Below are 72,089 nucleotides of genomic sequence, written 5' to 3'. Positions count from 1 at the left end.
GCGTGCATATAAAGAACGTCGAAAACGGAGTTCGTATGAAGAAGATATGAATTTCCGAAGTTTATTAATTATTTTGTATTTATTTTTAATCTTAAATTCCGACCTTATCCGAAGACGAGTCACCAGTCCGATCCGACGTACGCCCCGCGTACTCCGAAGAGTGTCAACACTTCGGATGACGCATGCAGTGATGATTTCGGAGGCCAGTACGCCCCGCGTACTCCGAGGCTCCAGCCTCTATAAAAGGAATCCGAAGGCAGCCGAGTCTTTTGCCAATTTCTTCTCTTCTCTCTCCCGTTTTGCATCGTTTTGCGTGCCAGAAATACCCCGAAGCCCCGGTATTATTCTCGAGCCCCGAGGCATGTCCCGAGATCCCGAAGATCCCGAGAAGTGCGGTTCCTGAGTCGAAGCTCTGCCCGCGAGAAGTTCGATTTTTATAGAGATCTTCCAGATCTGCTGAGGATTACTACTTCTGCAAGTCGTAGTGTCGTCCGATCATCTTCTGATCAAGTGAGTGTATACTACCTTTCATAAACACGATAATAATACAAGTGCGGTTTGAGTGTATTAAGTAAATTGGGGTTTATATGTGTGAGGGTGCAGTTACTTTCTTCTAACAAGTAACTATGAAGTATTTTATGCGATATACTTGTTATGTGTATATTTTGTGATTGTATGCGTGAATGGATATTCACTTTATTCCATCTCATAGATCTGAATTGCTTTCTATGAAATACGTGTTACGTGGGTATGCCTCATCTGTTAAGTGGAATATATATTGAATGAAAATGATATACAGGTTTTAAAACTATGTATGAAAGTATATATTTTATCTACTAATATGTTGGGTAGAACATGGGTAGATAGTTGGTGTGTAATAAACAGATGAGAGGCCTCGATGTTGTTGTTGTTGTTGTTGTTGATCTAGTTATTCAGCGGAGTATGGATAACGACCACGGACTCTTTCTAGACAGTCCAGTGGAACGCTAGCAGGTTCATAACCTGTAGGTGTTGTGAACGATGTGTTCACCGGTGTACTCTATCCCCCTCATGGTTGCCTTTAGGATATCTATTGTTGAGGAAACCCCTTCGTAGTGATGTCTGTCCCGATGAAAATCCTAGATTAGGTCCCTTGAGATAGATGTTATTTTAGGGACGTAAAGTGAGGATAACGGGAATCGGTAATCGGGATAGTGATTGGTTGGTGAAAATTAAATATAACTTATTTATTGTGGGTTGAAAACCCTATATGCTCACCAGGCTCCCAAGCCTGACCCACTCAGTTTTATTTGTATTACAGGTAGTGGCGCGAGGGCATAAGATGGTTGAATCATCAAGTTGTTTTGTTTACAAGTCTGTATATGAATATATTTGTTGAATGACTTGTAATGTTATCGTTTATGCTTTATGGTCTGTATCGGAACATGACATCCCGAGTTTTGATTATATAATGAAAATGCATCTCTTGATGAAATGCTTTGATAAATATTATTTTATCATGTTTTGTTTTGGGAACAAATTCCGCAACTCTTTCAAATCAAAAGGATTTACTCTGAAATTATTTAAAAGCATAAATGAAAATCGGTCTTTTCTGGCCGTGATTTTAGGGATGTCACAGTTGGTATCAGAGCATTAGTTTAAGCGAACTAGGAATTTGTTGGTATTTCTAGACTTAAACTTAGAATGCTAAGTGGAATTGTGAGTTGTGTGTCTGTTGGATTTTAGACACGAGCACTAGTTATTTTAGGAAAGTTGCCTAAAATGCTTTTATGTGCTAATTCTTATATGTTGCCATATATGATATTAATTGTTCGGATCTACGGTCTGTTGCCGACCGGATCTGGAAACCTTATGTGTGTAGGATTCTAAGCGTATGTTTACGGTATTAGAACTAGCATGTAAACGTTTCGGAGTAATAAGGATGATTTGAATATCTATCGTGAATGTGGATCTAATTTCACCTTATTCGGTGTGTAGATCAAACATGGTGAGAACGAGGAGTGGCGTTGGAAATGCGGATGAAAACAGGAATCAACCGTCAGTGATTGAGCAAATACCCGTTGTAGCAGCAGCACCAGAACCAATAACAATGGCTGCGGTGCAAGCCATGATTCGGGCTATGCTAGCCGAACAAAGGGAGGAGATGCGACAAATGTTGCATAATAATAGGAATGAACCTATCATACCTATTGAGGAACCGGAATTCATTCCCGAGCAATCGAAGGAAGGGAACAATAGTCGCATTATGAGTCAAGTTGGGACTCAAGGAGAACGAAGGAACGATCCGGAAAGGAGAAACAACAAGGATGGGCGAATGTACAAGAATTTCTTGGGCGCCAAGCCGCCAAGTCTTTCTGGAAGCCCAAAGCCTGTTGAGATAATGGATTGGATCTCCGAAATGGAGATGGTATTTGAAAGTTGCGACTGTAGCAACAAACAGAAGATTGTCTTTGCAGTTAGACAACTGAAGACTGGAGTCTTGAGTTGGTGGAAGTTGTTGGTAGATACTATGCCACGAGGAGAAGCCCTAAAAATGTCATGGGAGGAGTTCTTGGAGCAACTAAGGGTGCAGTATTGTTCAGAGATAGATCTGATTGATCTGAACAATGAGTTCCAAAACTTGAAGAAGGGGAGGATGAGCATAGACGACTATGCTGCTGCATTCACTGAGAAAATGAAGTTGTTTTCGTACCTAGTGCCAACGGAACTCTCCAAGATTGAGAGGTTTGCTAATGGACTGCCTGCCGACTTTGGTCCGACAGTCAAGATGGCAACTACTCTGAAAATGGTTGTTCGTGCAGCTAAGAATGTGGAGGCCCAGCAGAAGGAAAAGGGTCTGGAAAGGATAGATGTTGGAGAAAAGAGGAAGTTCGATGGAACTTCAGGGTCCAACAAGAAAAACAAGTTCTCGAAGTCTGGTTCGAGGGGAAGTGGAGGTGAAGCAAAATGGTGCGACAAATGTAAGAAGAAGCATCATGGAAGATGTGAGGTGGCGAACACATGCTACAAGTGTGGAAAGCCAAGGCACTATGCCAATGAATGTACCCTCACTAAGAAAGTTTGCTATGGTTGTGGTGAGGAGGGACACATGTCAAGGGACTGCCCGAAGAAGAAAGAGGCAGCTAGACCCAACATTCCACCAAAGCCAAAGGCGAGAGCATTCCAGATGACACTGGAAGCTGCTAAAGATGAAGCTGATGTCGCTTCAGGTACCTTTCTCGTTAACGAATTGCCTGCCCAAATTTTACTTGATTCTGGAGCCAACTACTCCTTTATATCGCATGAATTTGGTAGAAAGCTAGCTTTGCCTGTTGTTAGACTAGATGATGCCTTATTAGTCGAAGTTGCTAGTGGCAAGTTTGTACCTGTTAGCCATCGTATGAGAAGCATCTTAATTGATCTGAATGGGAATAAGTTCCACGAGGAATTATTGCCTATAGAACTTAATGGTTTCGACATCGTGCTTGGAATGGATTGGATTAGCGCCAATGATGCCGAAATTTTATGCAAGAAGAAAATAGTCAAAGTAAACCCGCCTGGGAAAGATTCGTTTATGGTGTATGGGGACAAACGCAGAGTGAATTCTGGAATCATTTCATTGATGAAACCCAGAAAATGTTTGACTAAGGGATGTACATCGTATCTAGCATTCGTGATTGATGCTAAGAAGGAAAAGAAGGTGATGCAGAATATTCCAGTCGTGTGTAATTATCCGGAAGTATTTCCCGAAGATCTTCCTGGATTACTGCCTGATCGACAAGTGGAATTCCGTATTGACTTGTTGCCAGGAACAACGCCAATTGCGAAAGCACCTTATCGATTAGCACTGACGGAGATGAAGGAGCTAATGATGTAACTTTAGGAGTTATTGGACAAAGGTTTCATTAGACCTAGTTCATCACCCTGGGGAGCTCCGGTGTTATTTGTAAAGAAGAAAGATGGAAGTATGAGAATGTGCATTGATTACAGAGAGCTGAACAAGGCAACAATAAAGAATAGATATCCGTTGCCAAGGATTGATGACCTGTTTGATCAATTGCAAGGTTCGAGCTATTTCTCGAAGATCGATCTAAGGTCAGGATATCATCAGCTGAAAGTAAGAGAGCAGGATATAGAGAAGACTGCATTCAGAACTAGATATGGACACTACGAGTTCTTGGTTATGTCGTTTTGACTAACCAATGCTCCTGCAGCATTCATGGATTTAATGAATAGGGTTTGTAATCCTTTCCTTGATAAATCCGTGATAGTGTTCATAGACGACATTCTGATTTACTCGAAAAGCCAAGAGGAGCATGGCAGACACTTGCAAGAAGTGTTAGAAGTCTTGAAGAAGGAGAAGCTGTATGCTAAGTTCTCCAAATGTGATTTTTGGATTCGTGAAGTCCAATTCTTGGGTCACGTGGTCAACCAAGAAGGCATAATGATTGATCCAGCAAAGATTGAAGCTGTAATGAAGTGGGAACAACCGAAAAGTCCCACGGAGATTCCAAGCTTTTTGGGATTAGCTGGATATTACCGAAGGTTTATCCAAGGCTTTTCTTCGATTGCTAGTCCATTGTCAGCTTTGACCCGCAAAGGAGCTACTTATGCTTGGAGTGATAAGCATAAAGAAGCATTCGAGAAGCTAAAGAAAAAGCTATGCGAGGCACCGATACTTTCTCTACCCGATGGAGTTGAAGACTTCGCCGTTTATAGCGATGCGTCTGGGGTTGGATTGGGTTGTGTTTTGACCCAAAGAGAAAAGGTGATAGCATATGTGTCTCGACAGCTGAAAGAGCATGAAAAGAATTACCCGACTCATGATTTGGAGTTGGCAGCGGTAGTTTTCGCTCTGAAAATATGGAGGCATTACCTCTATGGCACGAAGTGCAAACTTTTCACTGATCATAAGAGTCTCCAATATCTCTTTAATCAGAAGGAATTGAATATGAGGCAACGACGCTGGCTAGAATTACTTAAAGACTATGACTGTGAGATACTTTACCACCCCGGTAAAGCTAATGTTGTTGCTGATGCTCTCAATCGGAAAGTCAATCTTTAAAGGAAAAGGCCAAGAGCGTTGAGAATTGAAGTTGTCTCGACCATTTTGGAAAGTATAAAGAAAGCTCAAGAGGAAGCTTCTGAAAAGAATGACCGAAAAGAGGAATGTTTGGGCAAAATGTTGGTGTTCGGTGTAAACAGTTACGGACTGAAGGTGTTCCAAGATCGGATTTGGATACCTAAGACAGGAGGAGTCAGAGATCTTCTAATGGAAGAAGCTCACAAAACCATGTACTCGATTCATCCGGGTAGCACTAAAATGTATAGGGACCTGAAACCCTACTACCGGTGGCCGACGATGAACCTTAATGTTGCAAAGTATGTGGCTGAGTGTGTGACTTGTGCGAGAGTAAAGACACAACATCAGAAACCGTACGGGAGTTTGGAACCATTACCTGTGCCTATGGGTAAGTGGGAAGACATTGCTATGGATTTTGTCACTAAACTGCCCAGAACAAAGAATGGTCACGACATGATTTGGGTGGTCGTTGATCGATTCACTAAGAGTGCGCATTTCATAGCGGCCAAGGAGAAATGGTCTATGGAAAAGCTTGCGAATTCTTACGTGAAGGAAATTGTGAGGCTTCACGGTGTTCCGTTAACGATTGTATCGGATCGAGATAGCCGTTTCACCTCGAGGTTTTGGAAAAGTCTACAAGAGGAATTGGGTACTAAGTTGTGTTTAAGTACAACTTACCATCCGCAGACTGATGGTCAGAGCGAAAGAACGATACAAACGCTTGAAGATATGTTGAGAGCATGTACCTTGGAATTCCTAGGTAATTGGGATGAACATTTACCTTTGGTAGAATTTTCCTATAATAATAGTTTCCACTCGAGCATTAAGATGACACCTTATCAAGCTTTGTATGGACAGAAGTGTCGTACGCCGTCTTGTTGGCTTGAGGCTGGGGAAAAGCAGTTTATGGGACTGGAGTTGGTTCATCAAACTGCTGAAAAGTTGAAAATAATTGGGGAAAGAATGTTAGCAGCTCAGGATCGTCAAAAGAGCTATGCTGACAAGAAGCGAAGACCGATGACTTTTGAGGTTGGGGATTCGGTTTTGCTTAAAGTCTCACCGTGGAAGGGACTTATAAGATTTGGTAAAAGGGGAAAGTTGAGTCCAAGGTTTATTGGACCGTTTAAAGTTCTTCAGAGGATTGGGAACCAAGCTTACAAGCTCGAACTACCATAAGAACTGAATGGAATTCATAACACATTTCATGTGTGTTATTTGAGGAAGTTCACGGGAGAAGTTCCCGACATAATTCCGATTTTTGAATTGAGAATTGATGAGAACAAAAGGTTGATTGAGGAACCAGAGGCAATTGTTGACCGAAAGACTAAGAAATTGCGACGCAAGATGGTTGGGTTAGTGCTTGTCCGATGGAAACACACGAATCGGCCGAATCTCACCTGGGAGACGGAGAGTGACATGATGGGTCGCTATCCGCATTTGTTTGTTGATGTGTGATTCCGGGGACGGAATCATTCTAAGGTGGAGAGAATTGTAACGCCTGGGTTTCCGGGCTTGCCATTTTTAGCAATGTAATAGTCTAGGTTAACCTTTGTAACCCGTTTTGAAATAATAAGAATGTATTATTTGAGTACTATGTGTTTTGTGCTTAATTGCTTAATTATGTGGTTTGATTAATTAAGAATAAAAATAAGCGTCAAAATTTAAGTGTAAAATAAACTTAATATCTTTGGTTAATGTTGTAGTAGTTGAAACGAGGTTTCTGAATATATATAGAACGTCCAAATCTGACTTCGTATGAGGAAGTTATGATTTATCGAAGTTTCGACTTAGCGGTATGCAGCCTGAAATACTCGATTTGAGATCGAGTGGTTTTTAGCCGAAGCATTCTAAACGAGGATCGAAGGTCTCGTTGTTGGTATCGAAGCGATAAAAAGTTAGGCGAGAACAGACGTCAAACGAAGAAGTTATGAATTTATAACGAAAGTTTCTGTCGCGGCCTATTAAAAATAAATAATAAAAATAAAGTCGAAATTAGCCGACGGAGTCTAAACGAAAGTTGTAGAGCGTAGTCTCACCTTCGGGTGGATATAAAGAACGTCGAAAACGGAGTTCGTATGAAGAAGATATGAATTTCTGAAGTTTATTAATTATTTTGTATTTATTTTTAATCTTAAATTTCGGCCTTATCCGAAGACGAGTCACCAGTCCGATCCGACGTACGCCCCGCGTACTCCGAAGAGTGTCAACACTTCGGATGACGCATGCAGTGACAATTTCGGAGGCCAGTACGCCCCGCGTACGCCTATACGCCTCGCGTACTCCGAGGCTCCAGCCTCTATAAAAGGAATCCGAAGGCAGCCGAGTCTTTTGCCAATTTCTTCTCTTCTCTCTCCCGTTTTGCATTGTTTTGCGTGCCAGAAATACCCCGAAGCCCCAGTATTATTCTCGAGCCCCGAGGCAAGTCCCGAGATCCCGAAGATCCCGAGAAGTGCGGTTCCCGAGTCGAAGCTCTGCCCGCGAGAAGTTCGATTTTTATAGAGATCTTCCAGATCTGCTAAGGATTACTACTTCTGCAAGTCGTAGTGTCGTCCGATCATCTTCTGATCAAGTGAGTGTATACTACCTTTCATAAACACGATAATAATACAAGTGTGGTTTGAGTGTATTAAGTAAATTGGGGTTTATATGTGTGAGGGTGCAGTTACTTTCTTCTAACAAGTAACTATGAAGTATTTTATGCGATATACTTGTTATGTGTATATTTTGTGATTGTATGCGTGAATGGATATTCACTTTATTCCATCTCATAGATCTGAATTGCTTTCTATGAAATACGTGTTACGTGGGTATGCCTCATCTGTTAAGTGGAATATATATTGAATGAAAATGATATACAGGTTTTAAAACTATGTATGAAAGTATATATTTTATCTACTAATATGTTGGGTAGAACATGGGTAGATAGTTGGTGTGTAATAAACAGATGAGAGGCCTCGATGTTGTTGTTGTTGTTGTTGATCTAGTTATTCAGCGGAGTATGGATAACGACCACGGACTCTTTCTAGACAGTCCAGTGGAACGCTAGCAGGTTCATAACCTGTAGGTGTTGTGAACGATGTGTTCACCGGTGTACTCTATCCCCCTCATGGTTGCCTTTAGGATATCTATTGTTGAGGAAACCCCTTCGTAGTGATGTCTGTCCCGATGAAAATCCTAGATTAGGTCCCTTGAGATAGATGTCATTTTAGGGACGTAAAGTGAGGATAACGGGAATGGGTAATCGGGATAGTGATTGGTTGGTGAAAATTAAATATAACTTATTTATTGTGGGTTGAAAACCCTATATGCTCACCAGGCTCCCAAGCCTGACCCACTCAGTTTTATTTGTATTACAGGTAGTGGCGCGAGGGCATAAGATGGTTGAATCATCAAGTTGTTTTGTTTACAAGTCTGTATATGAATATATTTGTTGAATGACTTGTAATGTTATCGTTTATGCTTTATGGTCTGTACTGAAACATGACATCCCGAGTTTTGATTATATAATGAAAATGCATCTCTTGATGAAATGCTTTGATAAATATTATTTTATCATGTTTTGTTTTGGGAACAAATTCCGCAACTCTTTCAAATCAAAAGGATTTACTCTGAAATTATTTAAAAGCATAAATGAAAATCGGTCTTTTCTGGCCGTGATTTTGGGGATGTCACAGAATAGTATTGTCAACATGCAATACCGACAATACAACTATGCTCCCACTAGCTTTGACATGTACTTAGAAATCAACTGGACTTCTAGAAATCAATACCCTTTAACTTTCTCCTGGAAATGCAGATTCCTATTTAGCAATGCTTCGTCAAGCCACTAATTAGGCTTCTTAAGTTTATGTATTTTATCCAGATTGTGTATGAGTTAAAACCCTACCAAGACATGATAACATATCACCTTCAAGTTTAAACAATTCCTTGCCATTCCCCACAAATCAAAATATGAAGAGGGATATCGTAATCATATTGTGAATTTAAGAATGCAATTAATACAACCAATATTCGTATTGATCTTTATTAGATCCTTAAAATCTACTAGTGAAAGTGTTTACTCATAACCATTTTCATGAATTAGAGCGAAACCTTTTGCCACCTAGATTCGAAAGTGCATACGTTCCCATCCATGTATAACTTTCATTTAAAACCTACACTCATAAGGCAAGGTTTAGGACAAACCATAACCACATTTAGGTCTCCTTCATGGAATGAACTTTTCTATTATTCAATTCTTGCTTTCTGGTAGCTCAAAGCCCACCGGTGCTTCCGTTCCTGTTAGCAGCTCACCCGTATTGATTAGTGTATCTTCATTGACCAACACACTTTGCTTTTGTAGTTAAATGAAAAACATAGAACTCATAAGCATTGTTCAATTAACTAGAAGTGCAAAAAAATAAGAATGTGTCAATAAACACAATATATTTTTAACCTCAGGGTACGTGCTAGTGATAACTAAAAGGATCATTGTCAGTTGACTCTTGAAACTCTCAAGTTTAATACAGCTCCCACTGACTTCTTCACATATAAATTTTTTTTCTCAATAAATATTCCTTGAAGAGCTAAAAAATATGCAAAAGTTCGTGCAGATTCTCAACATGATAACACTCTTCAAAATTTGATTCAGTTCATCTATTGTTTCTCAACTGTTATAAACATCACAACTCCAATCCTTAATGTGCTTCAGCGAGAAAGCATTATTACTCAACATATTACAAGGTTTTATCACCATTCTTAGTTTGAAATGAATTTGAAGATATGATTTAGAGTTACTAGAGCATGGCTCTAAACTCGATTGTGAATGAAGTGTGACTTATCTCTTGAATGAGCCATTTCCAACAATATCCGATTTCACTTCTCAGTCATGCAATTGAACTTAGATATTTTTTGAAGATAATTTGTGATATAATTACACAATCATTAAGATGATCATAAAAGGTGACACTAAAGTACTCTCCTTTCCTTTCAAATTGGAGAAACTTTTATCTTCCTGCCTAGTAGATTCATCTATTCGTTTTGCTACTCTTTGAATCTTTCCAAAGTATTAGAATTATGCTTAATCTTATAAACACAACCATATTACTGAAGCATCAGTGAATCAAGACGAATACAATTACTGTCCCTTGTGGTGGATCTAAAGAGTTCATAACAACATGTACAAGATCCATTAATCCATCCCTTTCCTCATATAAATATGTGAACAATGACTATGTCATTATTTCTCCAATGAACAAAACTCTCATGCATCATCCAATTCAAATTGTATGACTCCAAGTTTCTATCTAATTGAAACTTGGTGATGAGATTTCCTTTCACTTGGTTAAATTTGACAATACCACAAGCACAATATTATAAGAATCACATCCATAATTAATATTTCTATTATTATAAACACACTCATTAATGTCATTACAAGAAACTATAACAATAACAAAACTTCATTTTATTGATAAAACAAAATTGGAACTTATCCTTACAATGTATAAAAGAAAACTATGTTTCTAGACATCCCCGAAGAGTAATAGCAAACTTAGGGGTGTTTGTTTGGATGAATCGGTTCGATCTGATCCAATCAAGTGAGTCCAAATAGTTTTCGATTTTCAAAACATAGATCCAAATAGTCAAAACTAAATTCAAATCAGATCCGATCCAATCAAATTACAATTCGGTTGGATCTGTTTTTATAATTCGGTTTTTAAAAATCATAATATTTTTTAAATCCACATATAATTAGAATACTAACCAACTTCATAAAAGAAAAAAAAACAAATAACTTAGTTGTGGTTTAAAGTTTATAAACAACTACTAAAAAATTCTATTAAAGTTTTGTATATTATAGATAAAAAACTTTTGAGACAAAATACATATTAAGGTTTTTTATTAGTTGAAACTTTTTGAATCTATTTGAAAAAAATAATAAAACAATAAATATATATATATATATATATATATATATATATATATATATTAAAAATAAATAAATAGTCAATTGTTATTCATTTTTTAACTATTTATTTTGTATTTTATAAAGCAAAAACCAATATGAAATCCAAAGTAATAATTCGGTTGTGTTGAAAACCAATCCGAATATCTGAACCAAATATTCCAATCCAAATTATCCAATTCGACAACTCGGTTTCATCAAAATAACGAACAACCCTAAGCAAACTATTAAAGCCTTATATCTCCTTAGTAGTATCTCAAAATTATGACCAACGAACAATGCGACAAAAGTCCATTTCTCACGATCAGATTTAGCGTGCTTTGCTCAAGCCTACTTCTTTCTCTTAGATCATGTAATACCATCAAAATGTGATCATCACATCATGTATTAAAATTTTGCGAATAGTAACTTATAAAACAATGGAGTTAGATAATAGATGTACCTAAAGTAGATTCATACGACTTGACTTTACTATCTTTAAGATCTCTCAGGTATTTTGACCTGATTCGTTTCCAATGTCCCTTCGATTGGAAATAAAAACAAATGGACTGATTAGGGTCAAAACATGGAATGATCTCAGAAAGAGCCTTTCTTTTTACCATGCGATTAAACTGTTTGACCTTGAACGATCCCTTTACATTGGGAAGAGAAACCATTTTTTTATCACCATTTTCAACGTCTAATGAATTCTTGGGACTAGATCCTTCAAAAATTTCTGCTTTAGTTGTACTCCTAAGCATTTCTACTTCTATAGTTATCAATATCTCGGCCAGATTAGTTAGAGTCACATCGATATTCCTCATATGAAAGTTTTCAACAAACTGACCATATGACTTAGGAAGCGAGATATGAACCAAAACATTGGCTTGCTCTTTCTAAAATTCGATACCCATTCTTCCCACTTTGTTAATGTATGATTTCATGTTTAGAACATGCTCACACACATAAATTCCATATTTGTGTTTACATGCCAATAAGGCTTGACTAGTTTCATATCTTTCAACTTGAGGAAAACATGACACTGGGAGAGCCAAAGGAGGATGAGGTGAAAGAGTTGAAGAGAGATTATTTCTATTTCCATCATTACATAAGGAAGGGAAGACAATTTCACCTTTACTTGAATGTAGAAGACCATCTCCAGAAGATTGCAGAAAACCATTTCCATAAGAATGAGAAAGACCATTTTTATCTTCATAAGACATCTAAAAGTGGTAAAAGAAAGAATTCAAGTTAGTTGATTTTAATCCTTAATTATTAACCCAAAATATAAATTAATGCTAGTATCCATATTTTCGATTCGAACTTTGAAGAGGGACACCATAATCTAATTTAAAGTCTATTTTAGGTAGGTAAGTGTTGTGATATGCTAGAGATGGTTGTATTAAAGTCACTGATGGGTTTCGCGTGGACGCCTTCTCCTAATATCACAGTACAAAAATGGAAAGTAGATCATTAGTCCACGTCCGGGAGGGGCTACTAGGACGAAGCACCACCAATCTAGTCAGTTTTATCTTCTAAAAGAGAAAGGGTATTCACTGGAAAAAGAGTTCTCCCTTCTTCACGAGGAAGAAGGTTCCTTTTATACCTGGTTTGAGAGGCAAGTGGGCCACAACTGATTCTATTGGACATTCCTTCACGGGGCGTAACGTAGCGGACTCCTACTGGAAGATCCTTCGTCACACCCTTTTTGCATCCTCTCCTCATTAGTTAGAGGGGGATCTTTTAGTTATTATGGAGATTGTGGCTATCGTCTAACGAGCATATGGGATGCTATGAATGGTCCCATGCTCGTCGGGGTGTTATTTCTGATGGGTTTTACTAATCCAACAGTTTCTTGGTGAGGAGGTTATAGCGCTACTCTACACCATAACTGTCACGCCTGTGTTTTTAGCGCTGGCGAAGGTTCGTCCTTAGCCTCAAACTTGGTCCGACTAAGTTCAGCTCATGCCAAGCTCGGTACTAGTTTTGACTTCTCTTTTTGATGTTTCCTCTGAGGGATGCACTAACAAGTCCCTTAGGCTTGTAGGCGTTTGTGTTGGCCTGATAGCATCGACGTTCGATCCTATTTCACAACACGTGTACACCTTGGATCATTTCTAACTCTGAACGGGCTCTTGTCAACGCCATCAACATACGTCAGCCCCAAAAAAGGGGATGGTTCATGCTGCCACTTCTGTCTTTAAAGTTTCCCTCTTCCAACATCGTTCGGTCTTACTGTTTATCCCTTCTTCCCCTATTTCGAGTTGGGTATTCTCCGAGTTTTCCTTTTCTATCGTTCGCTTGTTCTAGGCAATGGATCGTCATGGTAGAGTCCCTACTTTTGAGGAATTCCCGCTCCTACAGGACCATTTTGGTTTCTTACCGGAGCATGGTGTAATCATTCCAATAAATGGGGTATCAATCTATGATTACCCTCAAGAGAAGTTGGCGGTGTCGATCCCTTTATTCCAAGCGGGGCTATGCTTTCCGACATCTGATTTCTTCAACATGATCGTGGACCGCTATGGATTCTCTGTCGACGATTTGACTCCAAGCGTCGTCAATAAAATTGTTGGTTCTGAACTGATTTATCGATCTTTGGGTTGCATCCCCACCTTCTGGGTTTTCAATTAATTCTTTTGTTCAACTATGAATTTTGGTGTTCGGATTTTGGCAAAAAGGTGAGGCATTCATCAGCTAATCTCTGAACAGGAAGTCCCGTAGAGAAATTGGAAAAGGAAATGGCTTTGGGTTAACCGGGACCTTGTGGGGCATGGATTTCGTAAAATAAGAAAGTTTCCTAATCGTATTCCCAAACTGTTCGGGAGCAACCTAAACCTTGGCAAGCGATTAGGAAGCATTACTGTTGTTGGAAAGAACTAGGAGGATTCCATTCTTGTTGCGGCTGGTATGAGTGCCGCCTGGCGAGCTTGTGGGAAGATGGCACAATTATACATCGTGAGATGCAGTATCCACTCGTCTTTTTCTTCCCCCACTCCCCCCATTTTTTTGAAAAAAGAAAAGGGGAAAGAACAGAAGTATCTTACGAGTCCTTATACTAAACTTTTATTTGCATAGGTGCTGAAGCTTAGATTTTGTTGGAGATAGCCCTGCGCGGTCACTATCGGGGTAGGTTCTATCACTGGGAAATCGACCTTGGAGAGATTCTTCTGCCTCTTGTGTCTGATAGGCACATGCGAGAGCTTGCTGGATTGCTCTTGGTGGAAGGGAAAATGTTGGTTCTAGCCGGCCTGCATTGCCCTCCCGACCGGCCATTGAGTACGTTTCCCCAACTCATCCGCTGTGTTCTGCCCCTTCTTATGTTCCTGTGGAATTACAAACTGGGAGAGCTACTGATCCTTTTCAGAAAAGGCAAAGTTTGCGTGTGGTGCCGTCGTCGGACGAGGAGACAGAATCCGATGATGTGAGTCTTCATCCTCGTAAAGTGCATAGGACTGCATCTATGGTCAGGCTTCTTGGAAGCATCAGGGATGTTCTTGGCAACAAGTTCTCGACGACTGCGCAGAAATATAAAGCGGTAGTCCCTGATTCTGCGATGTCACCTCCCCCGTTGTTTATGTGACAACCCGGAATTTTTCATTCTTACAAACCCTACAGTCAAGCACTTAAAATAAAAGTTAAATACTTTTCTGCTAATTTTTAGCCGGTTTAAAGTCCATTTGAGTGTTTTAATAATTATCCTTCAAATGAACAAATAAAAGGAAGTATCTACTAGGGTTAATGTGTAACAAATAAACACTTCACACCATAAAAAGTTGTTTATGGCCAAACTTGGGGAGTTTGGGCCGTAAACTCCTCTTGGTCGTCCTAGTAGCAAAATCGCCCTATCGCCTTAGTTCCGAATCGACTTAGTTCCAGGAGCTACCCTAGTAGCAAAATCGCCCTATCGCCTAGCACCAGCTGAGATGTAGGAACTATCCGTTCAACTTAACGAACTGCTTAGCAAGGGCTTTATTAGACCAAGCTTCTCACCCTGGAAAGCACCAGTCTTATTCGTCAAGAAGAAAGACGGATCGTTCCGTATGTGCATCGACTACAGAGAGCTCAACAAGCTAACGGTTAAAAATCGTTACCCTTTGCCTCGCATAGACGATTTTTTTGACCAACTGCAAGGGGCGTCTTACTTCTCAAAAGTTGATCTGAGGTCTGGGTATCACCAATTGCGAGTGTTAGAGGAGGATGTTCCAAAGACAGCCTTCCGGACTCGTTACGGACACTACGAGTTCGTAGTGATGCCATTTGGATTAACAAATGCGCCCGTAGTGTTCATGGATCTAATGAATCGAGTATATCGTCCTTACTTGGATCAGTTCGTCATCGTCTTTATCGATGACATACTTATCTACTCTGGAAGTGAGGAGGATCATAGTGATCATCTGCGACAAGTCCTAGGAACCCTACGAACAAAGAAGCTTTACGCAAAGTTCTCTAAATGCGAATTTTGGATCCGAAGGGTCGAATTCTTAGGACACGTGATTAGCGAAGAGGGAATCCACGTAGACCCTTCCAAAATTAAGGCCATTGAGAATTGGTCAGCACCGAAGACGGCTACCGAAATTCGTCAATTTTTAGGCCTCGCTAGCTACTACCGCAGATTCATACATAACTTCTCCCGAATTGCGAAACCACTTACAATGTTCACCCAGAAGGGTGTGGCCTTTGACTGGGAATAGGAACAAGAGAAGGCATTACAAACGTTGAAACGAGCCCTGTGCACCGCACCAATACTATCCCTTCCCGAAGGAATAGAAGACTTTGTATTCTACTGCGATGCGTCAAATCAAGGACTCAGGCGTGTTCTGATGCAACGAGGTAAGGTCATCGCCTATGCCTCAAGGCAACTGAAGACACATGAAGTGAACTACACCACACACGATCTTGAGCTAGGAGCAGTTGTGTTTGCTCTAAAGATTTGGAGACACTACCTGTATGGTACTAAAAGCACAATCTTTACAGACCACAAAAGCCTACAACACATATTCCACCAGAAGGAACTCAATATGAGGCAATGACGGTGGGTCGCGCTACTCAATGACTACGAATGCGAAATTCGCTATCATCCGGGTAAAGCCAACGTAGTTGCAGACGCCCTAAGTCGGAAAGAATATTATGGTCGAAGAGTCAAATCACTGACTATGACTATCCATTCACATCTATCCACACGAATTAAGGAGGCTCGGCTCGAAGCTTTGAAACCTGAAAATGTGGCGGGTGAATCCCTATGAGGGATGGAGAAGAATTTGGTAGTCAAGGGTGGTGGAGCCTTATTTCTCATGGACCGGATCTGGACACCGAAACACGGTGGCTTCAGAGACTTGGTTATGACCGAGGCGCATAACACTCAATATTCCGTCCACCCGGGTTCAGATAAGATGTATCTGGATCTTAAAAAGCAATACTGGTAGCCTAACATGAAAGCAGAGATTGCTACCTTCGTGAGTAAATGTCTTACTTGTGCAAAGGTTAAGGTCGAATACTAGAAACCATCGGGCTTACTTCAACAACTGGAGATACCAGAGTGGCAATGGGAGTGGATTACTATGGACTTCATAACCAAGTTGCCCAAGACAACGGGTGGACTTGATACCATTTGGGTCATCGTCGATGGATTGACCAAATCCGCGCATTTCCTACCAATCAAAGAGACTGACAAAATGGAGAAGCATACAAGAACTTACATTAGGGAAATTGTACGACGGCATGGTGTCCCTATATCCATTATCTCCGATAGATATAGTAGGTTCACTTCAAGGTTCTGGCAGTCGCTACAAAGTTCCCTGGGGACGAGGCTGGATATGCGTACAGGCTACCACCCACAGACCGACGGAAAAACTGAGAGAAAAATACAAACACTGGAAGATATGCTGAGATCCTGTGTGTTTGATTTCGGGAAGGCATGGGATACTCACTAACCCCTTGTTGAGTTGTCCTACAACAACAGTTATCACACGAACATAAAGGCTGCTCCATTTGAAGCCCTCTATGGCCGAAAGTGCAAATCCCCTCTGTGTTGGGCTGAAGTAGGTGACACGCAGTTAGCTAAAGGACAACTTCCTGACAGCACTCTCACAGGTACGAAGATTATTCAGGAAATGACAGAGAAGATCGTTCAGATTCGTGAACGATTGAAAGCCTCTAGAGACCGACAGAAAAGCTACGCAGACACACGAAGGAAACCTTTGGAATTCCAGGTGGGAGACCGCGTTCTTTTGAAAGTCTCACCCTGGAAGGGCTTAATACACTTCGGAAAGCATGGGAAGCTAAATCCAAGGTACATAGGGTCTTTCAAGATTCTTGCCAGAATCGGCCTAGTAGCTTACAAACTTAACCTACCCCACGAATTCAGTAACGTACATTCTACATTCCACGTGTCAAAATTGAAAAAGTGTAAGTGTTTCCCTTGTTTGATTTGTTGTTATAACCTTTCATCTAGTTGTTATACTCCATTTCATCCATGAATTCTTCATTTTACTTAGATATTCAAGTGTTCTTCAAAACACCAAGAACACACACTAGTGTTCTTGGACCTTAAACACCCAATCAAGCTCCTTTATTGTAAGTGTTCTTACCCTAGAGTGTTATAAGGCTTGTTTCACTTCTTATTCAACTATAAAACACAAAGAAACACAAGATTAAAGGTGTTTATGGCCAAGGCATGTTCTTGGGCCGTAAACCCTAATAGATGGGGAAAAGTGAGCCCTATTCCCTCCCTTAGCCTTGGATACTAGTCTAGATCACTTCCTTGAAGTGTTTAAGACCTTAAGCATCAAAAAGACCAAGACTACATACAGTTTACGGCAGTAAACCAATGAGGAATGGTCCATGGGACGTAAACTCCATAAAGGGGTGAACTTGTGCCACCATAACTTCCTAAGACTTAGACTTGAAGTAAGGATACTTCTTTATGACTTATAAGACCTCAAAACACAAAATGGTACTTTATACCATGAGTTTACGGCCGTAAACGCATGGGGAAATGACCATGGACTATAAACTCATGAGTTGTTACCAGTTGGACCATAAACTCCTTTAAGAAGCCCTACACCCTTTAGATGCAACGCTAATGTACTCCTAGCACTTGAATCAAAGTGTTATTCATCTTTTAGGGTGTCTTTATTTGAGTAATTAGTTATTAATTGACTAATTGGATACATATATGTGTCCATATATGTTAAATAGGATCCGTGTGTGTGCTCAAGTCTTCACTTAACACTTAGCATCCTATACCATCCGTTCATCCAAACCACTCACTACAGGTGAGTTCATACCCCTTAATCAACCTTTAATATCTTTTTAAATGCTTTTATAGGGGGATACAAGTTGAATTATACTATTTATTGTATAAATCACATGTGATTAATAACTACTACACAAATGCATTTACTATGCTTTAAACTGTCTTGTCAACAAAACTACTTCAAAATGATTTCCAAACACTTTTACATGTTAATTTCTTTATATAACTTAGTTATAGTTTCCAAATCTATACTTTCAAAAATCTTTAAACTTATATGCTATCAAATCATGTCTAATACCTATATAGTTATATAAGTGAGGTTTGAAGGACTTAGGACTGATAATACGCTCTATTTCCTGTTCCTTGTTTGGTTGTGGACTTAGAGTCCCCTATTGTTTGTCCAAGTGTCGTTTGATCCTTAGTTATATATCATGTGTATATGTATAGACATAAAAGCTTTCTGTCTTATTTCAATACACTCAGTTATACAAACAATCTTTCTAGTAAACTATAATAGGTATAGTTTAGGGATATACTGTTTACTACTTCTAGTACAATGTAACATTCAAAGAGTCAGTTCATACATGAGTTAATACATACTGTAAACAATACATTACACTATACAACTGAACACACTATAATGAGATTCAAAGAGAACATACTACTCACTAGACAGAGAGAACATACACTAATACATACTATTCATACATACTATATACTACACTAGAGAACTCACTATGATGAGGATAAGGAAAGACAGACACTACACTATTGCATACACTACATACACACTATGCAATAAATGTGAGGCACTACCTCGGGGCATGGCATCTCGGTCATGGCTCGTCTTGTATCCAAAGTCTCCTGAAGGGAGAGCGTGAATTCGTGTATAGATCTATATTAGACTGACCGTTCTACACCTTGCTGCTAGCTACAGTGGGACCTGCAGGTCTTCGGGTGATGAATGTCATAACATCTCGATGGTTTCGGGCATCGTGTTTCACTAGGTCGATCAAGTATGGTTACAATTACATCACATTATACCTTAATTAACAATTGTATTAAGGTAGTTAGTACAATAATAGTTATAATATTATTACACTACAGTACTTCATTATTTTCCCATTACATCTACCTTGTGACCTCCTCACATGAAAGGTAATGTAAAACCATATTTTTACTAATGATAGTCACTTTTGGGAAAAATACTCACTTTTACAATGAACAAACATTCAGTACACTTGATGCCTTGGTAGAAGGCTACTTTTAATAGAAAATATAGTCTAAGGGTTACAAACATTTTTACAAACTTACACACTCAATACTTACAATCATTTTCATGAAAAAAATGACACTAAAATACTTATGAACTCACCAGGTTTAATGCTGATAAACTCTTTCAAAATAACTTGTATTCTCAGGTCATTAGTAGACAGGTACCGATGCCATATTTTGAGAAGATGGAGCACTTACAAGACTCATCTTTTATTATGATTCATATTTTTGGTGTCTATAAATGTACAGAACACACTTGTATTAAAATACATTATTAATGCAATGGATGATGTTGTTTTCTTGTTTACTATATTTCTGTGTTGTGATACTGTACATGACGTCCTCCGCCCCAGAACGTTTCCGCCGTTCTGGTTTTGGGGTGTGACAGTTTACCACTGCCTTCCCGATTGATCTTAATTCTGACTCCACATTTGGGAGTGCATTGGGTTCACCTCGAGGTTCCATTCAGCCAAAGAAACCTTTAGTGGAGGGAATAATAGGAACTGCGCCTCGCTCCTCGTCTTCCAAGGCTTATACTTCGGGCTGGGCAATTACTGGGGATTCTTTATTGTAGGATGACGCCAGTTCCCAGGAATGGATTCTCTATGTTCATTCCCCAGGTACAATGAGATTTATTGTGGGCAAATCGGGGGTTTAAGTTGTTGGTGACCTTCGTCATGCTATGGCCCTGGCTTCTGATCTGATGGTTGCAGCCGCCAATCGGTTTTGCTATGCCAGGGTGACCGAAACATAGCTGAAACCTTTGCGCAATACCATTGTAATCCTGAAGGAGGAGCTCCAGGATGCAGAGTCTGAGCACAACATTCTTTCTGAACATAATTGCATTGTGGCCTACGAGAAGGCCATTCTAGAGGATCATGTTCTCACTTTGGAGAACCGAACAGAGCACCTTGAGGATCAAGTAAGCTCTCTAACCCAAGAGTAGAATGTGTTGGTGAATAAATTGGCCCAGTGCCAACGTCAACTGGCTCGCGCACATGTTGATGGTGCCATTGATCGGGGTTATTTGCAATAGGTGCTAGAGAAGGGAGTGGTTCGTGTAATCGACAGGGTTATCGAGAGCACCGAGTTTGCTAGAGGGATTTTGGGTGTTCGCAAGGCATGTGAAGCCCTTGAATTTGAAAGGGGAAAGCAACTGGCCAATTGTTCCACAACTTCCGGTAGGTTTGGGGTCTTGGATCCTAGCCATGTTGCGAGAAAGGCTGGAGAGGTGGATACTGCCCTTCCATCCCTTGCTGAGACGGGCTTTGCTGGCCTCCTCAATTTGGAGGTGCTGGATTACAACGACTTCCACCAGTTTTGTGCTAGACCAGGTCTGGGAAGTTCTTCCTCAGACTCCGAAGGCTAATTCTTATTTATCTCTCTTTTCGGTTTTGTAATGAATGTGCCTTCCTATGCATTGTTCGCGTGGGAAGGGGTTGCATATTTTGTATTGCATTTTTCATGGAAGTGCACTCTTCCTATTTTACTTTTGATGTACACATGTGTGTGTACGTTTTGAATTTACCTGTAATAAATTCAAGTTAGGATTGTTCGATGTTTCTACTGTGATTTGTTTTTTGTATACTTTCCCTTGTTCTAGGGTTTACATCGTATCGGCTAATGTTCGCCCCAAACGTTGCATAGCTGCTACTACTAACCTATGATTCGTTTATTCATGTGTTTAGTTGGGCTTAATGTGTTAAGCCATAAAAAGGTAGTCACTGCTGTGGACTGTATTATATGGTCTAGCTACCAATACATAGGCCAAGATCGTCACCCCGAGGCCTTATATTACTGTATTATCAGGGTAAAGGTTATGAATCTTTTATAACCCCTTTTTCTTGTGCCTTTAATTGGAATTTCCACATTCTTAGCTCTGAGATGTTATTGGCACATTGTAGGTAAAGATTATGACTCTTATAAGACCTATGGTTGCACTCTTGCATAGATATTGCTTGAGTAGCGTAGGCGATCAGCCGTTGTCGCTACTTGGAAAATATACACAGCCACTTTACTTTATGTTTTTGCAATTATTACATAATTATGGAAAGCTCTTTCGAAATGCAAATTGTATTAATTCTTTAAAATGAAAGGAAGGACATAAATTAATAGGCACGGGATATTTAAACGCCAGGGCGCATGCCGGTCTTTCACGTCAGCGCCAGGCGTACGGTTATCCTGTGTGGAGTTAGACCATGCTTCTTGTTTGGTGGTGAAATCATTTCTTCACCTGATGTAGCTGAGTCCTCGTGGGTCGAGGCTTCTTCCTGCTTCCCCCAGTGGAGCCCAGTGTGAAGGAGTTACATTCCGCTTCTCGTGCCCTAGGGGTGCTTTCGCCTTCCTTTCTAGGGCCTGATGAGTGATGCGACCGTGGAAAGCATTTCGTCCTGACTAGGCAAGAGTTCCACCAATGCATTTATGTTCCCCTATCCCCCTTATATTGCACAGTGTTGCCGGAGGTGCCACTTTGCTTTCCAAAGGCCTTTGTTGGTGCTCGTTTTTGAGAAATTTTGCGCGTTAAAAGGAACAACATTTTGCTCCTGTTGATGGTTCTTCTTGTGCTTGCCTCCACTGTTCGGAGGAACTTTGGTTCATGTCTATCATTGGACAAGGTTTGCTTTGGATCCAAAATCGCTCTTTTGCCGGGCCTGGCGTGGTCGTCAGGTATGGGCCAGGCAGGTGCCTTCGCCTGAGAGTGAGCGTTTCTTCTTTGTGTACTTTGCACTCCGTATTTTGGCTGAGCAATCCTTGGTTCAATGATAGTTTCTTTCTGTGGGAGAGATGTTGTGAGTCTACTAAACACATCTCGTTGTCTTTTCCTACACTTATGGGTTGTCACTTGTGTATCAGCGGTCTCCAGTGGGGATCTTCTATCCTTTGGTGACACTGGTTTTGACGTGATTGAGTTTCTTGCCTTGCTCCTCGTTGAGCACCATGCTTGTTGTCTGTATTGGTTGCCATTACTGTGGTTGGTCTGTCATTTGTGCTGAATTAAGGACGTCGTGGAGGGTAGATGGAATCGCTTGCAACTGGAAGAGTGCGGGTCGTCCTAGGAGAATATTGTCCTCAGCTGTACAATTAAAAACCAAGAAGTCGAGCACGCGTGTTGTCTCCTTCACCCCGTCATGACTTGTAAACGTGAACAAGAGTCTGATCGTTCCTATTGGCCAAATAATATGACCTGTGAACCCAACTAACAAGCCCTGGCACGGTGGTAGGAGGTGCTCTTTCCAGTCGATTGGTAGCTGACGGAGGCAGTGTTCGTATATCACATTGGCTCCGCTTCCATTGTTTATGTACACTCGTTCAACGTGGAGCCGACTAACGAAACTGGTGATGTGCAATGGATCATTGGGATCCCAATGCTCTGGCCTTGGGTCATTCATCGAGAATGCTATATTGAGGATGTTCTGATGATATACTCATGTACCTTCACGTCGACCTTGGCGATTGCTATAGGGGCGAAGCTCGGTGATTGTGAGTATTTCCGCCCTTCTTTCGTGATCTTTTCCTCCATATTTCTAGTTTTTTGGGTGGTGTTTATCCTCATCAAATTTATCCCTAAGGTCTTTTGCTATATCGACTATGCTGCCGACCAGTTGTTTCTCGTCAATCTCCCACTTTAGTATAGTACATTTGTTAGTATCATGAGTTCTGATTTTGTGATACTCATAGAACTTGGGTTTATCTTTGCTTTCGTTTTCCGGCACCTTGTTGAATGGTCTATACCTTCTCGACATGTGTCGGGAGTAACGATTGTGTCTTTGTCGGTTGCCATCTTGCCTCTCCTGCTGGGCTGAGACTGAGCGAGACACCGCTTCCTCCTGCGTGGTGGATGCATTAGCTATGGCTTTGATGTTGGCTTTCTTTCGTTCCTCCCCTTCGATTTGCCTCAGATACTTCTCCACACGGAACTTAAGTTCGTCCCTGGTTCTAGGAACAGTTCCCTGCATTTTCTTCGATAGGGGTCTAGGAAGCAAGCCTTGGGCGAAGGCGCCTGTTACCAGGAACTATTTGTGTCCCGGAACATTCAAACTTGCCAACATGAATCGATCATAATATTTACGGATTGACTCCCCTTCCTTCTGCTTTCATGGCATTACAGAGTTAGCATCCCCTTACCTTTCCTCAACTGCATGAAATTTTTGAGGAAAAGGTATTTCAGCTGTTAGAAACTCGAGATACTACCCGATCACAAAGACTTGAACCACTTGCCTGCATTTCCTGTTAGGGTGCAAGGAAAGTAAGTACAGGTGAAGCGACGATCCATCTTGAGGGATGTCATCGTCCATTCGTAATTGTCTATGTGGTCATCTAGATTTGTAGTACCGTTGTACTTTGGTATGCTTGGGATCATTGCCATGTGCAGAATCTCGTACTGCAGCAGCTCGTGGCTAAAGTTAGAGCTAGCACTTCGCATGGGACTGTCCTCATACGTGTGCGCCATCCTGTTGTAGGCCATATGCTATTGCATGTGGTAGGGGCTCTCATACATCTAGTATGCATGGCCGCCGATGAGATATATGGCTGATATTGAGGCAAGTTTGGTGTTGGCCCGAATTGTTGGATGTCGTGTTGCCATATTGAAGGAAGCGTGTATGGGCTCGCTCCTGTGTGTTGCGAAGCACACAGATTGAACGGTTGAGTAGCTGCTACAAAGGGATTGACTTCGGATTGAACTGGGAACTGAATTCTAGATCTAGAAGAATCGGATCCCTGACTCGTAAGGATCTGCATGCTTGTGGCTTGTGGTTGAGGCAGTGCATTGATTAAACCTTGGATCTGCTGCACAAATGGGTTGAAGATCGGTTGTTGTACGTAAAGCAGGATATGGGGCAAGCCTGCCATGGTGGTATGTGCATAGAACATGGAGGAAATTTGCGGCTGTGGTTGGATGGTGTGAGGGATCCAAGTCCAAGTGTTGGAGGTGTATGGGAGAGACTGTTTTTGTGAGATAGAGGTCTCTGTTGGTTGTGTTGCAAAAATTTGTGGAGTTACAGTTACGATTGCAACTTGTGGGATTGGGTTGGATGTAGGGCGCCATAGGTTGGCCGCGGGGGTTGTTGTCGTCACTGTTGTGGAGCTCGGTGGTGCTTGTGAAACTGGTGTGATGTTTAATGCGTGCTCTTCCTGAACGGAAGATTATCCTCCCTCTAGTGACTGCATCAGACGTAGCGGGCTTTTCTCCAGTATTCCAGACACTATTGGGATTTCACCTGCCATTGTTGCTCTATGGATTTGGTTCGTGGGTGTATCATTCTAGTGATACGCCGATTGGCGCCAAATGTTGTGATATGCTAGAGACGGTTGTATTGAAGTCGCCGATGGGTTTTCGTGTGGACGCCTTCTCCTAATATCACAATACAAAAATGGAAGGTAGATCGTTAGTCGACATCCGGGAGGGGCTCCCAGGATGAAGCTCCGACGATCTAGTCAGTTTTATCTTCTAAAAATGAAAGTATATTCACCGAAAAAAATTGTTCTCCCTTCTTCACGAGGAAGAAGGGTCCTTTGATACCTAGTTTGAGAGGAAAGTGGTCCCCAACTGATTCTGATGGACATTCCTTCGTGGAGCGTAACATGGCAGACTCCTACTGGAAGATCCTTCGTCACACCCTTTTTGCATCCTCTCCTCATTGGCTAGAGCAGGCTCTTTTAGTTATTACAGAGATCGTGGTTATCTTCTGAAGAGCACGTGGGATGCTCTGAATGGTCCCATGATCGTCGGGGTGTTATTTCTTGGTAAGGAGGTTATAGCGCTGCTCTGCACCATAACTGTCACGCCTATGTCTTTCGCGCTGGTGAAGGTCCAGCCTTGGCCTTAGACTTGGTCTGACTAAGTTCAGCTCAGGCCAGGCTCGGTGCTAGTTTTGACTTCTCCTTTTGATGTTTCCTTTGAGGGATACATTAACAGTAAGTCTTTTACCATTTTCAATTTTATGAAACTTCGTGATCTTTTGAGATTCATTAAATCTTATCAATGGCATGTTTAATCTCAGATTATGCTCTCACTTTTGTGACTGGGATATCGAGTATCACAAACGAGATGTGAATAACCATGCGAACCCGCTTGACAACGTCGAGGTCATTTATCATCGCATATTGATGTGTCGGGTTAACCACCCACGCTCCATCAACAATAATAATTTTTGAGTTGTACCAACATTTCAACTTTATAGCTCACATTAGTGTGTCGGTTAACCACACACACTCCACTAATGAATCATAAAGAAATGATATGCGAGTGCATGGATTAGCATACAATTTCACATTTTTCCTAAAGTAACTAGAGTGAGATTTTAAAAAAAGGTTCTAGTACTTTATAGATTATACTTTTAATATGATTATGTCCTATTGAACCCGTTCAGCTAATGAACATCCACGACACGGGAGAGCAGTGTGTGAAAAGGACACACATTCAAGGGTCATTTTATAGGTCATTTCATTATACCCTCTTTATAGCATGTCTTCGTGATTACTAGCGATTCGACTGAATTTATCTTATACATATAGTAATAAACTTTTAATAAATATATAAGATGTATTTTAAAACTTTTCAAAATACTAGGTTTAAATATTAATTATCTGAATTAAACTTTTAATTAATTAGTATTAAACCAATTATGAATAATAGGTATCGGCTCTACGCGATACCTATTATTCAAAATATTAGGTATCGGGTAGAGCCGGTTTTCGGAGTAGAGATTTATTCAGCTTGTGTTCGGACTGAGAGGTGAGTTTTCCTCACTGTACTTGTGGGTCAAAGGCACCAAGGCCGGCCATAATGGATTGATATCCTTCTAGATACTCATTGATGATATATTGAGTATGATATAAATATGTATAATTAACTGATAGTTGTTGATATGCGTTAGACTGGTAGATCTGTAGGACTATCTGTGAATACTAGTTGTATAATTCTCAGTCTGTTGAATATGTATATTATCTGTTATATGTCGACATGTTAGGTTGGGGTTGAGACTACTGTTTTGTGTTGTCAGTCAATAGACCAGGGCAATCCAACAGGGAGGTTGTGGGCCATGGCATTCCAACTGGCAGGTTGTGGGCCAAGGGTAATCCAACCGGGAGGTTGTGGACCTAGTATGTGCTATACAGGGCAATCCAACTGGGGGGTTGTGGGCCAGGGAAATCCAATCGGGAGGTTGTGGACCCATCATGCTAATTTATGTATATTATACATATTGTGTGGTGGTACTTTGGGGGAACTCAGTAAGCTTTGGATTATAGTTTCATTTTATTGTTTCAGGTACCACAGATGATCGTGGCAAAGCGAAGTGCTGATTGTGCACATCTTCCTATTTTCATGATCTTGATTTTTGAGACACTCTGATATAACTTTACTTTGGAAACAATGGTTCTTTTTGTAAACAATTATGGATATGGGTTGTTTTTGAAAATTTTAAGTTCCTATGATTTTTGGAGTGTTACAAGTTGGTATTAGAGCCTTGGTTTGAGTGAATTGGATGAACATTCGTGTGAATTTAGTTTTAGTTATGTTACAGTTTTAGTTTTGTTTCAGGTACATCCTTCGGTATATGTTATCTGGATTTTTGTGACGCTCTTGTTATTGAAAAACACTTTTAAAACAATGGTTTGCTAAACATTATGAATTGAATTTTTTGTTTTTTAAAAGTTGAAATTATTTTCATTTTTGAGATGTTACAAGTTGGTATTACAGCCTTGGTTTGAGCGAATTGGGGGAGCATTTGCGTGAATCCAGACTCAAACTAAGGAACTGCAAAAGTTTTAAAACAGTTTTCAAAAGTGACCAAGGAAGGATGTGATGTGTACAATCTGCCGAAGCCAAAAAGTATACCCCAAGTTACCACACTGTTATTTGATGTGATGTTTATGGTGGAACAACAGGCTAGTAATAGGCTAGGGGTCTTCAAGAAGTGCATGATATAATTGTCTGATGTATGAAGTCTGATAACGTAGGGTTACTTCTTGTATAGAATTGACATCATTATTGTAGTTGCTTAGTGTAACGCCCGTAAATTCGGGCTAGTCAATTTAGAGATAATAGGGGTCGAAAATGACTTTTCTACAGAAGATTATTGAGAATAAATAATCTTAACCAAGTTGTAGAATACGTCTCAAGGGTTCCGTACATATAAAGAACGCCGAAATCCGAGTTATAACGAAGAAGTTATGGTCCGTAAAAGTTTTACGTCAAAACCGATACGACACCGGGAGACGTAAATAGTGAATTTACGATGGAGGGCTTTAGCCTTAGAAATCTAAACGAAAGTTGTAGTATACGTTAAACCAAGAACATACAAAAAAATAACACCCAAATCTGACTTCGTATGAGGAAGTTATGAATTTTCTAAGATTTGGCTTAGCAATGCACAACCCGAAACTCGAATTTTAGATCGAGCAACTTTTGGCCTACGCGACCTAAATAAGAATTGAAGATCTCATTAATAGGAACTCAACGGTAAAAAGAAATAAGAAAACAGATTCTGTATGTAGAAGTTACGAATTTTACGCGAACATTTAACAATATAATTTTCTCGTACTGTTAAATTTAAGATCGGTCGAGAATTAGCCGACATAGTCTAAATTAAAGTTGTAGATCTTTTTTTTACCTACGCATGGATATAAATAACGTCAAAAACGGAGCTCGTATGTGAAAGTTACGGATTTTAGAAGTCGAAAGTGTGATGTGCGAAAATGGGTGACGTGGCACAATCTTGGCCATTGCTTTCTCCCCAAGTCTTCCCACCAGATGGTGACATGTGGCACCAAGTTCAGCCATATTTCACCCTATAAATAGAACCTCATCCACCCTCATTTTTTCACACCTTTCCCATTCTATCTTCTCTTTACTCTCTCTCTCTCTCTAGAACCTCTCTTTAGCTCCGAAACCCCCCGAAAAACCAAGGGAACCTCCCTAGCACGAGGCGGAAGCCCCGGAGTGCTCCAAGAAGAAGAGATTTTCAGCTCGGGAACGCTGCTCCAAGCAAATCCCAGTTTTCTATAAAACCCGTTGTAAGTGAGCTACGCCTACGCTATTTTTAATATAGCTTTTATTTAATTATAGTAACGTTATTAGGAGCTTATAATAAGTACTTGGGCTATTAGTATGGGTTATATAAGTATTGTTTAACGCTTATATAATAGTAATAATAGCTAGACTATTAATTAGTCTCGGCGAATAATAAACTAAACTCTAGTGGTAATAATACTAGGTTTCGTCGAAGAAAATTATTTTGAAGAAGCGAAGCGCTGTCAGAGTTCGGAATCACCACCTTTTCAAGTGAGTGCATGGTCCCTTTCATCTTACACATAAATATGAAGTATTTTATATAAATTACGTGCTATGTGTGCATATTATCTGAGTACTTGTTTTCTATGCTAGATGAACGATTTTATATACGTTTTAAATGATTTAAACTGTATATGTATTTTATATCTATGAAAATGTTGGGGTAAAACATGGGTAGATGTAATAGATGAAGTATGAGTTGGATGACGAGGTGAGAGGTGAAATGGACCATGAGGTAAGGGTGAGAGGTGGATGATGTGAGAAGCCTTGTTCCCAAATGTTGGCCCCGTCATCTAGCAGAGTATGGATGACAACCACGGACTATTCTAGACAGTCCAGTGGAACACTAGTAGGCTCGCAACTTGTAGGTGTTGTGAACGATGTGTTCACCAGTGTACTCTAAAAGCCCATTAACATGTATTGCGAGTGGACTCTCGAAAGTGATACTGTCAATAAACGAGATAACCCTAGCAGTTGTGCTCGAAGGACAATACTGGCAGCTGCGCTTCATATAAAATGTCACAATTCTGGCAGCTGCGCCTAAGTGATAGAACTAGCAGCTGTGCTTGACAGTTATGTCATTGACAACGATGGACTTCGTACCTATTCCTTAGGATAATCCTTAGGAATGAATGAATGAGAAATAGCTGATTCTTAGGGTAGATCCTTAAGAGTAAAGATGATAATGGGGATGGGTAATTGGGTTAACTGTTTAATGATTAAACATAATAATTAGATTATTGTGGGTTGAAAACCCTATGTACTCACCAGGTTTCCCAACCTAACCCACTCAGTTTATTTATATCACAGGTGTTGATATGAAGTCACATTACACTGAGAGATTAAGGAGATATAAATCACTAGTGATAATGAATGTAAGTTCTGTTTATGCTTATGTTTTTGTATTGACGATGACATCCCAAATGTTTTAAAATGAATAAAAATACTTTTCTTCGGAAATGCTTTGATAACGTATTTATAATGTTTTACTGGGAACAAATTCCGCAACATTTTTATTAAAAGAGGTACTCTGATTTTTTATAAAGCATAAACAAAATCGGTTTTTTCTGGCCATGAAAATGGGGAGGTCATACTTAGTATATGCATCGCAATTATACATAACTAGGATTTTATAGCCTGAGAATGTTTGGTTTGACCTTATTTCTTGTTCCTTGGTTGGTTGTGGGCTTAGGGTAGAATCAAGTATTCGACTATCTATATGATCTAGTATGATGTATGATTAGCATATGCGAGTGTTGCAGAGTTGGTGGAAGTTTCATGGGTGAGTATTTGCATGAGTAGCCAGTTAGAAGAGAAATGTTTAGCCACCGTTGATAGGGAGAGGATAGGATGTATGCTTATCCTAGTTGTTGTATCTGTTTGGGCGGTTGTGATGACCGTTAAGACAAATACCGGTAGGTATGGAAGGTAGTATGGGCTCGTACTACTAAAATCATAGCACCCGTACACATCACAAGGATGTCACAAACCCCTAGGGTTCGTCTGTCTAGAATGGTTGTGATTATATGAATTATGGAATTCTGATATGCTATGGTTTATTTTCAATATGGTGTTTACATAGGGATCAGGTTCTGGATCTAGAGTGAGCCGCCAAGATAGGTCGGTGATGACTAATGCCTAGATTTGGGATGTCATCACCACTAAGCTGGTACTGTCGTCCAGAGTTATATGTCGGAGACGTTTGTGTCTATCAAGACCACTATGATCGAGCTTTTTGAAGAGCGATAAACTGATCTTTCCGAGGCTACCACTGCTGTAGTTGTCGCTGCTTTGGGGATTGGTGGGGGGAGAGCCTTCCAGTATCGGGACTTTGACAATACGAAACCCCCAGTGTTTGATAGAGTTTAGATCCGATTTTTGGGATGAGATGGTTATCTGATGTAGAGGTATGTCCATATGGTGGAGAGGGAGAGACTGGCCTAAGAGTATTTAGATCTGAGGCAAGGGATTGAGTCAGTAACGGAGATCACCAAGATGTTTACCAAGAGGGCTCTTTTTCTATCCTAAGTTTGCCGCTTCTGAGCAAGCTCATATGACCCGTACTTGAGCATGCTCAAGACGGATATCTACCAATTTGTGTGCACTCAACGGTATGGTTCTCTTACGGAGCTTGAGGAGGCCGCAAGGAGGCGGGGGATTGAGAAGAAGCTCTAGTCTAGGGAGTTGAGGCAGGCCCCTATCCAATCATAACCTATAGCTAAGTGGTTCAGACTCAATGATTCGAGATCTGGGAGCCAGAGGGGTCACACATGTGGCAAGTGCATCAAGGTTCATGAGGGTACTTTCCAATCATCTACTGGTTGCCATAAATATGGCAATGAGGGGGCACTTTGCGAGGGATTGTCTCTAGCCGACCCCAATACCGAGCACTAGGACTTGTTACCATTGTGATCAGGTTGGCCATGTGAAGGTCAATTATCCATTGCTCGCCGCCAAGCCGGTGCAGGCTCTAGGACGAGCCACTCTAAGGATCATCGATGGGTGTCAGGGTAGGGCAAAGGTCCCGAGGGCTCGAGGTCGTGCTTTTCAACTCACTGTCGAGGAGCCCAGGGCAGCGCCAGACGTCGTTACTAGTATGTTTGTATTTATATTCTGTCGAGTTATTCTATGATATGCTTATGTTTATGATTCTATTAGGTACCTTCTTAGTGAACTCTTTACATGCTCTTGTGACTCAGGTGCGAGTTGATCTTTCGTATCCCGGACATTCAGTAGAGGATTTAAGATGCCTATTGGGGAGTTAGAGTGTCTGTTGCGGTTTATATATCCAACGAGCACGAAGTTTCCACATCCAGGGTTTATCAAGGTTGTGTTTTGGAGATTTTTAGAGTACCTTATCCAATTAATTTGATTCCTATCCCCATGGTGGATATGTGTGTGATAGTGGGGATGGATTGGTGGAGTAGTTTTGGTGCTATGATAGACTGCGAGGGTCAGTGGGTGGTGGTTCGAACCCCAAGTGGGGAAGAAATGGTTATCTATGGAGAGGGTACTAGGATTGGGTCAGTTTTTTGTTCTATTGCCAGGGCTCGGCAGTATATTCAACATGGTTATGTGGGTTATCTTGCATACATGAGTGATACTCCGGTTGGGAAGCAGGTTTCAATATCAGATGTGTCGGTTGTGAGAGAGTTTACTGATGTGTTTCCAAAGGATTTACCCAGTGTGCCTCCCGAGAGGCAGGTTGAGTTCAGGATTGATTTAGTTCTAGGTGCGGCTCCGATTGCCAAAGCACCATAGCAATTGACATCGTCTGAGATGGATCAGTTGTCCTCTCAGCTTCAAGAGTTGTTAGCAAAGCAGTTCATTAGACTGAGCAATTATTCGTGGGGAGCACCGATATTTTTCGTCAAGAAGAAGGATGGTTTGCACCGAATGTGCATTGATTATTGGGAGTTAAACAAGTTGACGATGAAGAACCGTTGTCCCCTTCTGCGGATTGATGACATCTTTGATCAGTTGCAGGGTGCATCTTGGTTCTCCAAGGTCGATTTGAGGTCAAGGTATCATCAAGTGAGATTCAGAAAGGAGGACGTGGAGAAGATCATGTTTCAGACTCGTTATGGTCATTACAAATTCGTGGCGATGTCGTTTGGGCTCACCAATGTGCATGCGGTATCTATGTATTTGATGAATCGGGTGTGCAGGCTGATGCTCGATCGATCATTTATTGTTTTCATTGATGATATATTGGTGTATTCCAAGACTAGGGAGCAGCACGAGGAGCACCTTTGAGAGCTTCTAGGGGTTTTAAGGTGAGAACAATTGTATACCAAGTTCTCGAAGCATGAGTTGTGGTTCCGAGAGGTCCAGTTCTTGGGATACCTTATTAATCAGGATAGGATTTTGGTTGATCTGGCCAAAATCGAGGCGATTATGCAGTGGGAGGTCCCGAAGTCTCCTTCAAAGATCAGGAGCTTCTTGGGATTGGAAGGGTATTATCGGATATTTATTCAGGACTTCTCCAAGATTACAGTACCCCTCACTCGTATGACGAGGGAGGGTGTGTATTTTTGTTGGGAGCCTGAGCAACAGGCTGCATTTGAGACACTGAGGCAGAAAATGTGTGATGCACCAATGTTGACCCTCCCTGAGGGTGTTGAGGACTTTTTGGTATTTTGTGATGCATTTGTCACTGGTCTGCGAGCGATGCTTATGCAGTTCAGGAGGGTTATTGCTTATGCTTTTTGGCATTTGAAGTCGCATGAGTTCCATTATCTGACTCATGATTTGGAGTTGGGAGCAATGGTGTTTGCTCAAAAGATTTGATGGCATTATTTGTATGGGGTCCGGTGTACTATTTACACGGATCACTAGAGTTTGAGATATCTCATGGATTAGCCGAATCTGAATATGAGACAACGTAGGTGGCTTAACGTGGTCAAGGATTATGATTCCGAGATTATGTATCACTCCGAGAAAGCAAAAGTGGTCGTTGACGCTTTGAGCCACAAGATGGCTGGTTCTTCCATTGACAGTCTGTGTATGAGAATATCGATTGATTCCCCGCTTCTTGATCTGATTAGGGAGGATCAGGCCGAGGGAGTTATGAAGGAGAATTGGAAACAAGAGAGACTCATGGGTGAGGTTGACAGGTTCGCCACTGACCGTCGTGGATTATTGACCTGGTATCGACGGGTTTGGGTGCCAGATTTTTTTGGGGTATGGCAGACTGTGTTGGAGGAGGTGCACAAGTCTAGGTTTTTGATACACCATGGAGCCACCAAGTTATGGGTTTTGAGCAAAACATAAAATCCTATGTGTGCATGCAACCAAAATTGAAGATCTATGTTTTCTCTACTTAAACATACAATTATGAAAAACAAAGTAAAAACCCTAGATCCCTAGTGTATAATCAAAATTCACATAATAAAGGGTTATGAAACATACCTTTAAGATTGGTATTGTAAATAATCTTGAATCCTTGATTGAAAAACCTTTGGTAGCAAGCGCCACAAGTGTCACGCCTCTAATGGTTCACAAACAAACTCAAGCAACCAAGGAATACTATAGAGAGAGATAAGTAGATCAAAATTTCGGCCAAGACACTTGGAATGAAGGGTTAGCTTGAAACTTAACCCTAAGGAGGGTTTATATAGGTGCTAGGAAGGTATCGGATAAGGCAGATATATCCAAGATAACCCTAATCCCTTAACTTCCTCCCTAAGGCATCCAAGGCACCCTTAGAGAAAAAGGAAACCCTAGGAGCATCTAGAATTCGTTTCCCCTACTATAGGGAGGTTCTAGAATTGCCCAATGCTCAACTATTGAACATTGTCAGCTTTAGTCCCTACAATTTTAATTAATTCCTTTAATCCCAAAATTAATTCCAAATTAATTTCGGATTAGATATTAATAAAACAATATGATTTCTAATTAATATATTATTTCCATAATACATTAATAAATCATTTATTTTGATTTCTAATTAATTTATTAACCAAGTAATAAATTAATAAATGATTCTTCTCTCTCTAAAAGTTATCCTATTCAATTGCCAGGTTTGAAGGCTACCCAAAAGGATTGTGCTACTATTAGTTCAAGTATATACCAATTATAGTTATGGGCTTAGATACGTAATCCAACAACAAGATGTATCAGGATTTGAGGCTTAGCTACTTACTTCCAAAAGTACGATTGACTATGGAGTTTTGAATAATCCAATTATTTGGAAAGTAAAACATGCGAAGTGAAACACAATAATAACCTAATTAACTACGGTCTCAAAACTATTGAATATAAATAAAACACTTATTATTTAATCACCATAATAATTAGACTTTATTAATTGTATAATTTTTCGATTAATCAACTAAATACTTGAATTAAACATCAGTCATGCCATGTTATAAACATGCATACTATGTCTCTCTATGGTCCTTCCTTTGTGAATAGACTAATTTGACATAATTCCAATGATGCTCATATCACAATTCCAAATCCTTATTAGAAGTATAAAAATTCCAAATTCTTTTCATTTCTAAATGTGTTACAGTTCAACCTTACATGCAATATCCTTTTGTGATGACATGGCGTCAAAGTCACCAAGACTTAGCCAACGATGTCACAAAATTATCCATTGAAACTTTGTTACTAAAACAATTTCATGGTAATGAAGTATCAAATTCAAGGTAACTCCATGAACACCTTACTTGCGCTAAGGTTTCTAACTCACACGTAGATTTCAATAACCAACTCCCATTATGGAAACATTTCCATATTCCCATATGACCATCAATCTTGACCAAAAATCAAAAAATCCAAAACATGTCAATATGGTATGTCCAAATACTATACTTCCAACATTCCACAGGCAACCAATCTTTAGCGAACCTCAGACTGTCCTTGACAATTGATTACAACTTTAGTCACATCCAGTTCTAGTTCTTTTCCCTCTTAATGCCCTAGGCATTTGGAAAATCATAACAAGTAAACATCATAGCACATGCAATCGATCCTATATCTGAAGCATATGGGACTCGATTCATAATGTCTCACATAAAGACATGAATTTGATTAGTCTCTTGCTATAATATTTTCATATACTGAATTTCTTATATTGAATCATTTCACCATGATATTAATATATGCCCATGACTAAGTTCCATTAAAACCTACAATCTAAACTTTTAGATTTGAAATAAAGTATAAGTATCTTCCCCCCTAAATCCTTTTGTAGCTTAAAAATTTCCAAACTTTGCAATTTGCAAATTTTTAAACTTTGTTTCCTACAAATAGTATTGCCAACTTGCAATGATTACATTAACAATTATTCTCTCACTAACATAACAATTATGTTTCTATCTGCATAACTATTCTGCTCCCACTAGCTTTGACATGTACACAGAAATCAACTGGACTTACATAAATCAACACTATTGACTTTCTTACTAAATTTCAGATTCCTGATACGTGGTGCTTTGATAAGTCTTCATCTAGATTTCTCAAGCTTATACACCTTTCATTAGATAACATATGTGTGTGTTTAAAACCCATTCAGAACTTACAACTATAAGTTCTGAACGTTCAAACAATTTTTTGTCGTTTCTTACAATTCGAACTATGAAAAGGGATGTCGTAATCATATGTGAATTTAAGAACGTAATTGTCACAACTGCTAACCATAATGATATCAATCAGATTTTAAAATCTACTAGCGAAAGTGTTTCCTCATAATCATTTTCATGAATTAGTTTGAAACCTTTTGCCACCTAGATTTTATGGTCTATATGTTCCCATCCATGTGAATCTTATCATTTCCAACCTACAATCATAAGATAAGGTTAAGGACAAAAACAAAATCATATATAGTTTTCCTTTCATGGACTGAACTTTTCTGATTCCTAATTTCTTGTCTTCTAGTAGCACAAGGGCCTACCAATGCTTCCTTGTTGTCAAGCAACTCACTCATATTGATTAATGTACTATCACTGACCAACGTGCTTTGCCTTTTGCAGTCAAATGAAAACCATAGAACTCATAAGCTTTTCTAACTCAATTGGAAGGTCCACAGAAACAAGAATGTGTCAACACAATTGGTAATTAACCTTAGGTCGTGTGCTAGTGATAACTAAAAGGTTTATTCTCGATTGACTCTTGAAACTCATCAAGACCAATAAGACTCCCACTGACTTCTTGACATATAAGTTTCTCTCTCAAGGAACAATCCTTGACAAGCTAAAACAAATATTCAAAAGTTAGTGTGGATTCTCGACAAGATAACACTTCATTGAATTGGTTTTAGTTTATCCTTTTTTTCAATCAAAACATAACAACTATCAATTCTAAATGTGCTAGAGTAAGAAAACAATATTACTCCACATTTCATGAGGTGTTATAAACGTACTTATTTTGAAATATGTTTCAAGATACGATTTACAGTTACTAAAGTATGACTCTAAAACTTGATATGATACGAAGTATGACTCATCTCTTGATTAAACCATTTCACCAATATCTTATTCCTCTTCTTAGTCAAACAAATACACTAAGATGTCCTTAGAGGATCAATTGTGACATAGTTCCATAATCATTAAGATGATCATAAAACATGATACTAAAGTACTCTCCTTTCTTTCAGATTAGAGAAACCTTTATCTCTATGCCTAATAGATTCTACTTATTCATTCTATTTCACTTTGAAAACCTTTTTCAAGGTGTTAGAACTCTGCTTAATCTTATAAACACAACTATGTTTACTGAAACATCGGTAAATCATGACGAATAGAGTTATCGTTCTTTGTGGTGGATCTAAATAGTCCACATCAATGTGCACTAGATCCTTTATTCTGCACTCAAATTCACATAAACATGTGATCAAACAATTAGTCATGATCTTCCAATGATCAAGATTCTCATACATCACACAATTCGAATCGTATGACTTCAAGTTTCTATCCAATTGAAACTTGGGTGATGAGAATTCCATTTTCACTTGGTTAATCAAGACATTACCACAAATTATATAATTAAGAATCAATCCATATTTAATCATTGCTAATAATAGAAATATAACCACTAATTTTCGTAAGTGCCATTGTAAGGAAACATAAAGTAAATAAATTAAAAAATCACTTTTATTGATAATATGCGGAAAAAATTGTCCTTACATTGCAAATATATGAAAACTATGTTTCTTAATATTTCCTAAGCAATCTATTAATCTATCATAAATCTTATGCAGTAGCTTCCATAATCTGATCATTGAACCATACGACTGAAATCCATCTCTCACGATCAGATTTAGCTTACTCTTCTTAAGCTTCCTTCTTTCTCTTAGATTCTGCAAAACATCAAAATGTGATTGTCACATCATGTATTAAGAATCTATGAATAGGAACTTAATAAAATAATGGAGTTATATAGTGGATGTTCCTGAAATAGAGTCGCACAACTTGACTTTACTATCTCTAAGATCTTTCAAGTAGTCTGGGCAGCTTTGCATCTAATGTCCCTTCAATTGGCAATAGAGACACATGGACCTTTTGATATTAGCACATGGAACTATCTTAAATTAACCTTTCTCTTTACCATATGCTCAAACGGTTTGACCTTGGCCGATCCCTTTCCATTGGGAAGAGAAACCTTTTCTGGACTACCAATGTTGCCATTTTCAATGTCCATGGAAATTTTGGGAAACAGATCCTTCAAACGTATTTGCTTGATTTGTGCTCTTAAGCATTTCTGCTTCAGCAATAATCAACATATATGTCAGATCGATTAGGTTCACGTCGTGGTCCCTCTCATATAAGTCTTTAATGGATTGACTATATGAGTAAGGAAGTGAAAATAGAACCAAATCAATGGCCAGCTCCCTTGGGAAAACGACACCCAACATCCCCAATCTATAAATGTGAGATTTCATTTTCAGAATATGCGCACATACAAACTTTCCATCTTGATGTTTACATTCCAATAGGGCTTGACAGATTTTGTAATTTTCAACTTGAAGAAGACATGACTTAGGGAGAGTCACTGAAGGAGGTGGAGGAAGAGTTAGGGAAGCATGATTTCAAGTTCCACCATTGTTTGAAGAATGGAACATTCTTTCACCTTGATCAACATGTGGAAGATCTTCTTAAGATGGGAAAATATTTCCAGAAGGACGAGGAAGACCATGGTTATCTTGACTCGACATCTATAAAAGGAGAAAAGAGAATTCAAGTTAGTTGATTTTAATCCTTAATTATTAACCCAAAATTCAAATTAAGTCTAGGATCCATATTTTTTATTCGAATTCTAAAGAGGGATGTTGTAATCAAATTTGAATCTATTTTAGGTAGGTAAAGAATTTACCAATTTCAATCTTATGAAACTCCTAAATCTTTTGAGATTCATTGAACCATTCAATGGAATGTTTAATCTGGATTATGCTCTCACTTTGTGATTGGGACGTCGAGGATCACAAACGAGATGTGAATTTACGAGACACCCATTGCCAAATATATTAGTCCCATATTAGTGTGTCGGTTATGTAACATCCCGAATTTCAGAAGTACGATTTAAGAGATTAAAGTGTAATTTCGAAGAAGGGACTCGACGAGTAGGTACGCTTACTCGCCGAGTTGAAGCGGGTTTCGGTCGCGAATTAAGTGACCAACTCGCCGAGTCGGAAGCTGGACTCGACGAGTTGGTACTGGGATGAGAAAACCCCTAATCTTAGGGTTTGCACCCTATTTAAAGGACTTAATGTCCTCCCCTCAGCTCCCTTTGAGATCCAGTAAACCCTAGCTCGTGTGTATAAGGCCATTGGAGGGAGACTGAAGCTTTGAGAGTTGTTCTAGTGGAAGAAACTTGAAGATAAAAAGGGTTTGCATCAAGAAAGTAGTGTAGATCCAGAATCTACTATGGTTTAGGGCACGTCTTGGAGGTAATGAGTTGTTAACTTTCCTTTGTTTCTTTTAGATTTATTCTTGAATGAGATTTGGGGCCATTTTGGTATGATTGAGATCCACTTCTGGTTTGGAGTCCAAATCTGAGGTTGCTACTTCAGATCTAGACTTGTATTGGTCCAGAAAGTCATAAAGCATCAGTTATTGAATTGTTGGTGAAGCCCTTTTGTCTAACACCCAAGCCTTAATGTGTTTTGGGCCTATATATCTTTGGTTTCACGTAAAGTTTGCAAATTTATGTGAGGGATAGATTGTATAAAGGGGGATCTACGGATTGGAGCCACAGCATGGCTCGAAAAGCCTCTGAATGGATTGAGAACTGGAGAGACTCGGCGAGTCACATGGGTGTACTCGACGAGTTGTATGAACAAGTGCATGGACTCGACGAGTTGGAAGAACAACTCGGCGAGTCTGTTGAAGATTACCTTGGACTCGGCGAGTCTGTTCTTGGACTCGGCGAGTCAGGTCACAGAACCCCAACCTCTTTTGGTTAAAGCCTTGGATTAGTGAGTCGGTTGGCGACTCAGTCAGTTGGACAGGATGGGACTCAGAGATCGTTGGACTCGGCGAGTCTTGGGGCGACTCGGCGAGTTAAGTTGTGTCATGAGAGTTTTCTGGGTAAGGGAACTCGGCGATTCGACGGGGTGACTCGGCGAGTAGAGTCAACCAGGAAGGTTGACTTTAACTGAGGACTTTGACCTTGACCAAGAGTTGACCAGTTTGACTTCCAAGGGTACTTTGGTGATATTGGTATTTATGGAATTGGTACTTTGGTAGTGTTCAGTGGCGGCGATCGTGTCGGAGGTCGGAGCAGCTTGGTCTTATCTCTTCAGTCAGCAATTTCAGGTGAGTTATCCTCACTATATCAATAGGGTCAAAGGCACCAAGGTCGGCCCTTTTAGTTGTTATCTTGGTTACAGTATGCTACATATGGTTATGATCTGTTAGATTGGTATCATAATAGACAGTATGTTGTTATGCTCATGTGATCCGTTAGGATTGGTATGTTAGTGACCTGGTTAGATCGATGCCTTGGCCATGAGAGATTGTTATGATCGATGATCTGTGAGATAGTTATAACTGATATCTGTACTCGTACTGTTGATGTGCTTATTGATCTGTTAGGTCGGCGTCCTGGTAATTGGGACAGTATTATGTTAATGACCTAGTTTAGGTCGGTATCCTGGTATATAGGATGATGCTATGTTAGTGACCTGGTTTAGGTCGGTATCCTGGTATATAGGATGATGCTATGTTAGTGACCGGTTAGGTCGATATCCTGGTAAGGATGATGCTATGCTTTATGATCTGCTAGATCGATTTGTTTCCCTATGGACTGTTATGTGATTTCTTGTTATATGTACACATGGTTATTTGCTTGATGTTTGGGTTGAGGCGTTCCTGCTTTGTGCTGAAGGCCAACATACCCTACGAGCGGTCCGGATAGATTGTAGGCCCGTATGGCGGTCCAGTCATACCGAAGGCTCGGATAGATCCAGATAGACTGAAGGCCCGGTGCGGGCGGTCCAGTCATATTGTAGACTCAGAGAGTGGACCAGGTGAACTGAAGGCCTGTTGAGGGCGGAGCAGTCACGCTGCAGACTTGAGAGCCATGGCTGTTCTATATTGTGATACAATATGTTATGATTATGGTTGTATGTGGTTTGTATTTTGGGGGTAACTCACTAAGCTTTCGGGCTTACAGTTCAGTGTATTGTTTCAGGTACTTCAGGAGATTGTGGCAAAGCGAAGGCGTGATTGTACCGCTCCTCATGTTTTATGATTCATGTGATATGGTTCTGGGGGATACTCTGATGTTTAAACTATTTTGAAAATAAAATGTATGAACTTAATGGTTTTTGAATGAAATAAAATGTTTTAAATTAGCTCAAAATTTTCAATCGTTAGAAGTTGGTATCAGAGCCTTGGTTTGAGTGAATTGGAGGAACATTCGTGTGAATCCAGTCTCAAATCAAGGAGGGATTTACAAAATGGTTTTCAGAAGGTTTTCGAAATAAGTAAGGAAGAATGCAGAGGGTACGATCAGCCAGAGCCAGTAAGTAGACCCGAAAATACCACACAAGTTATTTGATTATGTGATATGTTGGAACAACATGCTAGTACTATTCTAGGGATCTTCAGGAATTGCATGATAGAATTGCCTGATTTCATGATGCCTATTAGCCTAGGGTTTTCGTTATATGAAATTAACATCCTTACTGTAGTTGTTTAGTGTATGCATCACGGCTGTGCATCATCAAGATCTTATAGCCTGAGAATGTTTGATTCGACCTTAGGGTAGAATCGGATATTCGAAAGTCTATCGGGTCCAGCATTATGTGTGGCTAGTATACACTAATGTTGCAGGGTCGGTGGAAGTTTCATGGATTGGGTGGGTAGTTAGAGGTCGGGAGGCCAGATATGAGATGTTTAGCATTCCTCTAGGAGTGAGGATTTAATCGCTCTCTACATTTATGTATATTGTTAGGGTGTTGTGATGATACTTGAGACAAATATGGGTAGGTGTGGAAGGTAGTATGGGCCCGTACTACTGAAAGCACAGGACCCATACACATGGCAAGGAAGTCACAACCCCTAGGATTGGGTTTTGGAGTTGTTTCCCTGTCATTATATAGGTTATTAGAGACCTTTTGGTGTATTGCCATAATGGTGGTCACAAGACGTCTTGTGACCGGATCCATGTTAGGATCGGGAGCTGGCAGCCAGGATAGGCCAGCATTGTCAGGGATCGTGTCAGGGAGATCCTCCGGGAGGAGACGATCGAGATTGTTCAGGGATAAATTCCGAAGATGATTGGGTCTTTCAAGACCGCCATGGTTGAGTATTTTGTCGAGCGTCATGCAGACATTGCTGAGATGGTTGCCGCGGCAGCTTTGGCAGCTGTAACGACGGTGGGGAGAGGAGATGGACGAGCTTCCCAAGACCGGGACATGTTATCGGAACATAATCTGGTGAGCAGAAGGATGCAGTTATCTGGGAGCAGGAAGATGACCTGTACTCGATATATTTCTGTCGGTTGAGCGGGAGAGTCTAGCTTATGGGTTTATAGATTTGAGGCTCGGGAGTTTGCTCGAGGCGGGGTTATGGGTCGTGTGAACTCCGAAAAGGAGTGATGATTATGTTCAACTAGGGTTTTGAAGCGGAAAGTGAAATGGTTTATTGATGAATTGGACCGTCGTTTGGTAGGACAAGGATTGCACCCTCTCAGTTTCCGAGCTCGAAGGAGTGAGCAGGCTTGTGACCCCAGGATCAGGTGTATTCCAGCTCAGGGTCATTTGGTTATAGGAATAGGCAACACTATTTCAACGCTAGTGAGCTTAGGATGGTCGGCGTGGCATAAGTGTTGTGAGGCCCGGTTTTCCTTGGATCTCATGTACCGGATGGAAAGGATTGATTGTGCGATCTATTGCACTATTGGGACTGTAGTCTATGTCTTTGGAGTGGTTTGTAGCCCGGTTTAGGGCAGAGGTTGTTTCAGCTGCTGTCGTTCAGCTGTGGGAATTTGAGTTAGTGAGTGAGTTAGGGTGTGAACCCTGAAGAGAATGATTTCTAAAGCCCGAAAGCGGGAAGCTTGTTTGGAACACCTTTGGAAAAGGGGTTTTATGTGGGAGGACTGCAGATGGAGTCCCACAAAAGGGTTATTCATCATTGTCAGGATTCAGTGGTTAGCAACCATTAGTGGTTGATAGATTAAAAGCGCCAAGAGAAGTAACTCGTTGCCGAGTATTAGTTGGAGCATCTATATGGTCTTTAGGAAGTGAGTGTGGATTCATTCACGCATTAGTGGCTATCGGTTTCACTGGAATTCAGTAAGTGATCATCTGATTCTTAGAAGTGTGTGATGAGTCGGGTCTAGCTAGCAATGGGACACTAGTGGGAAAGAGTTGGTTGTCATCGGATAAATCGTTGGGAAGTGAGGACGATTGAGAATCCTCCAATCTTCATGTATTATGAAGGCTTAGTTGAATCTAAGTGGGGGAGTGTTACCCTGAGATGCTAAAGTGGAAAGGTTTTGAAACGGGGATAAGTTTCACAACCCGACAGGGAGAACAGAGGCCCTATTGGCTGCTTAGTTGAGGGTTGTGTTGTTTGGGGGTCGGCAAAACTCCCCAGCATAACAACACGTCTTCTGGATGCTTGATAGCAGAATTTGGGTAACCATGTTGGGGTCCTAGTCAAGAATCGAGTTCAGTTCGAGTTTTCGGTCGAGGGTGTGCTCAACTCTGAGGGTTTTGGATTGATAGATTGAGGGTTTTGTTAGATGTCAGGGCTCAGCAGTGCATTCAGCACAGGAGTGCGGGTTATTTAGCGTGTATGGTAGACACACAGGCCAGGGAACAAACCTCGGATTTCCGAGAAGGTGGACGATTGACTAAAGGCCTGGTAGGGCGGTCCAGTCATGCTGAAGACTCTGTTTATGTTTGTAGATCTATGTTCAGGTATTGAGTAGGCTGCTACGCTTTAGCACTCAATAGGTTTGTTCCACATTTTGAGCATGCTGCTAGAGTAGGCTGAGGACTCCGGTGTATCTTGGTTGATCGGAAGTTATTATTAGGGGTTGGACGGAGTTCAAAGAATCTTGGTGATCTCATCCGTTCGGAGTGTCTCCGAGGTTTTATCTTCTTGGATCGGGTAATACTCTAGTTGGGGACCGAGAATGGATCCGAATGGGTGTTTTAATTAAAATGTTGGATCCAGCGGTGTTGTTAGCCGAGAGTGTGGCATGATTGGAGCAAGTGATAGACAAGTGGGGCAGGGAACAGACCATGGTTTCAGGAAAGGTAGTTGGTCGATGTGAGGCTTGGGCTTAGGCCATGGAAAGGATTCCGTGAACGGAACTGGAGTTCAGAACCCCAAGAGGGCTAGAACAGACTGCATGAGAGAGATTCCCAGGAAGGATGGTTCAGGGTGACGTAGGACAGTTTTGAGCGGTCCGGATAGATTGAAGGCCAGAAGGCATACCAGTCAGGCCAAAGGCTCAGGGAACGGTCCAGACAGGCTGAAGGCCCGGGAGGGCGGTCCAGACATGTTGAAGGTTCTAAGAGTGGTCCAGATAGGTTGAAGGCCTGGTAAGGTGATCCAGTCATGCTGAAGACTCTGTATGTGTTAAGTGGATCTGTATGCGGAGAATGAGTGGATATGTCGCCATGCAATAGTAATCGATATGGTCTGGCCCCAAGTATTGATCATGATGATGGAGTTGGCTGGAGGCCGTGCGTAGGCCTTGTTGGTTATGTGATCGGATTTGGGGTATATGGGAGTTCGAGAATAGCAGTTGCTCTACATGGATAGTGTAGAGTGGAGTTTAGCTCAGTGGCACTTATAGGTGCGGCAAAAGTTGTTAAGTAGACTTCCTGGAAAGGAAAGGTATGTAGCTCTGAAAGGAGTGTGAGTCCTCTGAAAGGAAGGCAGTAGAGTAAATGGATGACCAAAAGTGCTCCAGTTGATAGTGATAAGCACTGAGATTGTACCAGATGGGTGGAAGCACATACGGGTTGGATGCCCGTTGAGATTGTGGAACGGTTAGCACTGACGCGGAGTCAGGGGAGATCGAGAGCAATGCACATGTAGATCCTTGGATCCTGAATTATGGTTGTGGCCATGAGTTATGTGTGTAGTGGTGTTTCATCCTAGGGATGGCTAGACCATCGTAGGCGTGCCTGGTCTTCCGGACCGAGACTGAGTGGGCTAGGTACGATGTGTATGAACGTTATGGCTGGATGTTCAGGAGGGTTGCTCGGAAGCTATGAAATGTTCCATCAAGTCAGCGCGGTAAAGGATTTGATCCAGGGAGGAAACGGGATGAGTTTCCATCGCTGCAAGTTAATAGAAGTGGCGCCAGATGGGCGAGAGATAGCGGGATAATACTAGTTCAAGACCCGGTGGTTTATAATGGTATCCAGTTTTCGCAAGTGGCGAATGAATGCGTAAGACGGGAATAAGGTAGTGTCTTCTGGTGGCACGTAGTGATGAGTGTTGTTATTAGAGAAAGGAAGCCGGTTGCCGGCTTGAAGCAGTTATCAGGACCCTGCAACGGAAGAGATGGATTTTAGGGATTCGATAGCAGTGTTTGAAGGAATCTGGGTCGGTTTGAGATTAGTGGATGCATTGTGGGAATATCATCCGGAAGTTTGTGTTACAGCAGGCTTCGAGGACGAAGCCTAATTTAAGTGGGGGAGAGTTGTATCATCCCGAATTTTAGAAGTACGATTTAAGATTTTAATGTGTAATTTCGAAGAAGGGACTCAACAAGTAGGTACGCTTACTCGCCGAGTCGGAGCAGGTTTGGGTCGTGAATTAAGTGACCAACTCACCGAGTCAGAAGTTGGACTCGACGATTTGGTACTGGGATGAGAAAAACCCTAATCTTAGGGTTTGCACCCTATTTAAAGGACTTAATGTCCTCCCCTCAACTCCCTTAGCCCCCTTTGAGATCCAGTAAACCCTAGCTCGTGTATAAGGCCATCAGAGGGAGATTGAAGCTTTGAGAGGTGTTCTAGTGGAAGAAACTTGAAGATAAAAAGGGTTTGCATCAAGAAAGTAGTGTAGATCTAGAATCTACTGTAGTTTTGGACACGTCTTGGAGATAATGAGTTGTTACCTTTCCTTTGTTGCTTTTAGAGTTATTCTTGAATGAGATTTGGGGCCGTTTTGGTATGATTGAGATCCACTTCAGGTTTGGAGTCTAGTTCTGAGGTTGCTACTTCAGATCTAGACTTGTATTGGTCCAGAAAGTCATAAAGCATCAGTTATTGAATTGTTGGTGAAACCCTTTTGTCTAACACCCAAGCCTTAGTGTGTTTTGGGCCTATATCTCTTTGGTTTCACGTAAAGTTTGCAACTTTATGTGAGGGATAGATTGTAGAAGGGCGGATCTACGGATTGGAGCCTCAGCATGGCTCGAAAAGCCTCTGAATGGATTGAGAACTGGAGAGACTCCGCGAGTCACATGGGTGTACTCGACGAGTTGTATGAACACGTGCATGGACTCGACGAGTTAGAAGAACAACTCGGCGGGTCTGTTGAAGATTGCCTTGGACTCGGCGAGTCTGTTCTTGGACTCGGCGAGTCAGGTCGCAGAACCCCAACCTCTTTTGGTTAAAGCCTTAGATTAGTGAGTCGGTTGGCGACTCAGTGAGTTGGACAGGATGGGACGCAGAGATCGTTGGACTCGGCGAGTCTTGGGGCGACTCAGCGAGTTAAGTTGTGTCATGAGAGTTTTCTGGGTAAGGGAACTCGGAGAGTCGACGGGGTGACTCGGCGAGTAGAGTCAACCAGGAAGGTTGACTTTAACTGAGGACTTTGACCTTGACCAAGAGTTGACCAGTTTGACTTCCAAGGGTACTTTGGTGATATTGGTATTTATGGAATTGGTACTTTGGTAGTGTTCAGTGGCGGCGATCGTTTCGGAGGTCGGAGCAGCTTGGCCTTAACTCTTCAGTCAGCAATTTCAGGTAAGTTATCCTCACTATATCAATAGGGTCTAAGGCACCAAGGTCGGCCCTTTTAGTTGTTATCTTGGTTACAGTATGCTACATGTGGTTATGATCTGTTAGATTGGTATCAGAATAGACAATATGTTGTTATGCTCATGTGATCCGTTAGGATTGGTATGTTAGTGACCTGGTTAGGTCGATACCTTGGCCATGAGAGATTGTTATGATCGATGATCTGTGAGATAGTTATATCTGATATTTGTACTCATACTGTTGATGTGCTTATTGATCTGTTAGGTCGGCGTCCTGGTAATTGGGACATTATTATGTTAATGACCTAGTTTAGGTCGGTATCCTGGTGTATAGGATGATGCTATGTTAGTGACCTGGTTTAGGTCGGTATCCTAGTATATAGGATGATGCTATGTTAGTGACCGGTTAGGTCGATATCCTGGTAAGGATGATGCTATGCTTTATGATCTGCTAGATCGATTTGTTTCTGTTAGGATTAAAACCCTAATTGGGATTTGACGAACAAGATGCGGAAAATAAGAACAAACACAAATATGAAGATTAGGTCGAATGATCACTCGATTTATTGAATTGTGAGGAACAAATTACACTTAAGAAATAAGAATCTAACTCTACAAGAAACCTCACAACGTGGCGGCTACATTTTGCCTCATTCTTAACCCTAATTGTGAATAATACATGACTATTTATAGGGAAAAGACAAGTCTTGGGCTTTTAACCTAGAATTCATCAATGGGGCCCATTGCCATCATCCATGGAGTGCTTTGAAACTCTAGAATCTCCCCCTCAAAGTATGGAATGGATGACAATGCTTTAACTTCCAAAACAAGCATCTAGCAAATAAAAAGATCTGCAACGAGGAATATATGAAGCAATCCACGAATCTTGATTCTTCAATAGTCTTCAAACACGGGCTCTAGGATATATAAATAAAGCACTGAAGTAATGTCTTTAAACTTCATTTTCGAATGTAATCCCAAAGAATCTTCATGAAAACCAAACCCGCCATAAAAACCCATTTCAGAACAAAGAAACCGAATCACTTCTTGTCTTTGAAGAGCTCCCCCTCCGAGTCACAGTGATCTTCAAATAAGCTAATGATATAAGCCATCTAAAAATATCATGTAACAACCCAAACTTTAAGATTCGTAACGCCACTTGATCGAGATAATACAAGAAGTCGGAAATATAACAAGTCCTTAGCAGAGCTCGATAAAGAACTTCCACTGTAAAGGATACTTCTCTGTAAAAGCCTTAGCAGAGCTCGATAAAGAACTTCCACTGTAAAAGCTACCTTCATAATTCTACCACAAACTTTATCAAAAATCTTCAACTTTGAAAAGTCACTAATCCAATTTCGAATGACCATACAAAATTCTCCCCCGATTTATAATAAAAAAACATGATTATAAAGCCTTCAAATGGTCATGAGAATGATCTTGAATGGATAAAAATTTACTAATCTCCCCTGCGACAAAATGATATACACAATGAAGTATAAAATCCGAAAAAGTCGTGAAAATTTGACGTTATTGTAAAAAACGACTTTCCGAACCGTCAAGACTTGATGGAATCTTTATTTTTCTGTTCACGAAAAAAGATATGTGCATTAAAGAATTCAAAAGTGTTCACCAGCCCTTGAAATTGTAAACTTTTTCGAAAAATTGGCTGAAATTGTCACTTTCCAGAAACTCAGGGGCTGAAATTGTAATCATACACCAATAAACTCCTTTATTTGTAACAAAATCTGGAAATGGTCCAAAACTACCAAGGCATGAAAAGTATATGGACCAAAAGAGTCAATTCGTTGAAGTTTCAGGGACTAATAATGTACTCCCTCCGTCCCAATATTATTGTCCACAGACAAAAACACACAGATTAAGAAAAACATTAATTACAACTAACTTTATATAATAAAATGACATTTGTGTCCTTACTTTGCATTTAATGCTCCATTAAATGCTTAGTTGGTTAACTAATAATGAGAAGGTATTTTGGTAAAAATGTTATTTATTTTTAGAAGTGGACTATTATTTTGGGACAAACCAAAAAGGAAAGATGGACTATAATTTTGGGACGGAGGGAGTAACATGTTTATCTTCTTCCCCAATTATTTGACTGAATGAACGAACAAAAAGTCTGGAGTGGTGACGTTTCGCATACGAACCCATAAACAATATTTCAATCAATGCCTTTCATTCCGAGCACCCTGATGCGACCGAATCTAAGTTCGTTCCAAGATCGTGAATTATTCACCTGAAGCGAACCCAACCGTTCGTTTCCATTTCCATTTTAAGCTTCATCAGGCGAAACTCCTTTCGCTTTCGGTCCTTCCTCCGTTTGCTCCAACCATTAACAAGCGAACCCAAGTTCGTTGTTCCAGTTTCGGTCCTAATTCATCAGCATTACCCCAAGGCGAATCTCCATTCTTTCATTCCATGTGCTTTCATTCCAAGCATAATCACGCAAACCCAAGTTAGATCGAGCTCCTAAATCAATTCCAAATCCTTTCGCTCCTAATCAATCGAACACAGTTCCAATGCGAATCAATATCAACCACGAACCTAAATATTCCAAACTCTGAAAATTCGTGGGAGAAAACGAGAGTGAGCCCAGATTCCAATCGTTCGCCGGTTATCAAGCCCCAAATCAATGTCGATGCAAATCAGTGTGACCCTGAAAGCGAGCATTACAAGCACCAAATATACCAACAACAAACAGTCGAGTCAGAAACCAGTCTTAATTTTGACTTTCGTTAGGAGATAACTGCAACCTAGAATCCCAGTCCCGATTCCTAGACCAATCGTAGGTAAGTTCATTCATATTGATTTTAACTTCCAAGGTTGACCATTAAAAGCGAGTTATATGCTCAAATCATTTTCGATAAGTTCCAATTTCGATTTCATTGGATCGCATTACACTTCCGATCATGAATCCGATTAAGATCGTAATCCCAATTTTGACTTTTTCTGGTTGACCAATGTTCGTTCCAATTAAAGAAGATAATCACACTACCACAGTCAGAGAACGTTCGTGGGAGAAGAACGAGTGGTTAGCAGTGAAACCTTCCAACCCAAATTAACCTTTTGAATTGTCGATGTGAATCAGAGGTTCCTTGTGTGCAAGCAATACAAGCTCCGAATCCGACTCCAACCAATTCATCTTTTCATCACTGGTGGACGAAATAGCAAAATATAACATCCATCCAATCGCTCTTTCAAAATCGATTTGCAGGTTCAGATAGTTAGAAAAACTTGATACAATCATCGATGTCTGTTCTTGATGTTCGTCAAAGCACTCATGATCAATGACCCACGCAATTAGGTTTTCAAATCAATCGATTGTAACAAATAGGACTTTCAACCATAAGATTGTACAACAACTAACTCAATTTATCAAGTATTGATGACAAAATGAATCGAAAATGATAAACACTCTATAACACGAACTCAATAATTAAATCGATTGCAAGAGTTTGTAATCGAACCTATGGAAAACGCAAACTTAATTCTAAATCGATTAAAATACAGGAACATTTAATCGACATGTAGATGAACACATCATTTGAATAAAGAGATTGATTTTTGAATCCAGACTTTGCGATATCGACACTGACATAATTTCTAGACGATGAATAGTGGACGAAAGATTGGGCTAATAGAGAGAAAAGAATCAGATCTAAGGCCCAAAAACTAATGAATTTAATTTACGAAGCAAACAATTTATTTTAGACAAGCAATCAGATGCGGCTAAGAGAATGAATAGACACACCAAGAAAAAGAAATATCCCAGATGAACAGAGAGATACCATAAAACTTGATGAACAGTAGAACGAACAAGAACTTTGATTCCACACCACCAAAACACCAATAATCTTCAATAACTCGTGCAGAAAATCGTCAAATCAAGAACCAATACCTTAAAAATCAATAGATCTTCAAAGACCCGCTCTGATACTACTTGTTAGGATTAAAACCCTAATTGGGATTTGACGAACAAGATGCGGAAAATAAGAACAAACACAAATATGAAGATTAGGTCGAATGATCACTCGATTTATTGAATTGTGAGGAACAAATTACACTTAAGAAATAAGAATCTAACTCTACAAGAAACATCACAAAGTGGCGGCTACATTTTGCCTCATTCTTAACCCTAATTGTGAATAATACATGATTATTTATAGGGAAAAGACAAGTCTTGGGCTTTTAACCTAGAATTCATCAAAGGGGCCCATTGCCATCATCCATGGAGTGCTTTGAAACTCTACAGTTTCCCTATGGACTGTTATGTGATTTCTTGTTATATGTACACATGGCTATTTGCTTGATGTTTGGGTTGAGGCGGTCCTGCTTTGTGCTGAAGGCCAACATACCCTACGAGCGGTCCGGATAGATTGTAGGCCCGTATGGCGGTCCAGTCATACCGAAGGCTCGGATAGATCCAGATAGACTGAAGGCCCGGTGCGGGCGGTCTAGTCATATTGTAGACTCAGAGAGTGGACCAGGTGAACTGAAGGCCTGTTGAGGACGGAGCAGTCACACTGCAGACTTGAGAGGCATGGTTGTTCTGTATTGTGATACAATATGTTATGATTATGGTTGTATGTGGTTTGTATTTTGGGGGTAACTCACTAAGCTTTCGGGCTTACAGTTCAGTGTATTGTTTCAGGTACTTCAAGAGATTGTGGCAAAGCAAAGGCGTGATTGTACCGCTCCTCATGTTTTATGATTCATGTGATATGGTTCTGGGGGATACTCTGATGTTTAAACTATTTTGAAAATAAGATGTATGAACTTAATGGTTTTTGAATGAAATAAAATGTTTTAAATTAGCTCAAAATTTTTGGTCGTTACAGGTTAACCACAGACACTCCACTAATGACCAATAAGGTGCAATGTGTATTTTCATGGGTTAGCATCAAATTCACATTATACTTATTAATGAGATTTAATTGTCCTATCGAACTCGTTCGGCTAACGACCATCCACCATACAAGAGAGCGATGGGTAAGAATGTATACCCAATGGCGGTCATTTTACAGGTTGCTTCCTTAAACTCCCCTTATAGTATGGCTTCGTGAATGAGGCGTACTAGCGATTCGACTGACTTTTCTTATACGTATAATATATATTAAACTATATATATATATATATATATATATATATATATATATATATATATATATAAGGTGAGTTTTAAACATTTTAAAATTTCAAGGGTTTAATCTTTTAATAAAATAAATTTAAACCATATATGGATTTATTAATTTTCCTTTAATTAATCATTTAATTAAATTATTAACAAAATCCATAAGAATGTAATTTAAGGTTTACATTTTAAATATTAAAAATTAAACCTTTTAATTTAAATTTCAAACAACCTTAAAATTAACTTTAATTAACAATCAAATTAATTATTCAGTAACCAATTATGGATATATTAATTATCCTTTAATTAAACCATTAATTAAATTATTAATCATATCCATAATTATAATTATAATCAAATAAAATCAACATTATCCAATTCATAATTATCTCCTAACATTTAGGTCATATTTAATTATCTAACATTACAAAAAATTGGATTATGGTAGATTTAATAAAAGATAATTATCAAATATTAACCAAATAAATCAAGTTAGGCATGTAAATTCGAAATCAGGATCTAACGTACAAACTCGCCGAGTTGGAGGACCAACTCGCCGAGTTGCAATTCAACACGTCGAGTCTGAAGAAACAACCTGATGGGTTCGAAGAACAGAATGACGATTCTGTTTTCTCCTCCTTGTTCAAGTTCATATTAGTATCAATTCAATACCTAGGCTCTAATACCTCTGATGGGGTTTGAGCAAAACATACAATCCTATGTGTTCATGCAAACCTAATTAAAGATCTACGTTTACAATTATGAAAAACAAAGTAAAAACCCTAGATCCCTAGTGTATAATAAAAATTCACATAATAAAGGGTTATGAAACATACTTTTAACATTATTATTGTAAACAATCTTGCATCCTTGCTTGAAAAACCTTTGGTAGCAAGCGTCACAAGTATCACACCTCTAATGGTTCACAAACAAACTCAAGCAACCAAGGAATACTATATATATATATATATATATATATATATATAGAGAGAGAGAGAGAGAAAGAGAGAGAGAGAGAGAGAGAGAGAGAGCAAGAGAGAGAGGAGTACATCAAAATTTTGGCCAACAAACTTGGAATGAAGGCAGCCCTAAATAAGATTCATTGAGTTAAGCTCTACTCGACGAGTTGGTTGACCTACTCGTCGAGTAGCAGAGAGGTGGGATCGCGTGTTAAGTGACCTACTCGACAAGTCCATGTTGGACTCGGTGAGTAGGAGCTGGCAGTGGAAACCCTAAATCCCGGGGTTTGCACCTCTATTTAAAGGAGCCTTAGCCTCCTTTGGCCTCTTTACAGTCTTTGAGAGCCCCTTAAAACCCTAATTCATCTGTGTGTGCCTTGGTGTGGTGTTTGAAGCTTGGAAAAGAGGATCTTGGAGGAAGAAGCCAAGAGTGCAAAGGAAATTGAAGCTAGGAAGGAGTGGGAAGCAGGATTTGCCTCAGCTAGCATCCTTTGGAGGTATCAAAGTGCCATTCTTGCTTCCCTTTTTCCCTTTAGTTGAGTTTCTAGGGCTTTTATGGATTTTCAAGTTGGTATGATGAGCTATGGGCTAGATCTGAAGTTGTAACTTCAGATCTGGACCTTCCTTGGATTCTAGGAGCATAAAGTCACAGTCTTGGTTGTGATTAAGGTCCCTCTTGAGCATGAAGTTCCATTAAGAACTTAGAATAGACATTTAGAGCCTTTATATTCATGCATGCACGTAAAGTTTGCAACTTTATGTGATAAGCATGCCCTAGGGATTGGTATGTAGTGACCTGCTAGGTCGGTACTCTAGTTACAGGAGAATTTTATGATTGATGATCAGTGTGAAAGATATGTGTGATGTTTGTATATGCTTGTATATGATAGTATGCACACATGGTTATTTGTTGGTGGTTGGGTTGAGGCGGTCATGCTTTATGTTGAAGGCCAATATACCCTATGAGCGGTCTGGGGAGACTATAGGCCCACATGGCGGACTAGTCATGCCGAAGGCTCGGGATAGATTCAGACAGACTGTAGGCCCAACATGCCGGTCTAGTCAGGCCGATGGCCCAATATGTATGATGATTGATTGATTATTACCGATATGGTATTGTTAGTGTGGTATTGGTATTTTGGGGGTAGCTCACTAAGCCCTCGGGCTTACAGTTTTCAGTTTATTGTTTCAGGTACTTCAGGAGATCATGGAAAGGCGAAGGCGTGACCGTACCGCTCCTCATCCTTATGTTATGATTTTTGGGACACTCTGATGGAAAATGATTTGAAAACATTTTGTAAAAAATGATATTTGGTTTTTATTTATGATTGAAAAAGTTTAAATTTGACGTAAAATTTATGGATATTACATTTAATTTTGTAACCCTAACCAATTTTACCAGCTAAAACACAATAGACAGTCTACCTAGTCATGTAGTTGTATAATAGAGTAAGTAATATGTCGATCATAGGGAACTAATATTTTTTAAAGAAGAAACTAAATGATATATAATAATTAAGCAAAAAGAAATAACTTTAATGGGGGGGGGGGGTATCCATTTTTTCAAGTTTAGAAAATTTTAAATTAAACACTTAACAAAAGCAAAAAACTAGAAAATGGTTTTTAATCAAGAATAAAAGATACTCCCATTTAGCTTCGGATCCCCCCCTTTTCCTATGGTCGATTTCAAAATAATGGATTTATTCTGTTGGTTACCAAATTACAATTTACTAGTTATCATGATCCGAATACTTAGCATATGCCAGTTTATCAACATTAATTACAATTGTCAAGCAACTTAAGAACACCAAATTTATATAAATTGGACTATGAATGATAAGATCTAAGAATTACCTATCTAGGATCAAGACAAATATATAAAGCACATAATATGTATCATTAATGTTCTCTAGTATAATTATAATAACTAACTTTTACCACCTACCTCTAGGATTTGTTCAATCACTAGATCTACTAATTCAATGTTCATAAACAACTAGATAACAAGTTCATGCAATCAAATTGATCATCTAACTATAGATAACTTGAAGGAAAAATAGAAAAGTTTAGAACTTTAATATGCTAGGATGATGATCTACAAAACACGAGTTAAAACCAACTTTATATATCCATAAAATAAGAAATCAATGCATAGTATTAGGGTTCATCTAGTCTAAACGAAAGTAAAGGGTTATTAGTCCATGATGAAAATAGAAAAGCACAAAAACATGAAGTTAACTAGATTAAACATTGATTGATGATGTTCTTCACTTCTAATCTCTCTAATCCTTACTCTCAATCGAAATCTAGCCTCCTAAAGGTTTCTCAAAAGTAATTTGTCGCTTTTAGTCGCAGCTCTCTGAAGCACCACCCTAAAATTCGGCCTAATGATTGTATATATACTTTCCATAAATTAGGCTCCATGCCGTGGGAGACACCTTATACGTATGGGCTTCAAGTTTCCTCAGATTCATCAAGAAGCTTCTTTGCCTCTACGTCGCTGACCAGAGTTAGCCACGCAGTGTAGATCCAACAAACTCACTTCATTTAATGACCTTTGTGAGTACAAAGTTCATAACATACTCTTTAGTTCTTGAGATCTTGTTATATTTATTTTTGGAACTTTTTGGTAATTTTCTTGTGTTCTTGGATTTGAGAAAAACATATTTTGAGCACATTGGTTTACTCTTTGGACTTGGAAAATGGAATCTTGTGCATTCCCATTAAGTCATGCAATATTTATGGTCCATTTAGTCATTTTAGAGACTTAGGAGTCTAGATCTTGGTTGATTGTGTCATTTGAATGGATAAAGTTGGAAACTTTATCCATTAATATACTATTAAGAATCAGATCTGAGAAGTTAAAGCCTTGACTTAATGGAATAAGTCAAAAAACCTATTTGATTTTAACCTAGATGTGCCAAGTCTTTTAGAGGGTTTCAGAGCGCTTTTGATTTATTCCTGATACACGTCTGATTTATCTGAAACCCGACTATTTTGTCCCGTAGTGGGCGTTGGGCGCCCAAAAGGGGGTGTGGGTTACCTTTTGACATGAAGTTTGTCTTTTTGACTAAGTTTGACATTCGGTCAAACTTTAGGGTTTTGGGTCATAGAGTGAGGTTTGACCTTTATCTTATGTTTAGGTGGTTCGTGTGACCGGCCTGTACATTTATTTGCATGCAGTTGTGATTTTAGGGTTTCTGTGAGGTGATTTACCTCACTATAATATGTATTACGGTATATATATCATTTGCATGATAGGATGTAGTTGTTCCGTAGTATGTTGATTCTAAAAGTATGATAATATAGTCTATTGTATGTGGACTGCTTATTTGAGGTTTTGTTAATATTGGTGGATTGTTAAGTGAATTCCCTAGGGTCATGATTAGTTTGGATTAGATAGCTTGAGAACTCTTGATATGCCTTATTGCATGATTCTTGTGTGATATTGCTCTTGGATAGGAACATTTGTCTAACTAGGTTTTGAATAAAGGATAAATAAATGCAAGAAAATTGCTATTATAAATAAAGGATAAAATGCTGCTTATATTGAGCAACAAAGTAGAATAGGTTGCTTAATATAGGATAAATTGCCATTTCCCGTAATTTCCCTACTATTAAATCTAGTTGATTTAATTATATTAAAATTAAAATTAACATATATTCACATGAAAACTACCCAAATCCATATCAATTAGGAGGAAGTGGACAAAAATTTATATGGTATATCTTATCTGAGGTGTTTGCAACAAAACTTTTCATACCCTATGGAATGAAGAAAAAGATCAAAAATAGTGAATCAATAATCAAATAAATTAGGTTAACATTTGAAATTGGTATGCAATGTTGTAATCATGGATCGAAAATTCATCATACATCTAACCTTTAAAACCGAACTATATGTGGGACATCACTATGTACAAACTAACCATTTCCTCTTATGCCTTTTTTTATAAGAAATATATAAAACTGAAATTGATCAATTCATAGTTTGAACTAACAATGGAATGAAACGCATATCTGAAAACCCTTTTTTATCTGAAGTATATAAAATTGATGAAGAAGTAAATTTTGATAATAACCATATAAAATTGAAATTGATCAATTCCTAGTTTCTATGAAAACCATAGTCTTATTGATACTTCAAACTAGAAAACATAAAAATGATTGAAATCGTGGATCTTCATTGTTGAATAAAATTGTGTTTGTCCAAATATGTAAAAGAAAAATATACGACAAAAGATTTATGTTTGACATTGATGAAACTGAAAGTTCAATATACTTTGAGAAATAATCTAATCTAATCTACATTATTAAAATTGGTAAAGAACACATGTAATCAGTTGAAGTCACAACGATTCAATTTCCTTCATTTCCTCCTCTCCGACTTTGTATCGATCGTCATACCTTCAGCCATCAGTAGCTAACAATCGCCATCAATATATCTACATACCTACAATATGAATTTAGAAAGATAATTGGGTTCAATTGCAAGTCCACTAATAAAAATGAAGTCGGCTTCAAAATGTTACAATTCACAAGCCCAAACGGATTTTAATATATAGTATAATTGCTATTCATAATACAACTTTATTTAAAAAGCATTTTACAATAACAACATCAATTTTATAAAACTAGAAACATGAAAAAAAAAAAAAAAAAAAAAAAAGGCATATTACATGGAAGATAATTATGGTTGTGAAGACAACTTACACAACTAATTTTACACCTATTATCTACATTAGAAATCTAAAAATATGATCCGGTAACAATGCAGTCACTTAAATGTTTTTAGATTTGAGTTGTGCTTTGAACCTTTAGAGTTGTAGACATGTAAATATTTTTATATTAATATCTAAGTTCTAATTGATATTAATAATATGCTTAGCAAATCTGATTTTATTCGTTAATAAAACATGTAGAATATTATTGGCATTCAAACATGTTTTAATTGATGTATTATCATTTTATCTTTTAAGTTTTTAGTAATAAAATAATACTAAAGGAAATTTTCGATCGGATACTCCGTACGGCTGTTCCACCGGTACATCTAGAACCGCCACCATTTATATTTTAGATAATTAGAATGATATATTTATTAGGGATAATGATGAAAAAACCACTATATTTTGTCTTTTTTATCGGTTTAACCACCTTATTTTCATTTGTGCTAAAAAAATCATTTATTTTTGGATAAAATTTCTATCAGGACCACTATGACATGCATGTGTGGAAAAATAACAACAAATTTTTATTGGGCTAATGACATAAAAACACTCAAATTTTCAGCATTTTGTTGGTTTTGTGTTGGGGTGCAAAGTTATTCATTCATGACTTTGTAAATGTTTGACTTTTGTAAAACCCACTTGCATGTGGTGCTTTAGACTTTAGACCTATTTGTTACTTAGAGTGAGAGAGAGACATGTAAACACCTCTATAAATAGTGGGTTTGTCCACTTGTAGAGGTGTGCTTGAGAGATGTAGAAGTGAGTGTGTAAGTGTGTGTTAATTATGTAGTCTAGATCTAGATCCTTTTTGTGTAACACCATTTACATTCAATATATCTTTTAAACACCCAAATCACCATGTTCAATTGTGCAAGCTTTAATTCCGCATGTCAAACCATGTTCTTTGTCACTACAATTGGTATCAGAGCGGGTCTTCAAGATCAAGGTGATATTTGAAGAACGATTCTCGGTTTGGCAAAATTTGTCGCAATTTGATCAATTTTGGTAAGTCTCTTTCAATGATCTCTCTTAATTTCATTGAAATCGTGTGTTGCGTTTTTGATTGTCTGATCGTTTTGTCTCAATGGATCAAAATTCGTTTTCATCTCATTGATTGATCCATTTTTGTTGTTTAGATCAAAAAGTTTTTAAACAAAATTATATTCGATCCATTAAAATACCCAAAATTCATTTGATTCTCATCATGAGCCCAAATCCAAAATCAATTACTGTTCATGTCCATTTTTTTTGCCCAATCTCGATATCTTATCACCAGAAGCCCAAAATGTGATTATTAAGTGTGCTTGGTCTTTATTATGTGCATATACGAGTTGTACCAAGTAATTCATCTTCATCGTTCTTGAGTACCGATTTCTTGCCATTGTTTCAAAGTAATCGATTAATGCTTGTTTTGCAGTCTGAATCGATTTTGTGTAATATTGTCGATCTTAAAATCGATTTTGTTCTTGATCTTGAGTTCCGATTTCAATTCAACATTTTCTGATTAATTGATTTGTGTTTGTTTTTGAATCTCGACTTGTGAATCGGTAGTAATATAAGCCGATGATGAACAACGATTTGTTAATCATTGTTTTGATTTTGATAAAATCAATCAATAACTTTTGAGTTAATCGAAGAATAGAACGATGGTTGTAAATTGATAGCAGATAACGAGATTGCTGGGTTCGCACATGTTGGAGTCGTAATGATTTTGGAGTTTGATTTCTAAGGGCTGTTGATAACTGAAGAACAAAGAGTGTGATTGGTGATTTTGATTCTAAGGGATAAAGAACGAAGATTTAAGATGATAAATTTGATGGAATCGGAACATTGATTCCTAACTTTGAATATGATGAAGAACATGTTGAATATGATGAAGAACAGGATGATCATTCTTCAAATATGACATTTAATCTGAAAATCGATCTAAAAATGAGACATTTGGTGTTTATCGATTTTTCAGGGTCGACGGGTTGTATGAAAAGCGAAGGCTGAGTAATTGAAAATTAGAGGATCATGGGTGCTACTAATTGCTTGTAACTGGTATTGGTTTCATATCGATGGATGTGGATTCGCATATGAAATCAATTGTGTTCGCATCTATGAAATCAGTTCGCATATGACATCAATTGAGTTCGCATAAGAAGTTCACGATTTGTTGTTTGAGGTTAATTGATTTTTGATTTCGCAAGCTTGGAGTCGGAGATCTGGATTGTGTTCGCATCTATAGAATGCGAAGAGAATTTAGTGGTGATATTCAGTTCGCATTTGGTGAGACAAGTATGTGGTTGATGATTTTTGGTTGGTTCGCATTTGAAATCAGTGGGCTTCGCATTTGGGTTTCTCAAACAATTGAAATGCGAATCTCAGACAACTGATTAATTTCTAAGGTAATGCCAATGAAGACAACTGAAATGCGAATGAACTCAAAGACGGATGGATACAAGATGCGAAGGAATGTGAATGAAAATGCGAAGTCTTTAACTGATTAGTGAATTGGGGAAGAAGAAAGTAAATATTTTCGCATTTGGCCCCTGATCTTTTCACGAAATAACACAAATGGTCCAACTTCGCAAAATGGGGTAATAAAATGACAAAAGTGCATAATTTTCAATTCGCATCCTTGAAGTATTCGCAAGATGGCAAGTTTTACCCAGTTTCGCATTTGGGGTAAAAATTTTGAGAAATTGGAATATTTTCAAATCTAGTCCATGCAGTTTGTGCGAATTTACACATTTTACCCAGTTTCGCATATTTGACTGTTTTTGGCGCACCGGGTCACTGCAGAATTTTGAAATTGACAATTTCTACCCATTTTGAGAAATTTTGTCAAAGGCGATCCGTGAACGAAGCTAAAAAAAAAATTCAATATCTTTTGGATTTTCCGGATTGAAGCACAATGTTTATGCCACATGTTAAGGGGGAGTTTTGACATGAAAAATTCCGAATAGAGCACGTTCTTTTTCCTTTGGAGTTTTATAATCAAATTTCGATTATAAAAAGGGGGAGAAGTTTTATATGGAAATTTGAACTTGAATTTTTCATATTACGCGGATTTGAAGACCGAAGTGATCTTGAAGTTTTGAAGATTACGAGATGATGCAATTGGAAGTTCGGAAATGATGTATTCGAAATGGGTTTGGAATTATTGAAGATTTTTGGGGTGTGTTTTTATGCGCAACTTTAGGGTGATTATTTGGAGTTTGGAATACTCTTGATCATTCGTTGCTGCTCGGATTATATGGTCTCACATCCTAGAGCCTAAATTAAAGAGTCATGGAAGAGTTGAAGATTGAAGTTTGTTTCGACATGTGTCACCTTTGAGGCTCGAACCGCGTAGTGCTTGATTTTGGAAGATTTGAAGTGGGTCATTCATTCCTAACTTTGAGGGGGAAAATGTTGGGGTGCAAAGTTATTCATTCATGACTTTGTAAATGTTTGACTTTTGTAAAACCCACTTGCATGTGGTGCTTTAGCTTTTAGACCCATTTGTTAGAGAGTGAGAGAGAGAGACATGTAAACACCTCTATATAAGGTGGGTTCATACCACTTGTAGAGGTGTGCTTGAGAGATGTAAAAGTGAGTGTGTAAGTGTGTGTTATTTATGTAGTCTAGATCTAGATCCTTTTTGTGTAACACCATATACATTCAATATATCTCTTAAACACCCAAATCACCATGTTCAATTGTGCAAACTTTAATTCCGCATGCCAAACCATGTTCTTTGTCACTACAATGCCTGAAGTTAGATTTTATGTTCGTTTATGCCGCAACAAACTTACAATTTTTTTCGGTTTTAACCTTTAATCAGGTTTTTCGGTTGCTAGCCGGTTGACTGCACATGTGTCGTGTCACATAAGCGCTGACTAGTGAGAGGCAAGGCGACATAGGCGATCATATTTATTAGGGATAATGATGAAAAAACCACTATATTTTGTCTTTTTTATCGGTTCAACCACCCTATTTTCATTTGTGCTAAAAAAATCACTCATTGTTGGATAAAATTTCTATCAGGACCACTATGGCATGCATGTGTGGTAATATAACCACCAATTTTTATTGGACTAGTGACATAAAAACACTCAAATTTTCAGCATTTTGTTGGTTTTGCCAGAAATTAGATTTTTTGTTCGTTTATGCCGCAGCAAACTTGCAATTTTTGTCGGTTTTAACCTTTAATCAAGGTTTCCGGTTGCTAGCCGGTTGACTGCACATGTGTCGTGCCACATAAGCGTTGACTAGACAGAGGCAAGGCCACGTAGGCGATGAATGGGTGGCTTTTAGAAAAATGGCTCAGGTGTTTTTGTCAAATTTCTTCGAATTTCTTCGGATTTCTTGTATATAATGATATCACTAATACTATTATAATTAATTTAATTATCGTTTAGTTTTTCTTGGTTCAACTTGTATAAAAAAAAATGAAATAAATATATATACTTTTTTGCTTTTCTTGTTGTTGTCGTAACCAAGAAACGATAAAAAAAAATTGTTAAACATTTTTTGTGTACGAGAACAAATTATATATATATATATATATATATATATATATATATATATATATATATATATATAGAGAGAGAGAGAGAGAGAGAGATGGAGAGATGTTTTTAAACATTTATCTAGATGGTTTTATATGTTTAATAAGCCGTTTCATACGTATAAAAACCTATTTATGCACATAAAAAACTTACTTATAAAAAACGTATTTATAGAAAAATATATTTATACGTATAAAAAACATATTAATAATTTAAAACCGTATTTATATGTATTTATATATTTTAAAAATGTATTTCATATTTTTATATTAAAAAGACATATTTATATGTATTTATATATTTTAAAAATATCTTTATGCCTATTTATGTATTTTAAAACATATTATATGTATTTATAACATATTTATATATGTTTTTTTAATAAAACAAAAAAAATGTTTAACAAAAAAAAATTATTTCTTTCGTTTCTTGGTTACGACAACAGCAAGAAAAGCAAAAAAGTATATATATATATATATATATATATATATATATATATATATATATATATATATATATATATATATATATATATATATAAAGGTGAATATACCTAACAACCTTATATAAGCTTAGGTACCTAACCACATCATACTACATAATTTTGTATCATATTTACATTGTAATCACCAAAAGTTCTTAAAATTCAACCTCGTAACTTGATTGCTTCCAAAATCTTTAAACTTTCACCATTATCTTCCTTCAAATAACGTCTTTCTATCGGAGACCCCCTGATGGGCTTCATATACTACCGTTACAAATCAAATGATGTAAGAGGAATATAATGGTGAATGTCTGAAAATTTTGGAAGTAAATCAAGTTATATATATATATATATATATATATATATATATATATATATATATATATATATTATACAAACTGCAACAGGAAAAACTAAACAATAATTAAATTAATTATAATAGTATTAGTGGTATACATTATATTTAAGATATCCGGACTATTCTTACAAAAACGTCTAAGGCTCATTGGTAAGGGCGTTTGAATTATGGGTTGGCCGATTGTATGTTCGAAATTCGCCCTCCACATTTTGTTTGCCTTGAGGCATTTTTCCAAAAGCTACCCACTCATCGCCTATGTTGCCTTGTCTCTGTTTAGTCATCGCTTATGTGGCGTCACATGTTCAGTCAACAAGCTAGCAACCAGAAAACCCTGATAAAAGAGCAAAACCGAAAAAAAAAATTGCAAGTTTCCTGTATAAACCGGAACATTTTACAAAAAATTGATGCTTTTTTGGAATTTTTTTAAAATTGATGGTTAAACCAAACTTTTAAAAAAATATAGTGTTTTATTCATCATTATCTCTATATACTATATAGATTAAATTACACGAATGGTCCCTATGGTTTGGGGTAATTTATAAATTTGGTCTCTAATTTATTTTTTTAACTCAAAAAGTTGCTACAGTTTGTTTTTGTTGAGCGTTTGGTCCCTGTCTTACCTAAAAAGACTATTTTACCATTGATTTATTAATTTATTTAAATAAGGGGGTATGTAAGGTAAGATATGGTGATGTGGAAATGGTGTTGATGGTATGTTTATTTAAATAAATTTAAAAAAATCAAGGGTAAAATAGTCTTTTTAGATAAGACAAGAACTAAACGCGCAATAAAAAGAAACAGTAGAGACCTTCCGAATTAAAAAAAAATAAGTTAGAGACCAAACATTCAAATTACCCCAAACTATAGAGACTATATAGAGACTATTTGTGTAATTTACTCTATTACGTATCTAACATAACAAATAATTCGTCTATTGTTACGGTTACGGTTATGCCTAAAAGGCTAAAACCAATAAAATTACATATGGTTACGTGCTTATAATATCAAAGGTCATTTCAATGTCTTTTTATTTTATTTTATTTTATTATGTATTTATTTATTTATTTATTTATAACCCATAAAACTTTAGTCTTTCTTCATGTAAAAAATATGGTTATCTTATATGAGAATTGAGAAACATACCAAAGTCGATTGGTTTTTATACAATTTATTATTATCTAGTTCTAATATATTTTATGTTGCTGGTTTTGTTCTCTACACAAAGTTATATCAAAATAAACCATTTGAAAGGAACATGTTAGTTATGCCCACAAATAAAGAATATAACCAAACTCTGATTCCTTAGTATCGTTTATGTCTTACCAAATAAGTCATAGGTTTTCTTTTTTAGTTTTTTATTCGATTCTTGATTCTGATATCATTTCGATAAGTCTTTTTCAAACGAATAAATGTATTTATCCTTTATAAACCACATGCTTCATATGTTTTAGGGGATCATTCCTTGATAGTAGACAAAATCATGCAATTAAGCAAGATCGGTTCAATAGTATGTTTGAGTTAAATACAATATGCTAAAGCATAGCTTTCAAGCAGTGTCGATCTAAAAAAAAAAATCAAGGGCAGTACAAAAATTTCCTCATCTAGAGATGCATATACCAAATCATAATAAAAAATTTGGGTGATAATGAGTTGGGTTGGATTAAAATGACATTGACTGTGGTTTAATTAAATGGATTGAAAAGGATTAAAATGACATTGACTGTGGTTTAATTAAATGGATTGAAAATTGATATCAAACTTGTTTAAATAAACATCATGAGAATTCCTCTGAGCATATTATTTGCTTTGTATTATTGTTTTTATTATTGTTTTCTTGCAACATCAATCAAATTATTTAGTTAAATTGTAAGTAAATTTTAATGTTAAAGAAATTCATATTATAATAATACTAAAAAATTACACTAATTGAAGATTATGTTAATATAATTGTTAATGAGTTTGACAATTTGTTAATATATTACTCAAGTGAAAAAAAAAACAAAAATCTAGGTTTAATTAAAATTGTTCACTTATTTAAAAAGTAATATTTTTTTAATAAAAAAAATAAGACAATATATAGTTTTTAGGGTAAATTATTCCAATTGTCCCTCGTGTAGGTGCCAGAAAGCACGTTTAGTCTCTATTTTCGAAAATTAACTCGAACCATCCCTCGTTTGGCTCAAAGTTGCACGCTTAATCCCTCGTAAGTTTAAATTTGCAAGCTTCATCCCTTATGAGTCATAAAATGACTATTATGCCCTTTTGTATTTCTTTTTCAATTAATTAAAATGTTATAATAATTATTATTAATTTAAAAATAAAAGAAAAACCCCAACATCCCTACTACCCTACCCCTCCCCCCACCTTCCTTTTGCTCATCTCTATTCCTCCATCTTTGTTAACTCTTGAAAAACCATTGATCCACCACTTCCGACCAACCGTCGCCGGAGCACATCCCTTAAAGTCAAATCCGACCACTTTTTTTTTTCTTGTAGCCTACCGTATTCATAGAACCATCAACCATTTTTTCCTAAGCATCGTCTTCACCATGGACCACTTCACCGGGAACACCGGTTGCCCATCACGGAACCCACCCTCTACACCACCTGTTTCTAACCTCTACACCACTGAAACAAACCGTTCCGCCACCACCCTCGAAAATTGTTTCCTTCAAATGCCACCATTTAAAAATCAAACTTGTTCCTGAATACCGGCAACCATTTTTGAACTTCACCTTCACCAAAAGCGCATATAACTGCCACAAAATCATGGCCTGAAAACCATCTCAAACAACGCCTCGAATGTGGTCCCTTCTCCGTCTCTATCGTCGATGGAGAATATTAGGTTCGATTTGAGCTTGCTTCTCCGATCTAAATCTCCTTCTTCTTCGATTTACAAGTTTAGGGTTCATTTTTTGAGATTTGAATGATGACCAGTGGTAGTTACAGGAGGTGCAAGCAGTGATAGGTGGAGGTGTCGGAGATTAGAAAGAGGATAATAGAGAGAGAGAGAGAGAGAGAGAGAGTGGCGGAGATGGCCGATTAAATTCAAAGAAGAAGAAGAAAGAAAATTGGGGAAAGGGAAGGGGGTGGTGTGGTGAAGTCACCCGGAGATGTTCCCAGAGTATCGAAGATGGCCGAAGGTGTCGTCGGAGTCGCCACTGTAGGTGGTGATGGTGGATAGGAGGTCTGTCGAAGAAGAAAGGGGTTGGAGGACGATTTATGAACATCTGCTTAGGGCCCCTATTCTTTTAAAAAGTTTTTTTAATAAATAAATAATTAATAATTACAAACAAATAGAAAAATAAATAAATAAGGGCAAAATGGTCTTTTTATGTCCAAAGGGATGAATCATGCAACTTTTAACCAAACGAGGGACGGTTCAAGTTAAAATTTGAAAATAAAGACTGAACATGCTTTCTGGCATCTGCACGAGGGACGATTGGTGTAATTTACCCTAGTTTTTAATCAGTTTTGTACATGTGTATATTCCACAGGCACATATTAGTTGTCGATGATATAAAGATAGAAAAACTTGATTTTTACATAGTAATTTCATCATAAAAATACATAATGTAATAAAAAGACTTAATATGTATTATCTTTTGAAAAATTTAACCAAAAAAAGCATCCTATTTAGCAATATCAACGAGAATAAACGAGACGGGGTTGTATTCTCCGCCCCACTCCCGAAATTCCCCCGTTCCCCCACCCCGTCCCTGAATTTCCCTTATAACCCCCGCTCTTGCCCCGATTGATTTAGGGCTGCTTTTTATTTTTGGTTAAAAGAAGTTATTTTAGAGTAAAAGAAACTATTTTTTAAGTAACTTATAGTTATTTATAACATAATTAATATGTTAAAAACAAAAATGTTATGTCGTCTCATAAACATTATACTAACAACTTCAAAACAATTTTTTTTTTTTTTTTGAATTTTAGCATCTCAAAATCATGATATATATATATATATATATATATATATATATATATATATATATATATATATATATATATATATATATATATATATATATATATAATTTGTTAAGGGGGCCCAATGGGGGTTTCAGGACATGACCGACCATCATCGCCCCATCCTTTGAAATTAAAACAGATGTTAATCTTGCCCTCGCCCCTCGTCCCCATCCCAGTTTGATAAAACAAATACCCTCATACGGGACGATTGATGGCCCCACGCAAACGTGGTCCCACGAGACTTTTTAACATCCCTAATCTCATTGTCCTTCCAAGTAACAAAATTATACTAACATCATATTTCTTAAGCTCGATCTTCTAACATATTTATATTTTAATTTTATATCTAAATACACGCACAACGCACTGTAGAATTACATTTAATATTATCATCCAAAAAAGGAAATGTCAATTTAGACCTACAATTTTTTTCATTTGTTTTAAAGAGCTCCTAATGTATTTGTTTCCATTCTAGGGGCATGAACTTAACTTTTTTGGTTTTAAAATGTCCTTATTTTGAAAATGAATGGTCGATCGGTGAACCTCTTCCTAATCAGCAAGTAGCAGTGCCACGTAGAGGTGAGCATTTGGACCTATGGACCGGTCTGGGCCGTTTTTTCGGACCCCGAAGTCGGTTCTTATTCGTTTTAAGTTGGATTGACATGCTGTTTTTTTCCAACGTGTAATTTAGACTTTGTAGATGATTTTAGACAATAATTATGTTTTTTCTTTGTATTATATTCGATGAGTTACAACCTTCAAAGATTAGATATCAAAGCTGAAATATTTCAGCTTTTCAACAAAAAATTCAAACTTTTGTATTATGTGAAATTATTTAAACAAGCATATCTCATTTGTTTTAAGTCGGATTGACATGCGGTTTTTTTCCAACATGTAATTTAAAGTTATTAGATGATTTTGGACTATAACTTTGTTGTTTTTGGCGTTATATTCGATGAGTTACAATACTTTAAAGATAAGATATCAAAGCTGAAATATTTTAACTTTTCAACAAAACATTTAAACTTTTGTATTCTGTGAAATTCTTTAAACAAGTATATCTCATTCGTTTTAAATCGGATTGACATGAGTTTTTTTAACATGTAATTTAGCGTTTGTAGATGATTTTAGACTATAATTTTGTTGTTTTTGGTGTTATATTCAATGAGTTACAGTCCTTCAAACAAATGATATAAAATATAAACAATTAAAGTTTAACCGTTCTAAATGGCACAAGAAACGAAAACATATTCATTTTTACGAGTTATATTGTATCAAACCCAAAAAAGTATTCATTTTAACAAGTTGTAATATATCAAACCCAACAACATATTCGTTTTAACAAGTTGTATCAAACCCAAAAACGCATTTTAACAAGTTGTACCGTATGCATGTAATGTTGTACCGGTCCAAACGGGTCCAACAACTAGAAAACTCGGCCCTGGACTTGGACCCGATAAGTCTCATCCGGTCCAGTCCATGGTCCATAATATTCTCCGAAACCAGTCCGGTGCAAGAACCGGTCCGGTCCGATCCCAATGGTCACCCTAGTGCCACGTCACTTAAAGTCAATCAAAGTCTTTCGTTTGCAATGTAACATCTCAATTTTCACAACCAAAATTTTTATTTTTAATTTAAGTGAAATAAAATTTTCCAAGAAAAGCCAAGTCAAAAACCATAAATATCAAAATACAGTCATCCCAATAATCAAAGTATCGTAAAATGCGAATTCATAAAAACCGTCGAGGTGAGTGCACAATTAAGCCTTCGCCTTCCCACGATCATCTGAAGTACGTGAAACACATTTAAATCCACAACTGGAAGCGCAAATATTATCAAGTTCCCCAAAATATCACATACAACACAACATAATCAACAACCCGGTAGCCTATCAACAGTCATGTGAGCTCTCAGCAGCCCTATGGGTTATCAACAACCCGATAGACTATCAACAGTCCTAGAGTTATCGGCAACTCGAATAACACACATAACAACAATCAGCAAATAAGACTCAACTAGTCTAGCATACACCTTACTATGATATATGTAATATAGTGAGAAGACTCACGTCACAAACAACAGACTAACACACAAACTCTCTGATAGTGAAGATCAATACTACGAGACACCTAAAAACAATATATGACTACCTTCTCAGTCTACACCCTAAAAACCTAAAGTTAACCAAAGTAAAAAATGGTCAAAAACTCAACGGTCAAAGTCAGCCCCAGCTGAACCCCACGTCATGGACACCCTTTGGCCATGTTGTGGCAACATTAGGACAAAGCAGTTGCAAGGTTGTCCGTCCCTACATCATGGTGGTCTATCCGTCATGTCATGGGAACTGCTCTGTACAACTTAATGTATTAAGCTTTTAATCCTTCAAGCTATACACTCAAACTTTACAAAAGGCTTTCTTCACCCCAAAACTTCATAAAATTCATTGTTTTATAGACATGCATGTCCAATTTATGGCTTGAGCTTATGTTAGGTCAAAATGGAGAAAAATGAGATCAAGATCTCATGCATGAACCCAAAATTCAATAACTCTCTAGAGATCTAGGACAATATACCACAAAGGAACCTTAAGGACCCATAAAGTTTACAAATTTATGTTGGATTAAGGTGTCTAAGCTCATAACTAAATTGGTATGACTTGTAATTAGAAACAAAATCTTTTTTGGGTTGCCCTCATAACTAGTAAGTGAATAGAATGACATTTGGTGAGAGAGGTTGATTTTATGATTAATAAATTATAGTAAATGATTTTTTAATATATTATGCGACTAATATATTAATTGGAAATATTAATAATTAAATAATAATTAATCATAAATTAATTGGAATTAATTAGATTAATTAAAGATGCAAAAAGACCTAAGCTGCAATTATTTAAAAACTAAATAAAAGAGAGATTCAAGAACCCTCTTGGGATAGCCGGTTTTGGCACACCCAATTAGGGTTTATAGAATGTTCCTTTTAGATAATTAAGGGATTAGATAATTACCATGTCACACCCCCTGCTGACGGCGAAATCGCTGAGCGAGTGACGAAAATCGAATATCACAAACATAACATATATCAAACATTAAACAACCACTTAGAGTTTTACACCACATATGACATAATTATATCTTACTTTCTTACATGATTTATGAAAAATCTTCAATGACGCAAAAAGAGGACATAAAACATAATTTATAACAAAAACATAAGACAATGACTCCATACTCCTCGCGTGGATTTCTTGCCTTAGTTTCCTAAGAATATATGTTAAAATACGTCAACAATGTTGTTGGTGAGTCCTACTGGTTATGACTCTATAAATTCTTAAAATAACGTAAAATTTTTATAAAAAGAATTTGGTATAAAGATAGGAACCTTATTCTTTTTCAAAACATAATTTGACCATTTGTCACCAAGAGAGAATTATTTTACTGCTGCATAGGTCGTGCCAACATTATTAGTTAATGAGACTCTAATTGTCAATTTGTCGCATGATAATCATTATTATCGGTTGTCGTTTTTATTAATCTAAAAACCAAAGGAATATTTAGTGTAGCACCTGGCTCTTGGTACATATTCTGTTATTAAATCTTCATTTATTTTTACATTTTTAGCCTTGGACTCGGCGAGTCGAAGGACCGACTCGCCGAGTAGAAACGGGATGAGGCGCGGAGTTTAAGCCGCGGACTCGGCGAGTCGGGTCCCGGACTCGGCGAGTAGCCGCTGTTTGGACAAAAACCCTAATCCAGGGGTTTGCACCCTATTTAAACAACCTTATGCAGCCTCCTTTCTCCCTTTATGCCCCCAAACACTTCTCACAGCCAACCTTAGCCGTTTTTGAGGAAATCCAAGGCCTTTTGAGTGATTCTTGTGAGTTTTGACCTCAAGGAAGAAGGAAGAGCATACGAGGATTAAGAGGAGACTGAAGGATTCAAGTTTGGTTCATCATTTGCAGTCTTCAGAAGGTATAAAGTCTGAACCTTGCTCATTCATTTGTTAGATCCCTCTTTGGGGTGATTTAGGGCTTTTATAAGCCATTTTTGGTGGCCAACCATGTTTGAAAACATGGTTGGGGGTTTGAGCTTCTGGGCCATGTCATTATTAGAGTCACAAGTCAGATTTGGGATGCTTTTGCACTCAAGGAAGGCCCCATGCAACAAAAGATCCATTTTAGAGCCTTTTAAGCTGAAAAGTCCCATGCATGCACGTAAAGTTTGTAACTTTACATGCTAGGTCGAGTTTAGGGGCCTGGATCTATCCTTTGGTTAAGTGTTGTACATCAGAAATCGAAGTTTTAGAGAGGGGAGGTGACCGACTCGACGAGTCAATTCCTGGACTCGGCGAGTCCAAGGGTTTTGGTCCCGTATCAGTGAGGGTCATAAGGACCAGATGAGTGTGGAAGGGTTTTAGGGAGTCCCGGGGAGTGACCCAACGTTATGGACTAAGCAAATTGTTCTGGAAATTCATGGCACTCGGCGAGTGCATGAACGGACTCGGCGAGTCCAAGACAATCTTCATAGAACTCGGCGAGTTGTTCATCAACTCGGTGAGTCAAGGACAGAACGTGTTCATAGGATGAAGAGTAACTCGACGAGTTGTTCATACAACTCGACGAGTCAAGGAAGGACATGAGTATCAGTTGATGATGAAATCGACGAGTTGTTCATACAACTCGGCGAGTCAGATGAGGTTTCAGTCAATGTTCATTTAGAAGGAAAAGTCGTCGAGTCATCGCCTAACTCGACGAGTAGAGACGGGTATGAGGTCTAATGGAAGGATAGGGACATGTTGATTCTATGAGATGACATGTTGATTCATTTAGAAGGAAAATTTTCTGGGATTGTACTCTGATATGTTATTTGCTTATGTCGTGGGTTTGAAACATGATACTTGATTTTATGAGATGGCATGTTGATTCAATATTTTCTAGTGAATGTTTTATGAGTAACTTAATTAAAAATGAAATTTTTGGACTTGAATTTTGGGATGTTACAAGTTGGTATCAGAGCCCTGGTTTGAGGGTTTCGGACACGCCCTCGGGGGTGTCTGGACTCAAACTAAGGGGCTAAAGGATTTTTACAATAAAATGGTTTTCTAAAAATCTAAACGGAAGGATTTTACGAAAGACAAGGTGTGTGATGCATGCGACCGGCCGGGCTCAAGTAAGTTTTCCC

General features: G+C 38.4%; 1 protein-coding gene across 1 annotated transcript; it reads left to right on the top strand.

The window, feature by feature from the left end:
* Nucleotides 1-33,190: 33,190 nt before the first annotated feature.
* Nucleotides 33,191-33,589, top strand: LOC145068266 (uncharacterized). The gene has a single exon (XM_079015223.1). It carries the CDS (start codon nt 33,191-33,193, stop codon nt 33,587-33,589), a length of 399 nt encoding a protein of 132 aa, XP_078871349.1.
* The last annotated feature ends 38,500 nt before the right edge of the window (nt 33,590-72,089 follow it).

Source organism: Lactuca serriola, chromosome 8 (assembly GCF_051521515.1).
Source record: "Lactuca serriola cultivar US96UC23 chromosome 8, Lser_US96UC23_V15, whole genome shotgun sequence".
Classification (NCBI taxonomy): domain Eukaryota; kingdom Viridiplantae; phylum Streptophyta; class Magnoliopsida; order Asterales; family Asteraceae; genus Lactuca; species Lactuca serriola.
The sequence above is the reverse complement of the archived record's forward strand: the minus strand, read 5'-3'. Positions and strand labels throughout refer to the sequence as shown.

Bases quoted from the DNA above. Each gene is read 5' to 3' on its own strand.
- LOC145068266 (XM_079015223.1), top strand. From the start codon at position 33,191: ATGAGACAACGTAGGTGGCTTAACGTGGTCAAGGATTATGATTCCGAG.